This window comes from Mercurialis annua, linkage group LG3, assembly GCF_937616625.2.
Source record: "Mercurialis annua linkage group LG3, ddMerAnnu1.2, whole genome shotgun sequence".
In the NCBI taxonomy this organism is placed as follows: Eukaryota; Viridiplantae; Streptophyta; class Magnoliopsida; order Malpighiales; family Euphorbiaceae; genus Mercurialis; species Mercurialis annua.
Genome location: NC_065572.1, coordinates 11,207,520 through 11,279,608, shown reverse-complemented (window position 1 = coordinate 11,279,608; position 72,089 = coordinate 11,207,520). Strand labels below are relative to the sequence as shown.

At 33.8% G+C, this 72,089-nt stretch overlaps 2 protein-coding genes and 3 long non-coding RNA genes across 7 annotated transcripts; 2 read left to right on the top strand and 3 right to left on the bottom strand.

The window, feature by feature from the left end:
* Positions 1 to 19,921: 19,921 nt before the first annotated feature.
* LOC126672101 (nucleolar complex-associated protein 2) lies at positions 19,922 to 26,657 on the top strand. The gene is made up of 11 exons (XM_050366018.2): positions 19,922 to 20,078; positions 20,219 to 20,319; positions 20,931 to 21,002; positions 21,091 to 21,636; positions 22,557 to 22,859; positions 23,329 to 23,658; positions 23,738 to 23,944; positions 24,126 to 24,212; positions 25,372 to 25,466; positions 25,548 to 25,676; positions 26,143 to 26,657. The coding sequence occupies exons 1-11, from the start codon at positions 20,060 to 20,062 to the stop codon at positions 26,516 to 26,518; spliced, it is 2,265 nt and encodes a 754-aa protein (XP_050221975.1). The 5' UTR covers positions 19,922 to 20,059; the 3' UTR covers positions 26,519 to 26,657.
* A 2,041-nt stretch (positions 26,658 to 28,698) lies between these two features.
* Positions 28,699 to 31,328, bottom strand: LOC126671134 (uncharacterized). 2 transcript variants are annotated; one of them, XR_007638938.2, is made up of 3 exons: positions 31,192 to 31,325; positions 29,863 to 29,949; positions 28,963 to 29,144 (listed from the first exon to the last, which is right to left on the bottom strand). It is a non-coding gene; the product is annotated as an uncharacterized LOC126671134 (long non-coding RNA). The 2 variants fall into 2 exon arrangements; XR_008790288.1 differs by having other exon boundaries at positions 28,699 to 29,949; positions 31,192 to 31,328.
* A 5,136-nt stretch (positions 31,329 to 36,464) lies between these two features.
* Positions 36,465 to 39,056, bottom strand: LOC126671133 (uncharacterized). 2 transcript variants are annotated; one of them, XR_007638937.2, is made up of 3 exons: positions 38,958 to 39,056; positions 37,629 to 37,715; positions 36,729 to 36,910 (listed from the first exon to the last, which is right to left on the bottom strand). It is a non-coding gene; the product is annotated as an uncharacterized LOC126671133 (long non-coding RNA). The 2 variants fall into 2 exon arrangements; XR_008790289.1 differs by having other exon boundaries at positions 36,465 to 37,715.
* Positions 39,057 to 44,147: 5,091 nt separating this feature from the next.
* On the bottom strand, positions 44,148 to 46,284 carry LOC126675060 (U-box domain-containing protein 40-like). Its single transcript, XM_050369633.2, has one exon. The coding sequence runs from the start codon at positions 46,066 to 46,068 to the stop codon at positions 44,443 to 44,445; it is 1,626 nt and encodes a 541-aa protein (XP_050225590.1). The 5' UTR covers positions 46,069 to 46,284; the 3' UTR covers positions 44,148 to 44,442.
* Positions 46,285 to 68,664: 22,380 nt separating this feature from the next.
* LOC126671515 (uncharacterized) lies at positions 68,665 to 71,172 on the top strand. The gene is made up of 3 exons (XR_007639034.2): positions 68,665 to 68,816; positions 69,861 to 69,945; positions 70,806 to 71,172. It is a non-coding gene; the product is annotated as an uncharacterized LOC126671515 (long non-coding RNA).
* Positions 71,173 to 72,089: the final 917 nt, after the last annotated feature.

The following is a 72,089-nucleotide window of genomic DNA, read 5'->3' as shown; positions in this document are numbered from 1 at the left end:
GGACGACTGAAAATGAAACAGTAAACTTGAAGAATACCGAGTGAGGGTTAATCGGCGCTAATAAGGACAAAAGAAAGATTACAACCAGTTGTACAAGACGTCAGGATTACGATATCGGTGATACGCCTTGAGCCACACTATTTTAGAAAAATGATCAATAAGACAAAGGTAACAGTAAGAAGATTTTCAGTTATGCTACAACAGGAGATTACTATGAGCAAGGTAGATAATCGATTAATGATGAGTACGAAGTCACAACTATACGTGGAGAGCTAAGAGCTAAGTAAGAGAGAGGACATGACTGACGTATAGTAATGAATATCAAGAAAGGTATAAGAATAATTGTAAGGTCCCAACAAGTTTTATGAAAATTCGAGGACGAATTTTTATAAGGGGGGAAGAATGTAATACCCCAAAATAATTAATTAGCTAATTGGACCACGTGTCCAGTTTTGAGTCGCGGAAGTGGCGATATTGGAAAGTTTTCCGATAAATAAGTTTCAAGTAGGTCGGTTTTGAGAATTTAGCTATGAGAAAATTAAGGTTATATTTCAATTCTAAAGTTAGAATTGGAATTAATAGGAAAAATGTCAAGAAAAGTCTAAAATGAAGTACAGGGACCAAAGTGGTAATTTAGCCACTTTGTGTCGAAAATAGAAATATTGGATTTTGACGGGAAAGTGTTAATGTCGGGCTTTGTACTATTTATAGGATATAAATAATACGTATAAGTCGTGATAAAAGAGTTTAACGATTTAGCTATGGACTAAATCGTACGATTGAAAAGTTTAAAAGATAAATGATAAGAAACAAAAAGAACAAGGACTCAAGTGAGCTTTTAACCAAATCATATATAATTAAGGAATTATGAATGAAGAAGAGGAATCAGAGTCCAGAAGCTTCAGTCGATTGATTTCCGTCGTTTCGCCGCCGTTTCTCCGTTCGACGTCCGATTCGAGCGATTCAAGCGGCAATCTCTTCAGAATCTTGTCCTCTATCAATATTAAGCTTCATTTCGAGGTAAAGTTCTTGAAATTTGGTGCTAAATTCGAAATAACGGGCTGTTTTGAGTTAGGATCGAGTTTGGATTGGAATTTGACGTTTTTAAGGTTTTTATGGCGTTTTTGAAGAAACTGAGATATGGGTATTGAGTGTGGGTGTGTGAAGCACGTCGGGGTTGTGGCGAAACCCCGGAAAATCTGATTTCCGGGGCTGTGCACGTGGTACACGACCGTGTACCACGGGTGCACGAACGTGTACTGATGTACACGAACGTGCACCTAGCAAGGTACACGATCGTGTACTGAAGTACACGAACGTGTACTTCTCATGGTACACGGACGTGTACAATAAGTACACGAACGTGTACCCCTGAGGTGCACGAACGTGTACTTGGTTGCACGATCGTGCACCCACCAAAACGCACGCCCGTGTACCCCAACTCGCCCCCACGCGTATACAAACTATAATTGACCTAAGTGTTTGACGTTTAGTGTAATTGGACGTGGAAAGACGGATTTCGGACTTTGAGAATCATTAATCTCGAGATTAGCTCGACGTTTTAGATAAATAATAATAATGGAAAACGTCAAGGACGTTAAGCGATTCTCAATTATGAGAAATAGTATTCGCTAAGTCGTTTATACGACTAGAGATATTGAATACGTAAATAAGTATAAAACGAAACTAAATCATAAAACCTAAAAGTATTATACGTATAAGAATACGAGAATCACGTCTAACTATTAACGATTTATCAGACGTGTCAGCTAGTAGTGGAGTCAGTAGAGGCGGACTAGCGAGAGCATACTATCAGATCGATCATATCATTTCTTGGATTGCGGTCACTGTGAGTTGCACTTTACTTTCGTGTATTATCGATTAATATTATGTTGATATCATACTATATATATATATACTGTTTATGTGCATCGCACTATATATATATATATATGAATTGTTGATATGCTACATGTTTTGATTAAGTTTTATGTACGGGAACCTAGTATACGATCCAACGAAACTAGCTACCTATTGGGTGTCAATAGGCTGTGTGATCACCAGTAATCGAGTCAGTCTAGCGTGTCTGACTATAAGATATGATTTGAGATGCATGCATGGTTCGATTATGAAAGCTATAATATGAATGCTATACGAGAGTGAACTCGGTTACAGTGTAACCTGAGCCCCGTATCTAGCAGGTTGGACCTACCAGTGGGTTGAACCCACTTCTTTGGGGATTAAGAGATATGTTCTGACTGACGTGGTTGAACGTGAACGCTCCCGGGTCAGACTAATAGAATCAGTATGATTTGAATAATAGTGAGTTACGTTATGTTTCAGGATTTTAGTTTCGAAAGGATCGAGTACTTGTTCATATGTATTTTTATATTAATATTGATTTGAAATGCGATGCTATGTTTTTAAAATAATACCGTTAGTAAACTGTGAACTCACTCAGTATTTCCCCAAATACTGACCCCTCACCTTTGATGTCTTCCAGGTGCTTAGCTTGTGGACCTAGCTAGAAGCCAATTTTGAAGTCCAGAAGTCAGCTGTATATGTTAGTCTTTGACTTCTGTGAGCGCTGCAGTAGTGGTCCTGTGTCGATAGTATAGTAGCCTAGATAGCAGTTCATTTTTGATTGTTTATATAAACTGCTGTCATTGTTTAAATGCTTTTGATAGGCTACGTGGTTAGTATATGATCCACGGCCCCAGATGCCGGTGTGATGTTTTGAGACACTAACTGATGTATATAGTACCGCGAGGCCAGTTCGTACAGGGTACGGTAACTAGAGCCCGCGAGGTTAACGGAACAGTTAGTGTAAATGTTTATATGTGTTATATATTTGCTTCTGTTGTGTTACGCTGTTTGTTTATATTATTTGCGAAAAATAAATTGTGATTTTAGGCTTGCTACGGGTTCCGGAGCTACCACTCCCGTTCCCTAGCGCCGGTTGCGGCTCAATATTTTGGGTCGTGACACCTTCCGCACAAAGGATGAAAAGGTAAGGAGATAATGGATCTCCTTGACGGAGACCGCGACAAGGAGATATCGGATCCCCATCGAAACTTTCTCCCACACTAGTATACTTAACAGTCGAGACACATTCCATGATCAAAGATATCCATTTTCCCCAAAGCCCAACTCGCTCATCATATAGCGAACATATGGCCATTCGATACGATCATAAGCCTTGCTCATGTCGATTTTAAGCGCCGCTAACCCATAACTACCTCTCCTCCTGCTTTTAAGGCAATGCCCTATCTCGAAAGCCAACAAAAAATTATCCGTAATGAGTCTTTTTTCCACAAAAGCGCTTTGATTTTCGGAAATAATCAAAGGTAAAAGGTGCTTCAAATGGTTAGCTAAAACTTTAGCTATAATTTTATAAGCTACGTTGCAAAGAGATATAGGCCGAAAATCAGTTACAAATTCTGGATTATCAACTTTTGGAATCAACACAATACCTGTGTTATTTAAGCCCTCATCTAACCTCCCTATTTCCATAAACGAACGACACATCTTCACCACATCAAAGCCAACTATATTCCAGAAATTTTTAAAGAACGAAGGGTTCAAACCGTCGGGGCCTGGCGACTTGTCATTGTGCATGCTGAATACAGCTTTTCGAACCTCTTCGCAAGTGACCTCCTGTAACAACTCTTCATTCTGTTCTCCATTTATCCTCTCTCGAACCACAACTCCATCTGGCCTCGCCACTTCTTTGGGCTCTGCTAATAAATTACAAAAGTATTTCCTGAACATACTATTCACTTCCATACTAGTCGACTTCCACAAACCCGCATCATCCTTTAGCTTCAACACCCGATTGTTCTTCCTACGAGCTGAGGCGGCTCGATGAAAAAACTTGGAATTTGAATCTCCTTCCTTCAGCCAAAAACATTTGGCTCGCTGTTGCCAAAAACGCTCTTCCTGCTCCAGTAAAACGTGTAACTCACTCGAGCACTTGTTGAATAATGCTACACCTGCTGCATCGGTTCTAGTCTGGAGACGCACCAAGAGCTTCGTTTTAATCTCTATGTCTTTTGCAAAGTTAGGAGTCTGATTTTTACTCCACATAGTCAACACCCTACTCGTATGATTAATTTTTTACTGCACTGTCTCTCCTTCCGGGCTGCTCCAACTTCCCAGGACCACATTTCGACAATCTTCCTTCAAAACCCAAACATTCTCAAAGCGAAACCGGCGCTTCTTAACTCTTGTAACAGGACGAGACAAAGACACCACAATCGGCTTATGATCTGAACTTGTCAACTCACAGTTATACACTTCTGCCTCCGGATATAATTCAGCCCAATCATGTTACAAAAGGCTCTGTCTAGCCTCTCTTCCACCCACGCTGCTGTACCTCTACCCCTTTCCCAGGTGTACAGGAAACCCGCCGCTCCCATATCTATCAAGCCACTCTCCTCTACAGCCTCCCTAAAGCCGTTCAGCATCCAATTAGGTTGTGCATTCCCTCCTCTTTTCTCCTCTTGACGAAGAAGATCATTGAAGTCTCCCAAAATACACCACGGAAGACTTGACTGAATGCTCAAGTCCCTTATCATCCTCCAAGATTCCCTACGTCTCGTGCGTTCTGGAAACCCATAGTAACCAGTTAACCTCCACATTGCCTCTCCCATGCCCTTTACAGTGGCGTCAACGAAGTTAGCGCAGCTGCTGACAACTTTCACCTCCACCTGTGATTGCCACAAGAGAGCAAGACCCCCCTTACGACCTACGCTATTAACAACAAACATACCTTCGAACTGTATTGCTTCTTTAATGGCGTTAATTCTCAAGTCGGAAACCATTGTCTCACTTAGAAAAACAACTAAAGGATTCTTTTGTCTGACCATATTTTTAAGGAATCTAATAGCTCGCGGACTGGCCAATCCACGAGAATTCCAAGCTAAAACATTCATTGGATTTGGCGGGCCTGAAGACCAGTACCCACCGGACTGTATCTCATTGGGTCGATAATCATATCTTCATTATGAAAACCCGGCCCACTACTTTCAATAGCCTTCCTCCCCTCCTCCTCAACCCTTTGCCTTTTTAAATCCAGAGTCAACTCTCCCTTACTTCCCGCTACATTCCCATATTCTGCCTTATCAAATAGGTAACTCGAATTTTCCACATCCCCTGAAGAAGTGGGATTTGAATTTCCTTCTTTACTCTCCTTCCTTATCTCACCAATATTTTTAAATTTAGAAATATTTCCTTCACAAGAAAGGACAAGATTCTCTGCTATCTTACCATTTAAATCTGCCACCTCAGCATTATCTTCTTCCCTAGAAACCCTAGCTGGGCTTACAGGGCGCAGATACCTATCACCAGTATTAACCGCCGTTTTTCTCGGATCAGCCCTCAGACTAGCACCATAGGGCAGAAACTCTTTCGGGACAGGATTCTCAAAGTACACTGCACAAAATTTCTCCGAGTGACCAATTATGCCACAGCAGAAACAGAACATCGGCAACCTCTCATATTGAAATATAATCCAACTCCATTTCCCCCCTCCCCTCCTCAACTTCATACGCCTTTGCAATGGAATACGTACATCCAAACTTACTCGGACACGAAATGAATTCATCCCTGAGCCTCTAACTGGTTTCAAATCACAATCAACAAAACTGCCCAGATAGTTCCCTATATGCTCCCCCACCTTTTCCGTCCCATACCCTGCCGGAACGTCATGGATTTGGACCTATAAATCTACATTCCACAATGGCAACTCCGATGGAATATCCCCAACATACAGTCTCGCCGTAATAACCAAACAGTGCTCATAAGTCCATGGGCCATCATCCACAACTCTGCGCATATCTAGTTCGTGAAAAAATTTAAAAGTAAACAGATTTGGATTCACCATTTCATTGCACACCTCCATAACAGGTTTCCAAACTCCGGCCATGGCCTGTTTAAAAGTATTAAAATTTATCTGTTTATCTATCATCACCCTTCCAACCAAACACCACCTGAAACCACTATCAACAATCCCCTCCTCTTCCTCCACAATCTCCAGCCCCCCTTCTTCCTCTTGTTCAATCGCCAGCCTGGAATACAACTCAGACAACCTCTCGCCATTACTCGTCGTAGCCATAGCGAACAATCTCACCCAAAAAAGAAACAGAAAAGATGATCCAAAAAGAGAGAAAAGAAATAGAAATGAACTTTGGAGAAGTCTATACGTGCATGGGAAAACCTACATGTATAGGCTAAAAAGAACGGAACAAATGATTGATGCAACGCCTCAACACCGAGTAACACTTGTCAAAAAGGACAAGACAATCAAATTGTCAAAAGACAATACATCACTTTTTCAAAGTAAACAAAAGCCACGCGCGTGGCGCGTTCAATTCAGAAATTTACAATTATTATGTAAGTTTAGAAGTTAGATTATTACCTTTTCTTCTTATTAGGAGTTTGTAATTCATTAGGAGTATTTTTCTAGAGTTTTAGTCCTATTTAGATAAGGACTCTTGATTATGAGGAGTTATAAATAGCTTAGAGCTTAATTATTCTTGTATCAACAAATCAATCAATCAAAAACAAAGCACAGTGCTTTTTATCTCACAATCTCCTGATTGTTTTAACTTAGGAGTAGTTTTCGGTATTAATCTCGCTTGAGTTCGTAGCTCCCAGATTATTACTTTTAAATCACATGGTTAAGTGTTTTTAACCAAACAAGCCCTGTGAATATCTGCATAGGTTCGTTAAAGTATCAAATCTCAAACCGATCCCGATTATAAATTCAAAGATTCGAGTCCGGAATATTTCCAGGCGAACAGATGTTAAGCTTCAGGTTAGACCTAGCAACGGTTCATGAACCCACAATTCCAGTTCAGATTTGGAACCGATTCACAGTGTCGGTTCTGGCCGGTTAAAAATTTAATTTAAATTAAAATTAAGATTGAACATAATTTATAAATTAATAAACATAAACATCGCCTTCAAAGTTCAAAAAGTAAATTAGTTAGCAAATTAGTAATATTGTCAAATTAGTAAATATTGCCTTTATTACCAAATTAGTAATTAGTTAGTAAATATTATTTTTATTGTCAAATTACTAAATTAATAAATTATTTGACAAATTAGTAAACATATCTATAAATTAATAAATTTGTAAATATTTACTTTTTTTATCAATAAATGCTATAAATTAGCAAAGAATAAAGGGTCAATGTGGCCTTCAAATTTATATCTCGAGATTAAATAATGTTTTAACTTTTTTTGTTCAATTATACTTTGAACTTGTGTTTTCGGAGTTAAATTAGTCATTTTTGATTTTATCAGTAAATTAGGTTTCCGAACTTTCTTAATTTAGGTCTAGTAATTTAAAAATATACACCTCAACCGGCAAATTTATCTGACCGTAAGATACAAATTTAGAGAACAAATTGACTAAAGTGATCAATTTGATCCCGTAAACACATGCTCTGGATCTAATTGATCCAAAAAAATTAAAATGTACTTATTTAATTATGAGATAAAAATATTAAGGGCCGCGTTAACTTTTTATTCAATTAGCCAAACATTTTGTCCTTTACTATTAATAACGATAAATGAATTAATTAATAGAAAATATAGCTGTTTAAAATAAAATTCTACAAATATAAAAGATATTAAATTGTTGCCAAATTTGTTGAATTGTTGCCTAGGTGTTTAATTAGTTAAAACTAAATACTTTCCTAATTGATTACATACATAAATAATAATAAATGTTAGGAAACTATATATTGGCTAACAACTACTCCCTCCATTTTTTTAATTGTCCGTTTAACTAAAATTGTACATATTAAAAAAATGGGATTTTTTGTCTTAATTTATAAAAATAAATACATATATAACTCTATTATATAATAAATGCTTTTATAAATTGAGTCATAGGACCATTTATTAGGAAAGAGATAAATTTATAAGATAATAGCTAATGTTATCATGAATTTCTAAAAAGACAACTGTTAATAGTAAAATACATTTACCTAAAATGACAACTAAAAACAAATGGCGGGAGTATAAATAAATGAATCAACTATGAATGAGTGATATATGAACCTTACCCCTCTACAATTTTGGATCAATTTTTTACCCGGTTTCAAATATTTAGGCCGGTTCATGGATAAAGCCCGCCACGGCCCAGTACTTCAAGTTTCACGCACGTGGAAATGATTCTAAAATACCCATGTAGAAATATCGTAGAGAAATTTACAAAAAAAAACTTCATTTTTCTAATTTATTTGCTATGAATACTTTTCTTTTAAAAATTTATTTTTTTACCTCATTTTTTTATTATTTTTAGTTGTATTCCATACTAAATTTAACTTATTAGTATTTTTATGCTCCTTTGTTTAAAACACACATACACCTTATTTTTCTCTTTATTTTCATGGACTACTATATTACTGCCCCTATATAGGTACTGTCCCTATTTTTACCTAAATACCCTTTAAACTTTTCATAATCTAGAACTCATATTCAAATCCTCTCAACTCACACTCAAACACAATGTAATACTCTGTGTTTTTCAGGTGAACTCTCTGGTATGGTACGTGTAATCTTAGATGGTTTGGTTCTCTTAAATCTTAATTTGGTATTCTTAGACCTTATTTTGATGCACTACTAGAAAACAGTAGATTAACGACGGATTTTAGCGACGGACTAAATTCTCAAAAACAAATTGGCGGTATTCATCCCGCTAACTTTAGCGACGGAAATTTCGTCGCTAAAATGGCGGGACAAATCCCGCCATTTTTTCACTTTGGCGACGGTTTTGAAATCCGTCGTTAAAAGTGTTACTTTTAGCGACGGTTTTGAAATCCGTCGCTAAATGTGTTACTTTTAGCGACGGTTTTGAAATCCGTCGCTAAATGTGTTACTTTTAGCGACGGTTTTGAAATCCGTCGCTAAAAGTATTAATTCTATTAAAAAATAATTATTTGTTAAAAAAATAATTATTTATAAAAAAATAATTATGTATAAAAAAATAATTATGTATAAAAAAATTATTATTTATAAAAAATTATTATTTATAAAAAAATTATTATTTATAAAAAGATTATTATTTATAAAAAAATTATTATTTATAAAAAAATTATTATTTATAAAAAAATTATTATTTATTAAAAAAATTATTATATTAGAATGCGGTAGTAAAGTGTAAAAGAACAATTTTTGTTTTTATTTATAATGATTATTAAAAAAATAAGTTATTAATTGTTTATTTAAAAAATAATAAGTATGAAAAAATAATTATTTTATAATGCGGCAGTTAATTGCGGGAGTAAATATTCGTTTTTTTTAGTTATATATTTAAATATAATATACATAGATATTTATCAAGAATCTAAGTTGGTTAAGATGTAGTTACGCGCGAGGAAACTAAAAAGTTAAAGAGGTTTGGTTGAGAGCAATGGAAGAATGGGTGACCTACTGGCAAGTTAGCAAAACTTGTGGGAGGATGATGATAGATGACCTATCGCGGATAGGGTGTGTGACCGTGAGCTACAGATTAAATAATATTTTATTTTTAGCTTTAATTAAAAATATTAATTTTTTTATTTTTATTTTTTAAAATTAGCGACGGATTAAATCTGTCGTTAATTTTTTCTTTCCGTAGCTCAATGATTTAGCGACCAGGAATTTAGCGACAGATTTATGCCATTTAGCGACGGAAAAATCTGTCGCTAAATGGCAGATTTTTTAGTAGTGATGTTTGATCATGTTTCGGTTGCTTTTCGGATCGTTTGGAGCGACTTTGGACCTGGACCCAAAAATCAAATTGTTTAGAGGCATGTCTGGATGGCCGTGACAAGCACTGTTGAGCTCGTCATTTTTCTATTTAAACCCCCTTAATTCGACCAAAAAATATTTCTTTTATTTCTTAAAGCCCTAAAACGACTGAGGAACTATTCTAATTCATTTTCTATCCTAATTCCTTCATTTTTTTATCTTTGGTAAGTGATTCTATCATAGTTTTCATTGTGTATTTCATTGGTTCATGATTCATTCGATTCTAAATTCAATAACTTCTTGTTTATCATAATTGTAGGCTGATTTGGATTTATAATTTCTGGATTTGTGATTCCTTTGGTTTTCAAGAGGTATGTTTTTCCATTTTCTTATATTTTGCTTAGAGATTCATGGTTTGTTGTGCTAGATTAATACATTCTGTGTTGTGACATATATTTTCAAATTTTACCTTATTTAAAATCTGAAAATGTATGTTGTTTATTGGATTTGGCTTACGAGTGTTGTTCATACCTTGTGTGTGTTGGAATCATAGTCTAGATTTAGAGGTAATGTCAAATTATGGATTTTTTAAAATTTATTTACTATTTTTAAAATGTTTAAGGAGCTGGAAATGGATGACCTATGGCTGATTTAGTATTTTAGAATTGTTACATTGGATGTTCTTTTGCTTGGTAATCAATTGATGGTTTTTAGGCTTGATATGCTTATGTGAGAAGTGTTTTGTTCAGTTTTATGTTTAGGTGTAATAGTGGCTGCCCATGTATATTATGGGATTATTTTTGGTGGTTTATACATGTTTGCATTGTTTGAGATTGATTGGTAATTGGTTTGTGAAATTGTATATAAGCTATGTCAACTTTTGTTATTGTTTAGTGGGGCGGTTTGAGATGTTATTTCAGATCTGAGTTTAGATGTTTAAATATTTTAAAATCATTTTTGATTTCATTTAAGATGGTTTAATCATGTTGTATACACTTTGGGTGAAATTTTCAAGTGTTGGCAATTTGTTTGGCATGTTATTGCTAGTGGATTATTGTTGTTTTTGCCGAGCTTTATTTGAGTTCTCATTTTTAAAATCTTTGGTTTTAATTAAAGGATTTAGGATTTAAACTTTGGATTATGCTTTGGCATATGTTTCGGCCGGGTTAGACTTATCTCGCCCGACATGTTGTGTTGAGCTTATAGTATGATTTTTGGCTAACACACTATTTTGAAAATTTTAATTGATTTTAATGATTTATCTAAGTTATGTTAGAACTCCGGATTTTAGTTTTAAAGCGACAACACATCTAAGCTTAACTTATTTATTGGTTAGTATGGATGTATGTATATTTTGGTTTGCACATTGGTTATGGTTGAGATGCTAGTCCTGTGTGGTGTCTAGTATTCTTAAAATTATGGGTTGTATGAATTTTAACTTGTGTCTTGTTTTTAGACCCGTCGTCTGCTCGTGCTTCGGAGTCCGCACAGGGTTAGTTTGCTTGTCAGGATTTTCACGTGGTTTTGCAAGCAGTGAGTTTATATCGCTATTTGCTGCTTTATTAAGTAAATTGTGTAGTTTGATATATAAATGTTTATGAATTGGTATGGATCTGGATTAAAACGAGCTACTCGATAGGCATTATCGAGACTGTGTGCACCGATAAGTACTTTAGGATCGGCAGACAAATGTCTTGTTCACACTAAGATTTGACGAGAATTTGTTCCCGTCCACTCTGAAATTTGGTGTGATATGTCACACTTATTCTGGGATCATTTCAATACTGTTTTCATAATATTATATATATTACTCCCTCCGTCCCAATAGAGCTGTCAACTTTGCCTGTATCACACAGTTTAAGAAAATATAATTATTGTTATGGAATTTATAAAATTTTCTCTACTTTTCTTATTATACCCTTGTTTAATATATGGTCCACTTTCAATTTATTTTATTAGTGGAATTTGAATTGGGATAGAATAGGACGATTGGTTTTAAAATTGTTACTTTTTGAAAGTGAACAAGAGTTCTGGAAAAAAAAGAATTGCTAAAGTTAGGGGTGTGCACGGTTCGGTTCGGTTCAGTTTGGAGTGCACTTTGCCATAACCGAACCAAACCACCCCTAAATAATAAAAATCAAACCACCCACTTCGGTCAACGGTTTTTCCGGTTCGATACACCAAAATTTCAATTTTAACCGACCGAACCGCACCGTTTAACCGAAATTCCAAAAGCATCAAATTCAAAAAAAAAAATTAAAAGCTAAAATAAAAACAAATATTTTAATTGAAAAATACAAATTCTAGAACCATAAACCAAATCAACAAGAATCATCTCAACAAATTAAAAAACAAAGTTAATATATAAAACTGCAAAAAAAAAGAATAATTATTTTTTTCTTTACGATTACAGATTTAAAATTAAAAAAAGATATTCTAAATAAAAATTCCATGCCGGCCGAAGATCATGAAGCGGAAGCCCTTATCATTGCCGGCTAGCCAATCTACACTGATCTCATCACTGCCGACACCGACCAAATGATGAAGCAGCAGCCTTCATCCGAAACTTGATTACCCGTCCATGTCGCACCAATTTACAAGAAAGATGAAAAATGAAGAATGAAGTTTTTGATGTGATTTAAGGTTTGATAAAAAAAGATAAAAAAGGAGAAAGGAAATAAGAAGAGGATAAGATAAGAGAGTGAGGGTGAGAAGATGTGAGGCGGCAGTGAATTGTAAAGGGTTAGGGTTTTTAGGTTAAAAGGGTGTATATATACTATTCTCTAAAAATGACTTAAATGGCCTTTATTTATTAGTTCGGTTTTTTCGGTTCGGTAACCGAACACTAAAACCAAACCGAAACCGAAAACCGCAAATTTTATAAATTTTAATCCAAATAAAAATGACTTAAATGGCCTTTATTTATTAGTTCGGTTTTTTCGGTTCGGTAACCGAACACTAAAACCAAACCGAAACCGAAAACCGCAAATTTTATAAATTTTAATCCAAACCAAACCGTTTTAACCATTTATTTTTTGGTTCGGTGTTTTTCGGTTTGGTTTGACTCGGTTTTTCGGTTCGACTCGGTTTTTGCTCACCCCTAGCTAAAGTGGACAACTCTATTGGGACGCAGGGAGTAGTGTAAAAGGTATTTGAGGTTTTAAAGGTTATCACTTAATAAATGCAAAAGGTTCTATGAACTCATCTCAATATATCTGACACTATTGTTTTCCCCACTTTTCAGGTTTATTTTGAGAGCTTTGATAGGTCTCCGAATTTTTTAATTCTTCAAAATTTCTTCTGTTTTGAATACAACTAGTCAACTGTTTTATACTCTTAGAACGCAGGAGAACTAGTTTACCCTTCATGGTTTATTTATATTTTGATTTGTCGAACTGGTCTAACTGTTTATTTATGTTGTTGACATGTTACACTTTGCATTCTATTATTTATATATAAGGCATGCTATTGGAGTCTTGGGTCTGAGCCGAGCATTTGATTATATAAATAGTTTATATAAACTGTTAGCTTAGGTTGGAATCTTGGTTACCCCTGAGCATTGGTTTTATGCAGGTTTATTTATTTTATGTGGTTATCCACGAGACTAGCTTCGGATTTCGGTACAACCATACCCATATCCTAGCGCCAGTAACGATCTCTGAATTTGGGTCGTGAGATACAAAATACGATAAGGACAATTTTGAGTGAAAATGTCGGAACCTAACCGAGATAGAGGACGGGAACCTCCGGTAAGTGTTTGTTTCTAAAATTTTAACAGCTTACTAATTTTTTTTTTCTTCAGTTTTTTTAAGTTTTTTTGGGTTGACGCCCCCTGATCGCAAACCAACGCGATCCAGGGGCGTCGCCATAGACAAGAAACGTTTCCCCATAGGCGGCGGCGACCAGAAACATCGCCGCCGCTAGATTTTTTTTCTTTAATTAAAATAATTTATTTATTAATTACAGTAAAATTAATTAGTTTAGATTAACTATAGTTAATTAGTTTGGTTTAGTTCAATTTAATTTAAGTACTATTAGTTTAGAGTTTAGGGTTTAGGATTATAATACGTTAGCTAGTACTCCCTCCGTCCCAATAGAGTTGTCCACTTTATTTTTATCATATAGTTTAAGAAAATATGATTATTGTTATGGAACTTATAAATTTTTCTCTACTTTTCTTATTATACCCTTATTTAATGCAGGGTTCACTTTAAATTTACTTTATTAGTATAATTTAAATAGGGATAGAATAGAAAGATTGGTTTTTAAAATTGTTATTTTTTGGAAGTGGACAAGAGTTTTGAGACAAAAAAATTTGTCAAAGTGGACAACTCTATTGGGATGGAGGGAGTATAATTTATTATTTAGTTAAATTAAATGTAAGTTTTTTAGATTTATTATTTAGTTTAATTAGTTTAAACTAATTAGTTGAATTTAATTTTATTATTTATTTACTTAGTTTAATTTTATTTGTTTATTTTAAATAGTGTAATTTAACAAATAATAATTTAACTTGATAATTGCAGAGTAGAGGACTTGATAGAGGAAAAAATATGACTGCTCAACAGCTACAGTTATATCTGGATGTTGAGGGTCGGGAGTTCGACATGTCCGATCTCGTAATGTGAACGTCTTAGTCCGACGACAGAGACATCAGACGCGGGTTTGACCATTAGTATGGTCAATACTGGTTCTCATTCAGAACGCGGAAACTGTCTGTCTCGTCAATACGGTTCTATCGATTTGAATCGCGGTTGATTTCGAGTTCTGGTGAACCCGGAATCTGCTCTGAAAGTTGATGAGTTTGCGGGCCTCGGGCTCTTGGGCCCGGTTAATACTTTATATTATATATCTGGGCTCATGGGCATGATTTACAGTGGATCTGACCCATTGCAGTGTATAAAATTAAACTACATTATATTCTCTATGTCTAGGTTCAAACCGGGCCTAATTCCGAGCCCGAACGAGCCGAAAACGCGTTTAGAAGTCTGGTGGGAGATATATGAGTCAAGTTCTGGGAGTCTGATCACGATGAACATGGCGCCGGTGTGACCGCCGGCGCCGGCAGTGTGGGGTGGCGGCGCCGCCACTTTTTTCTGGCGGCGACGCCGGTTTGAGTGGCGGCAGCAGAGGCACTTAGGGCAGCAGTTTCTAGTAGTCGTTTTTGAGTATTTTTCAGCTTGTTTTAAGTCCGTTTTTATGCAAAAATAGTAAAAAAAATAAAATAAAACAGAACAAAAAATAAAAATACAGCAAGTAGCAAGTAATGAGTGTAGTTGGAGGTGATTTATAACATCAAAATCAGCAAATTGCAGCAATTCGTAGGTTAAGTAAATTTTGGCAAATAAGCCAAAAATCATTAAAACATGCATCCTAAGATACCGGAATTGGATATATTTCAAATTTATTGAATTATAAAAAATTAGGACAAACTTAAAACATGCTTCCTAACCAAATTCCATGGTAATTATAACATAAATATTAAAAGCAGCAATTATGACAATGAAACAATTTTTTGGAAAAAAACAATTAAATTAAATTAGCATGCATCCTAAACATAAAAAATTGGCAGTTATGGCATAAAAAGTGATAAAGAGATGATTGGGTCTTCAGAAGCATCTTAGCTTGTTTTCTGGTATAGAATCAGATGATTTTTGAAGCGTCTTAGATTGTTTTCTGGTATAGAATCAGATGATTTTTGAGTGTTCGTGTGTGTATGTGTTCGGAAGAATTAGGGTTTCCTAGGGAGGGGATCAAAATTTCTAGGGTTTTTGGTTTATTGAATTGCTGATCTTTAGCTAGGCTGTCTAACAGTACTATTTATAGAGGTTATGAATAACCTAGGGTTTTCTAGAGTTTGGTTAGTCTTTAAATCACTAATTTTACTATTTACCTAATCGTAACTCTAATTGATAGAGTTTTGGTTAGGAAAGAGTGATAAGTGATAAAATTTTATGATTCTCGTTGTGTTTTCTATTCATCCTGATAAAGTCCCTGGGAGCGATGGGTTTACAACTATTTTCTTCCACCACTTTTGGTGTCTTATCCATCTGTGATATTTGTTCTTCTATAAAACAATTTTTTAGAGGTGGTCATATGCTTAGAAGTATGAATCATACCATTATTTCTTTGCTTCCTAAGATTCCTAATCCTAGCATTGTTGCAGATTTCAGACCTATTAGCCTATGATCTGTCTATTATAAAATCATTTTAAAGATATTGACTAATAGACTTCAAAATATCATTCTCTGTATTCTGTCTCAAATGCAAAATGCTTTCACGACAAGTCGTTCTATTTCAGATAATATCTTATTAGTTCATGAAGTCATGCATTATCTTCACACCAAATCTAGTGGTAATTCGTTTTTCTTGGCTCTTAAACTTGATGTAAGCAAAGCTTATGATAGATTGGAATGGCCTTTCATTAGAGATATGTTGATTGCCTGGGTTTTCATCTTCAGTTTGTGAATTGGATTATGGAATAAATCACTACAGTATCATATTCTATTAGGATTAATGGTGTGAATTCAGGCTTCTTCCTTATAGAGGTCTTAGGCATGGAGACCTTTTATCCCCGCTTTTATATGTGATGTGTTTAGAAAGTTTAACTCACATTCTAGCTTTAGCAGCACAAGCTAAAACTCTTCATGGTATTAGGCTTAATGCTCACTTCCCTATTTTAACCCATCTCCTTTTTGTTGATGATGCCATTATCTTTTCTCAAGCTTCCTTGCCTGATATTTTGTCTATTCAATCCTTGCTTAATGACTACGGTACTAGGAGTGGACAGTATATCAACCTCCATAAATCGTCTGTTTTCTTTAGCAACAATGTTGACAGTTATCAAAGATATCTTTTTTCCCATGCTTTAGGCATTTCTCCTCATGCTTCCGCAGATAAATACCTTGGACTTCCTTTCAAAGTCCTTCGTTCAAAATTACAAACATTCTCTGGCATTATCACATTTATTGCTAACAAACTTTCAGGATGGAAAGAGAAGTTTTTGTCTTCTGCTGGGAAAGAAATACTCATCAAAACTGTTGCCATGGCTATTCTTATTTATGTTATAATGTGCTTGTCTCTCCTTAAATCCTTATGTTTGAGAATAAATAAGCTCGTTAGGCAATTTTGGTGGGGTCAATAGAAAGATGAACAAAAAATATGTTGGATTTCTTGGGAGCTTATGTGTCGTAGTAAATGGAAAGGAGGTTTAGGGTTTAAGGATCTGCAGTATTTTAATCAGGTTCTTTTAGCAAACCAATTTTGGCGTATTTTACAAAACCCTTCATCCTTACTTTTTAAAGTGTACAAAGCTAGACACTTTTGTAATTCTTTTATCTTATTTGCCCGTTTAGGTTCTAGACCCTCTTTGGGTTGGAGGAGTCTTCTTTGGGGTTACAAGCTACTGTCTCCAAAGTTACATTGGAAAATTTCTTCTGGTAATTGTTGGACCAAGTCCTTTTGATCCCTTCAATTTTTACTTTTGACAATCATTTTAAAGGTTCTAATATTGTTTATTAGTGTGTAGGAACATATTAAAACCATCGTGGCTCAATTCAGAGCTTTCTAGTGAGAATCGAAAAATGGAAGTTTGAGTTTCCAATAGATTTTCGCGCCCGCTACCTTCAGTCTGTCGCGGGCGCGACTCACAAGTAGCGGGCGCTACTTCATGCCTTCGCGGGCGCTACCCAGATGTTGGCATACCCTTTGTATTCACTTCATATGTAGCAAGCGCTACTCAGAGGCAATAGCGGGAGCTACCTTTCTAATCGTTGCAATTCACAACGGGTATATTTGAATGCCCCAATGAAGAGGTGCCATGTGGGACTTGACCGTTAGACTTTCAGAAGACATCAGAGGTCGCGAGCGCGACCCAAAGGGGTAACGGGCGCACCCAGTGCTTTTCGGCACAAAAATGAGTTTTCTTCTAGAAGACTCTTGGGCTTGTTGTTGTGGTTATAAATACCCTCCATCTACCATATTTATGTAGTTAGACACTTATACATTAACAACAACTACAAACATTCAATTATACTCTCTCTTATTAAATTGTGCATAATTAATTGATTGCTTTTCTTTGTTGTTGATAATCAATTTTGATTTTTGTAGGTTCGTGATTAGCCTTAGAAATCACTTTGTGAGTTTATATTGAGCTCTAGAAAAACACTTATTGTAATAGTTAGATGTTACGCTTAAAACACCCATTAGTGAATTTATTACAAATCTCAATCTTTAATTGAGTAGTGGAGTAGAATCGGTTTGTGATTCAAACCACTCTAAATTGCTTGTGTTCTTTCTTCTACCTCTCAAACTCCAAACCAAATACTAATCAATTTTTAATTTTTAAAATAACCTTATTCACCCCCCTCTAAGTTAGTATTTGGGATTTTAGTAATGTAGTTAGTTGCTTCTCAGATCCTTGGGTTCCATGAATACCTAATTTTATTCCCCATCCTTTAGTTGAGAATTATCCTTTTGCTTTAACCGTTGCTGACTTTATTCATCAACCAACTAGATCATGGATTTATAATTTGCTTCGTCAGGTTTTTGGTCCTTCGGCCGTTGATAAAATTCTTCAAATTCCATTTACATATTGGAATTATCCTGATAAGCTTATCTGGAACTTTACGACTTCAGAACAGTATACAGTAAAGTCAGGATATTATGTCTCTCTTCATCAAAATTTTACAAATTTTTCTTCTACTATTCCTTCTTTGTCTAAGAAAGACTGGATTTTTCTATGGCATCTCAAACTACCTTATAAAATCAGAATTTTTGTTTGGAGATGTTTACATAATGGTCTTCCTACTACTTTTAATATGACTTCCAGATTAAATTTATCTCTTGGGTGTGTCTTCTGTGATCAAGAAGAAACGATTATGCACTTGCTTTTCCATTGTCCTCGCGCTAAACAAATTTGATTTGCTTATCCTCTAAGTTTTCGTTCTACTTGGGAAGTGATCAACTCTTTTCCTATCATATGGTTGGATGTGGTTCACATGCTTGTGTTTCTAGATTCTGAGGAGGCTATCCAACTTTTTTGTTTCATCCTCAGATATATTTGAAAATCCAGAAACAATGTTTTATTCCAGCATCAGACTACCTCAGTCTCAGAGGTTCTTTCTCTTAGTTTTCCAGCCATGTAAGAATTTAAGGATAGTTTGGCTTCTGATGGAGTTCCAGTAGCTCGTATGGTGCCTCTGCCTGTCGATATTCCTTAACAGCTCAATATTCCTAGAGGTTTCTATAAATTGTCCTATGATGCAGTAGTAGACTCTATATCCAAATCCTGTTCTACTGCTGTCATTGCCAAAAGTGATCAGTTTAATGTGATTGGCATACTTTCTGTTGTTTTCGACATATTTGTGAACCCCTGACATTTTGGAATTCTTAGCTCTCCGTGAAACATTAAATTGGGTGATTTTTCAAGGTTAGAACAAAGTTTTATTTGAAGGCGACGCTCTCCTAATATTCTCTACCATAAATTCTGGAATTTCAATCTCTCTTTGATGAAGGGTATTTGTGATGATATTTGACGTCTTAAACAGACTTTTCAAATTACAATGTTCCGTCACATTCCTCGCTCAGTGAATCAAGAAGCACACAATTGGGCTCAGCATACTAAACGATCACTGCAAGGAGCTTAATTTTTGATTCCTAGTCTTTTTTGATGTTGTTATGTTTTTTTTAATCTAGCCATGTTAAAAAAAAAGGAAAAAAAAGGAAATAAAAACGGAGTGGCCATTTCCTTTTTCTAAATTTAAAAGGTATAATTTTTTTTTTGTAGTTTTCACAAAAGTACAGATCAACCCTTTTATTTTTTTGGAGTATTATTAAGCCCTTTTTGTTTCCAAATAGAACAAATAACCCCTTTTTTCCAACATCATTAGAAACACTCATTAGTAACTGGCATGTCTCTTATAATCATATAGAAAAAAAGTTCAAAAATAATTTTAATGTTTAATATATTTACCGAAAATTTGAGGGGGTAAGTGTTCCAAAAGTAAACTAAAAGGGTTTATTTGTTCGATTTTAAAATAACGAGGGTTTAATTGTTCAATTTTAAAAACATGAGGGTTTAATTGTGCATAGAAAAAATAAAAAAGCTGATCTGTACGTTTGAGAAAAAGTTGAGTGTTTTTTTGTATCTTTTGCCATTAAAAAAAAAGGGTCAAATAAAGTCAAAACCCCTAAAACTGAATTTAGGGTTTTTGCTTGCTCTGTTTCTGTAAGCAGTTACTCAACTCCTTCACAAAATTCGATTTTGTTCACATTAAGTTTTTGATTTTAACGAAAACTTATTCTTTTCCCAACAATGGATGTAGAGTACCCGGGTACGGATTCTTTACTTACCTGAATTAACTGCAATTTTTATGATTTTGTACACTTTAATTCATTCATTCCAATTTGTTAGTTTTGTCTAATTCATTGATTCTAATTTTTGCCCAATTTTGTGTGTTTGATAATCATGCAGTTGAAGATTTAGAATGTGACTTAAGTGATGAATTCGAAGAAGATGAAGACTTAAGTGACGCTGAGGAGCATAAAGATCAGTTGGAAAGACTAAAAACTAAGGTGTTTTTTTTGCAATTTTGTAAAATTAATTTTAAAGATATAAGCTTTATTTATTTCTGTTAAATGGGTTTGTAATTGAACTTTATGTTTTTGTTTAGAAGACCAGGATTAGGATAATTTGTAAAATGAGATACTCTAGAGATTTTAGCTGAAGTATTTTCTTTCGGCTTCTAATATGCTAAGTCCAAGTTTGATTGCGAAGTTCGTAACCATAGTTAGCCTAAGAGAAATGAAAAAAAAATCTGTTGAAAAGATTGTAAGATTCTGCAATTTATCGATAAGCTTTATATACATGGAGTTAAAATATTGGAGAATTGTAATGTAGTGTTTGGGAATTGGTTGATTATTCTAATTTTCTCGTTATGAAACTGTTGGACAGATTAGTCATCTCATTACTAGGATGATATTTTTTCAAGATGCTATGCTATAGTTGCTGTTTTCATATTTAGTGTATAACATAAACTTTATTAATGATTTTCATATATGAAATCTCTTACATGAGTCTATTAATGCAATTGATTATTGATTGTAAAGTTGTTTCATTATCATTCATTTCTTATTTTTCTTATTGTGATTAAGTTTCTAATCTCTCCTAAAATTTTGCTGTATAGCAACCTGAGTTCTTTCAGTTTTTGAAAGAGAACGATAAAGAGCTTCTACAATTTTCTGATGAAGATATTGAGGTAACTGCTGCGAACTTTCAAATATCTGATTCTGTCATATTTATGAGTGAAATATCCATTCTAAATTACGCTTGTGAATTATGTGCAGGAAAATGTTGATACAGACGTGGAGGGTGCAGAAATGGAAGATGATGAAAAAGATGGTCGACATGAAATGGAGAAAAAGGAAGAGAAACTGTCTAAAAAAGCGATTACTTCTGAAATGGTAGACTCTTGGTGTAAATCAGTTCAAGAAGATGGGAAAATAGGTGCTATTCGTTCTCTAATGCAAGCTTTCAGAATTGCTTGTCACTATGGTGATGACAGTGGGGATGATGCGTCTACGAAGTTTACAATCTTGTCAAGCAGTGTCTTTAATAAGATAATGTCATTTGTATTTAGAGAAATGGATGGAATTATTCGTAAATTGTTGGGATTACCTGAATCTGGTGGTAAGAAAGAAACTATAAATGATGTCACGAGTACAAGAAAATGGAAGAACTACAACCATCTGGTGAAGTCATATCTTGGAAATGCTCTACATGTTTTGAACCAAATGACCGACGCAGATATGATATCTTATACATTCCGCCGTATCAAATATTCATCGGTGCTTTTGTGCGGTTTTCCAAATCTGTTGCGTAAGTACATTAAGGTATGCAGAATCCTACACATTGAGTGTTCTGATTGAAGTTTCCTGCACTAGTCTATTCGTTGCATTTGTTTTTATCATGCCTATAAACCTCTGGGTTCTTGGTCATAGTTTTGGACAGGAAAATGTTCGCAAATAGTAGAAAACATATAGATTAATATTTTGAAAGTGGGATGCTAGTTTTGGAAGCGAATCCCACTTATCTTCCTCCAAATCTAACATAAGAATCTCTTTAAATGCAGTTCATCCAATAAAAAGTTGCTACTATGACTTCATTTGAAATATGTTGACCATTAAGGCTTTCACAATTAATTACTTCAATTATGTTTCTGTAGTTGAGTCAAATTGGCTGGGTTTTACTCATCAAAATCAATTGGGGGACATTCCTAATTAGTTGACACTTGACTTGCAAAAGTAAAATTATTTATCAATTGATATTCGCAAAGTTGGGAGATACAGATGTTCAAAATTTTAGATTAAATTAGATAACTTGGTTTGATTTCCAAAGTAACTTGTCGCTCTAGATTGTTCTCCTCTTCTCTATGCTGCCCTGTATCCCCTCCCACCAAGCATCTAAATCTTACATTTATAAGGCTATACAAAGTAGTGCTACCTCCTAATAAAAGAGCAACTTTTTTGGGCTATGCCCTTTCTTGGTCCCACAGTTTTCAATGCCAGAAATTGGCTGTTCATATGCATTTTTATACCTATAATGGTAGTTTTTTAATATTTTTGGGTGAAGTTAAAGTTCTTAGTTTAGGTGAATATGCCTATCTAGGACAATGGTTATGCAGCTGCATTTTGAGATTTAATGGTAACTGTCCTTTTCATTCAGTCAAGACTCGTAGCAGTTATTACTGATTGTCATACATGATAATCTCTTGGTACGCAAGAAATAGTTTAATTTTCTTCATCTTTTTCAGGTTGCTCTTCACTTTTGGGGCACAGGAGGAGGTGCCCTTCCAGTTGTATGTTTTTTCTTTCTGAGAGAGTTATGTGTTCAACTTGGATCTGATTGTTTGGATGAATGCTGCAAAGGGATATACAAAGCCTACGTTTTGAACTGTCAGTTCATAAATGCAACAAAGTTACAGCACATCCAATTTCTTGGGAACTGTGTCATTGAAATTCTTCGTGTAGATCTTCCAACTGCATATCAACATGCATTCGTCTTCATTAGGCAGTTGGCGATGATTTTGCGTGATGCACTTACTATGAAAACTAAGGTACTTTGAATTATCCTGTCTAACAATGGAACCTTCTTCTCGCTTCTAATATGCTATTATAGATATGGATACATGTAATCATCGTGACAGCAGTATTCATTGGACTTATTGCCTCCTAAGTAGCACGGACACTTTTCCGTTTTGGAAACTTGGCGTTTCGGACCGTTCCACAGTGTCCGTATTGAAGTGTCCCATTGCTCTGTATCTGTCCTTGCACGTGCCTCCTATTCCATCTGTTTCTAAATTGCAGATAACTTTCAGAAAAATATTTGCCAAAAGGATGTTCAAATGCACGCACTATTTTCTTGTATTGATGTCAAACAGTTAGTATGTCATTTTTCCTTTAAGGCATCAGACATGCAATATCATCTTTTATTCCTTATTTTAAGCACTGCAAGCTGTTGCTTTGCTTTTAGGCCAAAAATTTCTCACTCCCTTTGTTTTCTCCACTTTTTATCTATTGCTGTAGGAATCATTTCGCAAAGTTTATGAATGGAAGTTCATTAATTGCCTTGAGCTTTGGACTGGAGCTGTCTGTTCTTTTAGTTCAGAAGCTGATTTTAGACCTCTTACTTATCCATTGACCCAAGTTATAACTGGAGTTGCCCGCCTAGTTCCAACTGCTCGGTATCTTCCCCTTAGATTGAGGTGTGTTAGAATGCTGAATCGGATTTCTGCTTCGACTGATTCATTTATTCCTGTTTCTATGCTCCTTATGGAAATGCTGGATATGAAAGAATTGCATAAACCTCCTACTGGTGGGGTTGGGAAAGCTGTAGATTTGCGTACCGTACTAAAGGTGGAGTTGATTTCTCTCTTTCTTTCAGATAATATCACGAGTATCGTTTTACATGTAATTATAAGGAACTATTTTTCAGGTGAGCAAGCCTACCCTAAAGACCCGGGCATTTCAAGAGGCATGCGTTTATTCAGTGATTGAAGAGCTTACGGAACATTTAGCACAATGGAGTTATTCTGTTGCTTTCTTCGAATTATCTTTCATTCCAGCAGTGCGATTACGTAATTTTTGCAAAACTACCAAAATTGACAGGTTCCGGAAAGAAATAAGACGACTAGTTCGTCAGGTGAGTATTTTGAAATAGTGGCTAAATATCATCCTTCATAGAACTGTTTTCTGTAGAAGCATGTATCAGATTGAAGATATTTTTTTTCACTCTTTATTTGACTGTACCAAAATATATATTTTTTACAGTTAGCTAAGCTTGCTAAACAAACTGCTAATAGTCTTACATTTCCATTTCGCAGATTGATACTAATTGTAAGTTTACTAATGAAAAGCGGATGCAGATTAATTTTCTACCAAATGATCCGGTGACTGCATCTTTACTTGAGGTCTGCAGATTAACACTTCATTCCCTTTCTCTATGCTATGTTTTTGCATGTCATATGCATACAGGTCTGCAGTGTACAAGAAATCAAATCATACATAAATGATATAAATGATAGAAACTTCAAAAGCCCTGAATGTCTATCTGGCAAACATGCTGTTTTAGTCCTTTAAGAATGTTAGCTCTGTCTATTTCTGCACTTACTGTGTTGAATACATTTGGTTTTCTACATGTCATATAGTCAGAAAGAGCCCAAAGCTAGCTGGTTTTGTCTTTGCCAACGGCACATAGATCGTATCATTTTTCATTTTCTAAAAGTGAGGATTCGAAGTTCTTAACTCTTATATGTTTTTTTATTGTATGCATTTCTTTCAAGCCATTAGTTGTCAACCTCATGAAGTTGGCTATGCTGTGGGTAATGATCAGATCTTATGTTTGTGGGGTCCTTAAAAAGAAAATCATATTTGCACCTCATATGTTTAGATAATTTACAACAATGCTGTTTGCATTACCGCTTTTTGCACCGCCTTTTGTTGGCATAATAGATTTTTACTAAATCATTACTGTTATCAAATTATTTCTTTGTAGACTTAAGTAGCAATTTGTCCCTTCGACTTGTAAGCAATGGGCAATTAACACATAAATTAACTTTATTGGCAAATTAATACACGAACTTGATAATTATGGGCAATTAGCCCATTTTGGCAAATTAACTTACAAGTTAAGGGGGCAAATTGCCAATTTAGAATACAATTAACTCACAAATTAAAGGGACAAATTGTCAAAATGGGGCAAATTGCCCATAATTACCAAGTTCGTGTACTGATTTGCCCATAAAATTAATTTATGTGTTAATTGCCCATTGCTTACAAGTTGAGGGGGCATATTACCACTTAAGTCTTTCTTTGTATTTAGCTACGAGGAGTGATCTTTTCATTTCTTTGATATATACATAACATGTATCCTTTTAGAAAACATAGCAATGACCGCCGCCGACGTGCATCAAATATTATCCTTCTAGAAAACATAGCAATAAACAAACTCCCTAGCATTGTTACTTTGTTAGGACCATAACAAAAGCTGTAATATCAAGTGGTATGGCTAGCACTACTTGATACTCTAAGTGCAGTCTAAAAAGACCTGTATCATGTTGTATGTTGTAGGATGAGAAAAAGTTGGGGACCAGCCCTCTGTCATGTTATGTTACAATTTTACGCCAGAGAGCACAACAGCGAAACGATTCAATGGAAGAATCCAGGTTTTTCTACGAGTTTCTCAAATGGTATATAATTGTAAAATTCTCTTGAGACAGTCAAATTAAAACATGTGTAATTTTCAGCGTTCTTGTGGGCGAACACTCCTCTGTGTTTGGCAATAAGGTGTCAGAAATTGATGACGAACATGATTCTGAAGATGAGAATGGCGCTGCTGTCTTTAGCTCCTCTTGGTTACCGGGAGGTGAACCGAAGTATGTTCTCTCTCCCTCTTCTTTTCCATCTCTTTGCAAGTGTGTGCATGTACATTCATCTTACTTTAACGCTTTCTTTGACTCCACATATATTCATGAATCTAGACTACAGATTATTTGCCAATGTCTGTAGTACCAGTTCTCGGTTAGTAATTTAATTCTATAGTAAGTCGATATTTAATTTTGTGTGCTCATACATGGATTCCCTTGCACTAGTATACTATGTTCCACGATAACTTGTTGAGTCCTATGTTTTGGCTTTTCGATTTTTTGGACATGCTTTTCAAACTATGAAACTATATAGTTATAACCTGTTCTTTTTATAAAATTGTCATTTTGCTGTTTTCCATTTCAACATTTATCGTTTCAGCATTTCTGTTTACGTGCACCAGCAGCAACACACATAACGTGATATTGCTAGTTACTTTCCACAACTTTATAGTAGCATGAACTCTTTGGTTTCTAGGGATAAGGTTCCGAAAGAGAAAACAAAAAAGAAGAAAGGGAAGAAACAAGAAGAGGGACTTTTCGATGAAGATGTTGTGGAAGACCTGGTGCTTAGTTCTGATGAAGATGGGTCTGAAAATGATTCCGATTCCTCTTTCGAAGATGAGGACGGAAACTCAGTGCCTTCTAAACAGCAGAGCACGAAGCAGAATCCTCCTCAAAGTTCATCGAAAAAGAGATCTCATCAGAATAAGAGAAAGAAGAAATCTTCATCAGCAAGTCACTCACCATCTGATGGTAAAGGTAATAAAGCAAAACCTGTGAGTTCTAAACAGCAGAGAAAGAAACCAAAGGCTTCTGCTAATTTTTCCAACAAGAGAAAAAGAACCAATTGATGTATAAGCAATGTTGAGAAATGGAAGAAAATGATATGATAAGATATTGGATTTTGCCTTATTTTTTGAGAATATTAGCCCTACTACGGGCTTGGTCCTTTTTATTATGATTTTCACGGTCCCAAATGTTCATTTAACATATTACGGTTTCCAAAAATTTCTTTTGACTTTTAAATTATTTCTTTGCACAAATACAAATTTTAAATTGGCAAAATACAAAGCCCTTATTTCTTATCAACCACGATCAGTTGCATGTTTCCTTTTCTTCTTGATCTTTCATAGATTCTCGCCGCAATTATCTCCATCTTTTCATTAACCATATCTTTCCATTTTAGTTTGAATTCAGATTGCCACTCTCAGATATGCTTTTTTCCCCAGCCCCGTTGCATAAACTCATCGCTTCCGGTTATCCGATTCTCTCTTCTCAAATCATGCCCACCCATCATCAATAACTTCGGTCGCCCCGTTTCCATTTTCTCTCGGTTCTTTCATTTCAGACTCAAATACATACGCTTCGCCTCTCATTTCAATTCTCAACAACCGTTCGCCGATTCTCAACTCGGCCATTTCGAACTAACTAGGTATAACCCACTTACTATTCTAATTAGTTCATCATTTTGATGCTGTCAGGCTTGTATTATATGATTTTTTTTAATTATTTGCAAGTTTGATACTTTAGGTGACCATTTGAAATATTTCATCTTTTAGAATCATGGTTTTGTGGGTAGTGGTCTGATTTAGACGCAATGGTGATATACCTTCGTTTGTGGTTAACTATGTGTAAACCAATGGTTAACTATGTGTAAACTGACAGTTAACCAGTGTTTTTTTTTATAGAAAAATGAAGCATACTAGCAATATTGACAGCGATGAGGAGGTGGAATCGAAACCAAAACTGAAGGGGAGGCAGAAGGATTAGATGTGTTGACAGATTGAAAGATTTAGATTTAATTTTCTTTATTAAATGAAAATAGTTGTAATTGTCAAACATATATTGTATTTAAGTTACCAGTTAGTTAACTTTTTAGGTTTAATGTGTTGTTTGTAAATTATATGCACTATATATATAATATCAATAAATTTTAACTTAACTAATAATATTCTATTAGTTAATTGCATGTTAACTTCATAAAACATGAATATATATTGATAATTACTTTTTTTAATTACAGTTAACTAATATGTGATTAATAGTTAACTAACAATTATTTTTATACGTATGATTATTTTTAAAATAATTGAAATTTGATGTTCAGTTGTTTTTTTGTTATATTTGAATAATTTTGAAAATATTTAGGGGTAATTATATATTTTCTAACGGCTAACTATTAGTTAACTATATTTGTGTTGGTTATCTAAAACATGTACTTATCATAATGTTAATTATCTTTATTTTATTAGTTAAAGTTAACTAATAAGTGATTACTGGTTAACTGACAGTTAACTAATTTGGTGTACTATTAATTTTAGAATATATTATTGTTAGATTTATCTAAAAATGATTTTATGATGTTAATAGTTTTTTTATTAAATTTAATTTATTAATGGTTAACTACATGTAAACTGACAACATATCAGTTTTTTTTTTTACAAATAGAAGAATTTATATTTTGTATTCATATTTGTTGATTGTTTATGATGAGTTGACGAATTTCTTGTTTTGCTGGATTTTTTTTATTTCTCAAATGCTTGTTGTTTTCAATTTTTTAATTATTTTATTTTTTTGATTTTCCTTTTGCCGTTTATGGCATATAATTCAAATTTACTATAATTAAGGATTATTAAAGATTCTTGAATATTAATTGCTATATATTTATGCTTTGAGATTTTATAGGAGATTTTGATTCTTTTAACCACTTCCTTCCTTTTTTATAGTTGACAGTAATTCTCAAATATCATAAAGTTATTTGTGCAATTTGGAAACATAAAAAATATGTCATCAACTTTTTTTTGGTCAACAGTAAAAATCAAATTAAGTATAACCATGTAGGGTACTTGTCAATACCCGATTCTCGGCATCGAGACCGGCGCTAGGGAATGGGAGTGGTTGCTCCGAAACCCGTAGCAAGCCTTAAAAATACATTAAAATCACTTAAAATTTTTCGCGGAATTCAAATCATTTTCGAACATTTTAAAATCGCAGTTTTAAAACGTTCTTATAAACATTATCATTTAAACCATGCACATAATTTTCTCTTTAATTATTGCATTTTAGTTTCAAAACCATTTCTCTATGGTTTATCATGCATCTCAATATGCGTACCATCTTACTATGGTAATTACTGCATTTCACTATGCAGGCCATTTCTCTAATGGACTTAACTGCATTTCATTATGCAGACCATTTCATTATGGATTTTACTGCATTTCATTATGCAGATGCGCTTGCCGCATTTTATACTCGTGCAGTCGCCCGGACTTTCGCACAGCATTCACATATTACATTATATCAGAGTTTAAGCGTTATAAAATATAAAGCATAAATAAGTCCAACGACTACTAAGGTATCACCGTTCATTATTCTAGCTACTGCAACTCTAGACACATAAAGGAAAGTCATTCTCACTTATTCAATCCAGGGATTTCCGGAACAAGAAATTGGAAATCCACACCTCAAACTACTCGCCTGTAAAAATATTAAATTCAACGGGGTCAGTTATAAAAACTGGTGAATGCGTACAACATGTACTAATAAACATTAATATGAAAGCAATGCATTCCAGATTACCGATTCATATGAAACCCTAAACCATGATTCATGTTCCTATATGCTTTCAACACAGGAAACATAAATATTCCATTTTTTTCCATTCCATCCGGGTGAACCTTTTATTTTTCTTTGGCCGTATTTATTTTCTCTTTTTGTACTATTAGCCAGTCAAATTCCGATTAGTTTACTTTTACGTATTTGAAAGTCCCAGACTCTTCTTACAATACAACGGATTTCGGCAGTACATAAATACCGTCGCCAATTTCACTTTTTTAAATAAAAGGTTTCAACCTCTCAGATCTCGGTAGTTTGCTGACTACCTTTGGTCGTCTATATTCCGTTGCCTCTGAAGATCTGCCATATGTCTAGGCCGTCGCCTGACTACTAGACCGTCGTCTAGTTTTCCACATACCCATATTCACATGCAACCATTCTAAATGCAATACCGGTGATCACACAGCACTATTGCCGCCCAATAGTAAGCACGTTTCAATGAATCTAAATCGGTTTCAACACTATGAATAGTTCATGCGATTTAAATTCAAAATAAAATAAAGCATTTGCAAATCATGTAAAGCAGTTCGCAATATTTTTAATACTAATATTTAGCAGTATAAGTTGTAAACACACTCACAGTACTCGCTTATTCCAAATATAAAAATACCACCCGTCGAATATCAAAACCTTTGCTCGCCGGTTTCCGCGACAAAACTCGCTGGATCTAATTTAGAGATTAAACATTAATAAATGTAATAACTCTAAATTCTAGGATATACTCTAGACCGACTCAACCATATAAACCACATAATCACAAACCAAATTTGATTCCGACTATCTATATCCGCGTCATCGTATTTCTATACGATACACCACGTAGTTTATTTATTTCAATAAATAAACATAGAATTATAATTCCATATAATTCTATCACACATTCAATTCACATAATTTTCTAAAAATACACTTTTAGAAAATCTCATCAAACATATCACAATTCACAAATATCCAAAAATATTTTTCCGTAAAATATTTTTGACCCGGGGCTCGGCCCCCCCTTATTTTCTGCCAAAAACATTTCGGCACTAACTGCTGCCAAATGAGTTTAGGACTGAGCCAACATGCTCTATCCCCTCTACTCATACTCCGGTCACCGTATTCCGGTGGTTTTGGCCGGAAAACTCAAAAACGCTTAAAACGCTTAAAAATCCATTTTAAGCCATTTTAACACCGAAATTCACCAAAATCTTTTTCAAATACAATTTTAATTTTTATCTTGTAAAAACAGCAGCCCAATATTTTTAAAATAATATTTTCCATTATTTTAGCCATTAAAACCGAAATATACGTTAATAATCAAAACCGATTATTAATCCGTCAAAACACTACACAAAAATCATTTAAATTCCACAAATAATTATCAAACATATTTCATAAATTTTTCATAAATATTTTCTGCCCAGAATTTAAAATGACAGTTTTACCCTTTTTAGAACAATTTTGGCCGAATAGAGTTATTAAAAATTAAACCCGATTATTAAACCGCTAAAAATTCACCATCAACCATTTAATTAACATCAACCAAAAATATAACTCATCCATAAATAAAATTATTTCCAGAAATTAAAAATCCCTTTATTTACCATTTTTAAGCTATTTTTAAGCTTTAAAACAATTAAAAATTGATACCCAACTAATTAAATTAACACCCGAATTAATTGACATTTTTAATCCACAAAAATTACACTTTAAAGCATATATAAATATCATCATATAGATCAGCCCAGAAATTTAAATAAATAATTTAATTTTTACGGAAAAATTATTTTAAAACCGAAACCCATTAAACTAGCAATTAAAACCAACTAATTATTCATCAAACATCAAATTTAAACCATCCTATGCATGTTTCTAACACTTAACCAACATCAGCAACTAAAAGTAAGGTTTGAGCTTGAAATTATACCTCAAACGAACATGCAAACACACACACACGATCTACGCAATATTTCCGACGATTTTCGTGAAGAAAGTTTTGAGAGAAAATAAAAGTATAAAGCTTGGTGTTGTGAGTTATGGTGTATTCGGCACCCACAAAAATGAAGAAGATGATATAGAGACTTGGGCACCAAGTTTAGCTTAGGAAAATATCTAGATATTTGTTTGAAGTTTCAATTATTTACAAGTTTGCCATTATGGCATTCTTGTAAATAATTCGAACTCTAGGGGCAAAATAAACTCAACTTTACCAAATATTCAAAAACATTAAATCATATCATATGGGCTGAGTTAAAATATTTTTGGGCCTTTAAAAATATTTAAAATAATTATTTTTACGGTTTTTAGTGAAAAATCACAAAATTCACTTTTAACACGTAAAATTGCCAAAAATCACATTTAAGGCAAACACATAGCAAATCACATTTTCACCCATATAAATTCATCACGTGAATTTATTCACTATTTTCGAGGTCCTAATCAATTAAAATCGGACACACACGAAAATAAACGCTAAAAATTCTACGGGGTATTACATTCACCCCTCCTTATAAGAAATTCGTCCTCGAATTTCAAAACAAACTATTACCTTGAGCAAACAAGTGGGGATATCGTTTCCGCATATCCGCCTCTGTTTCCCACGTACATTCCTCAATTGTACGGCTCCTCCAGAGCACTTTTACCATAGGCATCTCCTTACTACGGAGTTTCCTAATCTGGGTATCCACAATTTCTACAGGTTCTTCCTCATAAGATAGTTCCTCGTCTATCTCAACCTCCTGAGGTTGAATAAGTCTATGAGGGTCAGGTATATACTTCCTAAGCATCGACACGTGAAACACTGGATGTACTTGCGACATCTCAGACGGTAATGCTAACTTATAAGCTACCGCTCCTACTCGCTCAATAATCTCATAAGGCCCTGCATATCTCGGCGCTAGCTTTCCTTTCTTTCCAAATCGGATTACACCTTTCATAGGTGATATTTTAAGAAACACAAAATCTCCGACTTGAAATTCTATATCCTTTCTCCTCACATCAGCATAGCTCTTTTGCCGACTAAATGCAGTTTCTAAACGTTGCTTAATCAACGGCACTTTCTCAGACGAAATCTGTACTATTTCAGCTCCTGTTAACTTTCTTTCTCCAACTTCTTCCCAACAAATTGGAGATCTACACTTACGTCCATACAACGCCTCATATGGTGCCATCTCAATACTGAAATGATAACTATTGTTATATGAAAACTCTACTAACGGTAGATACTCATCCCAATGGCCTCCGAAATCTAAAACACACATTCTTAACATATCCTCCAAAGTCTGGATGGTCCTTTCAGACTGTCCATCCGTTTGGGGATGAAACGCTGTACTAAAATCTAAGCGCGTTCCTAAAGTCTCTTGCAGACTTTGCCAAAATCGGGATGTAAAAACTGATCCTCGATCTGACACAATTGACACAGGAACTCCAGGTAAACTGACTACTTTGTCAATATAAATCTGTGCCAATTTCGCTGCCGTATAGGTAACCTTGATCGGAATGAAATGAGCCGACTTTGTCATTCGATCAACGATAACCCATATCGAATCAAAACCATGTTGCGACTTAGGCAATCCAACGACAAAATCCATGGTTATTCTTTCCCATTTCCATTCTGGTATTGGCAATTGTTGCAAAAATCCAAATGGTCTCTGATGTTCCAACTTCACCTGTTGGCATATCGGACACTTAGCAACAAACTCTGCTATATCTCTTTTCATACCATTCCACCAATACATCTGCTTAACATCGTGATACATCTTGGTAGAACCAGGATGAACACTATACTTAGATCCATGTGCCTCCATCATAATTCTCTGTTTCAACTCCTCTACATTTGGTACGCACACCCTTGTACCAAATTTCAGGATACCATCTTTCAAATTATACTCAGAGTTCATTCCCTTTTGAACTTCTGCAATAACATGCTTTAGTTGAGGATCCGTTGTCTGAAGTTCCTTAATCTGATCATTCAATGTAGGTTTAACCGTCATTTGAGCTAACAAACTCCCCAAATACGAAACCTCTAATTGAACTCCTTGATCAAACAACGAATGCACTTCTCTAATCATTGGTCTCTTCTCAACTAAAGTAACATGAGCTAAACTTCCTGCAGATTTTCTGCTCAACGCATCAGCTACTACGTTAGCTTTGCCAGGATGATACTGTATCGTACAGTCATAATCCTTTAGCAACTCCATCCACCTCCTCTGTCTGAGATTCAACTCTCGTTGATCAAATATGTATTTCAGACTCTTGTGATCAGTGAATATTTCGCATTTTGCTCCATATAGGTAATGTCTCCAAATCTTTAATGCGAAAATCACTGCTGCTAATTCTAGATCATGGGTTGGATAATTAACTTCATGCTTTTTCAACTGGCGAGAAGCATAAGCTATAACTCGTCCATGTTGCATCAGTACACATCCTAACCCGATCCTAGAAGCATCACAATAGACTGTAAGTCCATCACTACCAGAAGGTAATGCCAGAACTGGAGCTGTTGTCAAACACTCCTTCAGCTTCTGGAAACTCACTTCACATTGATCATTCCAAATGAACTTCGCGTTCTTCTGAGTCAGCTTAGTTAATGGTGCAGACAACTTAGAAAAGTCTTGCACAAACCGTCTATAATAACCAGCTAAACCCAAGAAACTACGAATTTCTGTCACTGAACTTGGCCTTTTCCAATCCATCACAGCTTCAATCTTTTTAGGATCCACCTTAATCCCACTTTGAGATACTACATGTCCCAAAAATGCTACCTCTTCTAACCAAAACTCACACTTCGAGAATTTGGCATAAAGCTGATGATCTCTCAAAGTTTGTAACACAATCCTTAAGTGTTGCGCATGCTCCTCCTCTGTGCGCGAATAAATCAAGATATCATCTATGAACACTATCACGAATTGATCTAGAAACGGTTTAAAAATCCGATTCATCAAATCCATGAAAGCCGCTGGTGCATTTGTCAATCCAAATGACATCACCAAAAATTCATAATGACCGTATCTTGTTCTGAATGCAGTCTTCGGAATATCATCATTTCTGATCTTCAACTGATGATAACCAGACCTCAGATCAATCTTTGAAAAGTACCTCGCTCCTTGCAATTGATCGAATAAATCGTCAATTCTGGGTAAAGGATACTTATTCTTGATTGTGACCTTATTGAGTTGTCTGTAGTCTATACAGAGTCTCATAGATCCATCCTTCTTCTTAACAAACAACACAGGTGCTCCCCAAGGTGAGACACTTGGTCGTATAAATCCACGATCAATCAATTCTTCTAATTGATCCTTCAACTCCTTTAGTTCTGCTGGTGCCATACGATACGGAGGTATCGATATTGGACTTGTACCAGGAACTAGATCAATACAGAATTCAATCTCTCGATCTGGTGGTAATCCAGGTAACTCTTCTGGAAACACATCAGAATACTCCGAAACTACTGGTACATCATTCACACTACCAACTTCCTTCTGAATATCTCGTACCAGAGCTAAAAATCCTTGACATCCTTTACTTAACATCTTTCTCGCTTTTAAAGCCGAGACTAAACTCTTTGGGGTTTCCAATTTCTCTCCCCGAATAGAGATAAGTTCAGTTCCAGGTGCATGGAACGTCACTATCTTCTTTCTACAATCCACATTCGCATAATGTCGCGACAACCAATCCATTCCTAGGATGACGTCGAATTCTAAGACATTAAGCAACAACAAATCCGCAAGCAATTCTCGCTCTCCAATTAACACAGGACACGACGGATAAACTACAGTAACGTCTATGCTTTCGCCTACAGGTGTAGCTACTAACAATTGGTTTTGCAAAATCACAGGTTGAATTCCTAATTTTAATGCAAAACTCGACGATACAAATGAATGCGTAGCACCGGGATCAAATAAAATTGATGCATCATGCGAGGATATTGAAAATATACCTTGCACTACCGCATTCGACGCATTCGCCTCTTGAGGATTGATCGCAAAAACTCTAGCCTGACCTCCGCTAGCAGTTGCTCCAGATCCTCGTCCGCCTATGGTCCTTCCTCCACCACGATTACCAAAACCATATCCTCTTCCACGTTGTCCATTAAACACATTTTGGTTCTGTGCCTGCCCAGACACTGCAGGATATACAGGTCTAGGTTGTTGAAACACTGGTTGAACAACACTAGCACTTGAACCTTGTGGTCCAGACATAGGACATTCTCTTGAGAAATGACCTTGCTGCCCACACGTGTAACAACCTCTCGTCATAAAGCATACCCCAAAATGCTTCTTCCCACAAGTATTACATAGTGGTACTGTTCCTCCTGAACTTCGTCCACTAGAACTTGATCCAGACATACTGAACCTCCTATCTTTCTTTCCTTTCTTAAATCCTTTACGATATGGTCCAGTGAACCTGTTCGTATTCGAACTAGCAGTTCCTTCTCTTACGAGCTCACCAGTAACATTGATCTTTCCAAATTGGATCAAAGTACTTTCCATCTGGCATGCACTATCGATGATTTGAACCAGATCCTTACTAACATCAGATAGCAATCCAATATATTCGGGTCCTAGCCCCTTAATAAACCTTGAATTCACCCTATCTCTATCCAACATCAGGTATCACATCGATATGAACGGACTCCTCATCATGAACATTCTCCTCTTGAATGTTTTCCTCATGCTGATCAGCCATTCTGATCAAAGCACGTCGTCTATTAAAAATCTATCTAAGCGTTCTAATCGTATACTATCAGGCTCTACTTACCCCTAACAAGCATACAGACTCGATCCTAGAGCACAGCTGGGAATATTTAAAACAAATGATGACTTAACAAATGACATGACAGAAACTTATATGTTGCAGTAGACTCTATATATTAATTTCCTAGGTTCACATTCCAAACGGTATATTACAATGATACCACCTTTCACATATTAGTAATGGTTTAAGATTATAAACCATCACTTTGATATCAAACTCGACAATGGCCCGTTTTTCGACCATTGCTCTGATACCAACTTTGTCAATACCCGATTCTCGGCATCGAGACCGGCGCTAGGGAATGGGAGTGGTTGCTCCGAAACCCGTAGCAAGCCTTAAAAATACATTAAAATCACTTAAAATTTTTCGCGGAATTCAAATCATTTTCGAACATTTTAAAATCGCAGTTTTAAAACGTTCTTATAAACATTATCATTTAAACCATGCACATAATTTTCTCTTTAATTATTGCATTTTAGTTTCAAAACCATTTCTCTATGGTTTATCATGCATCTCAATATGCGTACCATCTTACTATGGTAATTACTGCATTTCACTATGCAGGCCATTTCTCTAATGGACTTAACTGCATTTCATTATGCAGACCATTTCATTATGGATTTTACTGCATTTCATTATGCAGATGCGCTTGCCGCATTTTATACTCGTGCAGTCGCCCGGACTTTCGCACAGCATTCACATATTACATTATATCAGAGTTTAAGCGTTATAAAATATAAAGCATAAATAAGTCCAACGACTACTAAGGTATCACCGTTCATTATTCTAGCTACTGCAACTCTAGACACATAAAGGAAAGTCATTCTCACTTATTCAATCCAGGGATTTCCGGAACAAGAAATTGGAAATCCACACCTCAAACTACTCGCCTGTAAAAATATTAAATTCAACGGGGTCAGTTATAAAAACTGGTGAATGCGTACAACATGTACTAATAAACATTAATATGAAAGCAATGCATTCCAGATTACCGATTCATATGAAACCCTAAACCATGATTCATGTTCCTATATGCTTTCAACACAGGAAACATAAATATTCCATTTTTTTCCATTCCATCCGGGTGAACCTTTTATTTTTCTTTGGCCGTATTTATTTTCTCTTTTTGTACTATTAGCCAGTCAAATTCCGATTAGTTTACTTTTACGTATTTGAAAGTCCCAGACTCTTCTTACAATACAACGGATTTCGGCAGTACATAAATACCGTCGCCAATTTCACTTTTTTAAATAAAAGGTTTCAACCTCTCAGATCTCGGTAGTTTGCTGACTACCTTTGGTCGTCTATATTCCGTTGCCTCTGAAGATCTGCCATATGTCTAGGCCGTCGCCTGACTACTAGACCGTCGTCTAGTTTTCCACATACCCATATTCACATGCAACCATTCTAAATGCAATACCGGTGATCACACAGCACTATTGCCGCCCAATAGTAAGCACGTTTCAATGAATCTAAATCGGTTTCAACACTATGAATAGTTCATGCGATTTAAATTCAAAATAAAATAAAGCATTTGCAAATCATGTAAAGCAGTTCGCAATATTTTTAATACTAATATTTAGCAGTATAAGTTGTAAACACACTCACAGTACTCGCTTATTCCAAATATAAAAATACCACCCGTCGAATATCAAAACCTTTGCTCGCCGGTTTCCGCGACAAAACTCGCTGGATCTAATTTAGAGATTAAACATTAATAAATGTAATAACTCTAAATTCTAGGATATACTCTAGACCGACTCAACCATATAAACCACATAATCACAAACCAAATTTGATTCCGACTATCTATATCCGCGTCATCGTATTTCTATACGATACACCACGTAGTTTATTTATTTCAATAAATAAACATAGAATTATAATTCCATATAATTCTATCACACATTCAATTCACATAATTTTCTAAAAATACACTTTTAGAAAATCTCATCAAACATATCACAATTCACAAATATCCAAAAATATTTTTCCGTAAAATATTTTTGACCCGGGGCTCGGCCCCCCCTTATTTTCTGCCAAAAACATTTCGGCACTAACTGCTGCCAAATGAGTTTAGGACTGAGCCAACATGCTCTATCCCCTCTACTCATACTCCGGTCACCGTATTCCGGTGGTTTTGGCCGGAAAACTCAAAAACGCTTAAAACGCTTAAAAATCCATTTTAAGCCATTTTAACACCGAAATTCACCAAAATCTTTTTCAAATACAATTTTAATTTTTATCTTGTAAAAACAGCAGCCCAATATTTTTAAAATAATATTTTCCATTATTTTAGCCATTAAAACCGAAATATACGTTAATAATCAAAACCGATTATTAATCCGTCAAAACACTACACAAAAATCATTTAAATTCCACAAATAATTATCAAACATATTTCATAAATTTTTCATAAATATTTTCTGCCCAGAATTTAAAATGACAGTTTTACCCTTTTTAGAACAATTTTGGCCGAATAGAGTTATTAAAAATTAAACCCGATTATTAAACCGCTAAAAATTCACCATCAACCATTTAATTAACATCAACCAAAAAAATAACTCATCCATAAATAAAATTATTTCCAGAAATTAAAAATCCCTTTATTTACCATTTTTAAGCTATTTTTAAGCTTTAAAACAATTAAAAATTGATACCCAACTAATTAAATTAACACCCGAATTAATTGACATTTTTAATCCACAAAAATTACACTTTAAAGCATATATAAATATCATCATATAGATCAGCCCAGAAATTTAAATAAATAATTTAATTTTTACGGAAAAATTATTTTAAAACCGAAACCCATTAAACTAGCAATTAAAACCAACTAATTATTCATCAAACATCAAATTTAAACCATCCTATGCATGTTTCTAACACTTAACCAACATCAGCAACTAAAAGTAAGGTTTGAGCTTGAAATTATACCTCAAACGAACATGCAAACACACACACACGATCTACGCAATATTTCCGACGATTTTCGTGAAGAAAGTTTTGAGAGAAAATAAAAGTATAAAACTTGGTGTTGTGAGTTATGGTGTATTCGGCACCCACAAAAATGAAGAAGATGATATAGAGACTTGGGCATCAAGTTTAGCTTAGGAAAATATCTAGATATTTGTTTGAAGTTTCAATTATTTACAAGTTTGCCATTATGACATTCTTGTAAATAATTCGAACTCTAGGGGCAAAATAAACTCAACTTTACCAAATATTCAAAAACATTAAATCATATCATATGGGCTGAGTTAAAATATTTTTGGGCCTTTAAAAATATTTAAAATAATTATTTTTACGGTTTTTAGTGAAAAATCACAAAATTCACTTTTAACACGTAAAATTGCCAAAAATCACATTTAAGGCAAACACATAGCAAATCACATTTTCACCCATATAAATTCATCACGTGAATTTATTCACTATTTTCGAGGTCCTAATCAATTAAAATCGGACACACACGAAAATAAACGCTAAAAATTCTACGGGGTATTACAGTACTTATTTAAAGAAGTCTTATTTTTTTCATCATAACATGTTATTTTGATCAATTATAGCACTTTTTAGCTCCATATATATATATAACAAAACAATGGCCAATGTAACTAAAAAAAGTGACTATATTTATTTTTACTTGTCCATTTAGCTAAAATTGTATATACTAAAAAAGTGTTACTTTTATCTAAAATATAAGTATAAATACTCTCTATTAGAACATCTTCAACAAACTCTTTAATTTAAAGAGTTTGACAATAAAATGAGAGTCCAATAAACTCTCTATTCTTTAAATATAGAATAGAAAGTGAAAATGGCTCTACACATGTAGAGAGTCATTTTCACTCTCTACTTTATATTTTAAGATATATTTTTTTTTCAAATTTCAAATAATAAGTTGGTTATTTTTATTTAAAATATAATATTTTTCATTTTTGATATAACAACTCAACGAATTAATTAATTAAAAATAAAAATAAATTTATATTACTAATATTTATATTATTTTTTGTAAAATTAAACTGAAACAAAAAATTAATATTAAAGAGTATTAAATTAATATTATTAATATTTAATATTTTTATTAAAATAAAATAAAATAAAAAATTTATATTAGAGAGACCATTGGAGTAGAATTGAAACTAAGAGCATCCCCAATGGTATTCTTTAAAATAAAGAGCATCTTTTGTAAAATAAAGAGCATCTTAAAAAAAAAGAGTGATATTTAAAATTTTACTCAAATGGACTCTTTAATATCAGTTTTTTTATTGTATATAATTTTAATAATTAATAATAAAATAAAAGTATTAAATAATAATAATATTAAATTAATTGCTTCTCTAATATTAAATTTTATTTTATTTTGTTTTTATAAAAAATATTAAATATTAATAAAATAATTTTTTTATTTAATTTTTTATTCGTTTATTTATTCAGTTTTTTTATTAAAAGTAAAAATATAATATTTAAAAGTAAAAATAACCACTTTATTTTTTAAAATTTAAAATTTTACTATTTGAAAAATGAAGTAGAGAGTGAAAATGGCTCTCTACATCTGGAGAGCCATTTTCACTCTCTTCTCTAAATATAAAGAACAGAGAGTCCATTGGACTCCTAATTTATTGTCAAACTCTTTAATTTAAAGAGTTTGATAATTTTAGAGAGTTCATTGGGGATGCTCTAACACTTTTATCTTAAAGATGCTCTTTATTTAATAAAAGATGCTCTCTAAAATAAAGTACACCCTTGAAGATGCTCTTAGTTAATATATATTTTGTAAATTGAACTATAGTCATTTATTTGAAATCGGTAAATTTGGAAGAGAATTTTAAAAATTTAGTTAAATGCATTTAGTTAAATCAAAATTTAAAAAAAATAAATGAGGGGTTATCTAATTGTAGAGGTATAACTATGTTAATTTAGCTCGCAAGCTACTTAAAATTCGACTCGATATAACTGATTAGAGCTCGAATTTTTAAGTCTCGTTTAGTAAACAAGTAAACCTCAACCTTAATAATATAGGAATTTTTACACATGTATTTGATTGGATACAAGTATTAGAGCATCTCCAAAGAACTCTTTAAAATTGTCAAACTCTTTAATTTAGATAGTTTGGCAATAAATTAAAACTCCAATGAACTCTCCATTTTTAAAATTTAGAGAAGAGAGTGAAAATGGCTCTCCACATGTAGAGAGTCATTTTCACTTTCTACTTCAAATCTTAAAAGATCAATTTTTAAATTTCAAAAAATAAATTAGTTAGTTTTACTTTAAAATATAATATTAGTTGTTTTTAATATAAAAACTGAATAAATAAATAATTTTAAAATAAAAATAATTTTATATTATTAATATATATTATTAATATTACTTTTTGAAAAAATTAAATTAAATAAAAATATTATTATTAAAAAAATCATTGAATCATTGAATTAATGTTATTAATATTTAATATTTTTATTATTATCTGTAAAAAATTAAAATTTAAAATTAAATTTAGAGAGCTCATTGGAGTAAAAATAAAAATAGCACTCTCTATTTTAAAGATGCTCTTTATTTTACTGAAAATGCTTTTTAAAATAAAGAGTATCATTGCAGATGCTTAGCCTTTATACGATGCTAAAGAAATAATCGCAAAAATATGCTTTTTAAATTGTTAACTTAATAAAAATACTAGTTGTATTGACCCAACCAACTCATTCCACCGGATGTATAGTCTTTACTACTGCAATTCATTATATAAGTTGAACGTAGATATTGTATTGCATGTGAATTTATATTAATATTTTTATGCTTTTTATATTATTAATTTTAAAAAATACACCAATAATATATCAAGTTCTAAAAAAAAAAAAGTTATCATTAGTGACATTTTCTTTATATTTAATAAGTTCACTTACATTGACATTTGTTTATTTTTAAATATTTAATATTTATATATGTAAACATTTGTCTTTTACATTCAAACACTCGCCATTTCAATTTTTTAACTTTTTTTTATTTAATATTTAAAGCAAATTACTCTAAAACCCTTCACGTTTGTCATAATTCACAGTTCGATACCCTTATTTGAAAATCAAACGATTTAATACCTCAATTTTATTCCGTCAGCAATTAGGGGCTTCTGTTAGTTTCGTTAATAATTTGATGTTTATTTTTAAACGATTTAATATCTCACTTTTGATTAAGTAAATGATTTGATACCCCATTTTTTTTAAATAATTGGGGAAGGAAGAGCTCTTATGGGAGGAGTCGATCTCACGTCCTAGCAAATTGCTGCCCATCGCTTATACCATTTGAGCTATAACTTATTGGTAATTTGGTACGTCACTTTCAATTATGTTAACGATTTGGTACCTCATTTTCAAACGATTTGATATCTCACGTTTCATTCCGTTAACGATTTGGTACTTATGTTTAACCGAAGGTTGTAAGTGTTTGGAAAATCAAGACTGAAATATCAAATTGTTTGATTTTCAAACAAGGGGTATCAAATAGTGAATTATGACAAACGTGGGGGTCTTAGAGTAATTAAATATTCTTTATTAATTAAAAAATATAAAAAATATTTTCAAGAACCATTTCTCATTCAACTGGATTTATAATGTTAGTTAGTAATAGCATGGGTAAACAATATTTTATAGAACAAGCAACCAATGAGCAATTATAAAACAACCAACAAGCAACTAACGAGAAATCATAAAGCAACCAACGAAAAACTAACGAGCAAACATAAAGCAACAAGCAACCAACAAGCACCGGTAACTAAAAGTCAACCAAAAAGAAACCAACGAGAAACAAAAAACAACAACCAACATAAGATAAAAGAAGAACAAATTAGTTAAAATAAAAATATCTTAAATAACTAATGTCTTTGCCTTTTACTCAAAAACTAATCACATTAATAGAAAAAAAAAGAATTTTAAAATACACAAATGGATGATCAAAATCAAATTCTCCATCTTGAAAATTATGAAAATCGATATAACACTTGCTAATATATCAAGAGGTTTTTCAGTTTTACTTACGAAGAACACCCCATTTCAATTGATTTGCATTCCTCATCTTTACCAAAATGAATCATCCGTTAATTTAATAATTCTGAAAAAGGAAATCAAGGTCAGTAATTATAGGAAACAACATAAATTAAGGAGTTAAGCAAGTTGGATATGATAGATGTTAATGGTGTGGTGGCCGTCGCGGTCGATCTTGAATTTTCTCGGCGTTGAAGGGAAGAACTCTTCCTCTAAAGACGACATTTTTGTTTAGATTTTGAAAATGTTTGAAAAGAAAAAAATGGGTATATATATATATATTGAAAAAAATAAAATTGGTGTACATTTGCCAATTAAAGGAAAAAAGATGAAGTGATAAAGCAGCCACAAAAGAAAATATAAAATAGCGTATTTTTATAAAATGAAATTAAAAAAAAAGAAAAAGTTTAGCAAAAATATCTAAAAAACTAAAAGTATTTGTAAAATTTAATTCATAAATTTACAGTTTGCAAATTTATCTAAAAAATTTAAATATTTATTCTTTTACACCGCAGTTTCAAACAGTTTCAAAAAAATACAATTTGAAACCGTTTTACAAAATTTTTCGCATTAAATTTTCAAATAAAGTTTCAAACGGTGTCAAAAAAAAAAATACAATTTGAAACTGTTTTATAAACCGTTTCAAAAACAGTTTATTATAAGGTTTCAAACGGTTTATAACGATTTATTAAAAAATAATTTGAAACCGTTTTCAATAACAGTTTCAAATCGAGTTTCAAACGGTTTCTAAAAGATAGTTTCAAATACAGTTTCAAACAGTTTACAGAGTATTTTTACAAATTTTTAGAGAAAAAAAATATTTTTTTTAGAAAAAAAGGTAAAAAAATAAATTTTCAAAAACGGAGTATTTATACAAATATTTTTTAAAAATGGAGTGTTTTCTCCAATTTCCCAAAAAAAGTTTAATTTTTTCAACAACATATAACTTGAAAATTGACGAAAATTATTCGATATTTAAACTCAAAACTCGACTCAAAGATAAACGAGTCAATTTTAATTTTCTCATGACTCGGTTAGACTTGTTACACTCCTAGTTAATCATGACAGAACACACACTTAAACAAGCTCGTGAAAGAGGAAAGACATTATTACAAAAGCAAAAACACAAACAAAGTTTTGTTGAACATTGTTCTTGAGAATCAATCTTTTTGACATTATTTACACTTTTTATTGCCCATCACTTTTGGTAGGAATTATGGAAAGCAAAAGGTAAGTGCCAAAAGAAACCAAAAAAATTAAAATAAAACTCCACAACCAAAAAGTAGCCAAATTAAAATAATTAATTCAAACCCAAAATACCAACTCATAACCAGGATGAGTTTTCACTTAACTCATCCTTCAAAAACCACTGAGTTAACACCGAGTTAGCACTGAGATCTCGATTTTAGTTCCGAGTTTAGCAAATACTCCTCCCAATTTATCTCTTCGTTTTCTTCCTTTTCTTCTTTCTCTTTCAGTATTTCCAAAATATTTCTTACCTTTTCCCTGCTTTGTTCCCTCCCCGACTTCTCGAGTTTTTCCAACACCTCGATCACTCCGGCAGCCTTCGCCAACCCTTTAAATCTCAACCCGCTTTGACTCAGTGCATACAACACGGATACACAACTCTCCCGTGTTGACTCAGATTCCAACTCATTACCCTTCAACATCCCCACCAAACAATGCACCCCACCCGAATCCAACATCGCGGCCCGCCCGTCCAAACACGAAGCCAAGTTGCATAATATAAGTAAAACCCGACTTCTCATATTACCCGACTTGATCATACCCAAAAGTATGGGTACTGCCCCGAGTTTAACAAGCTTAGTCCTATTACTTTGAACGAGTGAGAGATGATACAATGCCAAGGCCGAGTCACGCCGAGTCCACTCAGTGTTCGATCTTAACAAACGTAAAAGTGGAGGCAAAGCACCCAATACACCAATAGCAGTTTTGTTATGATCATCAATGGCTAAACTAAAGATTGCACCACTAGCATGCTGTTGTGCATCTGGAAAACCTCCCTTTAAAACATCAATTAAAAATGGAAGAATTCCTGATCTTACAATCTTAATTTTATTTGATTTTTCTAATGATAAATTAACCAATAATGCAACCGAGTTAACTTGAATGTTTGTGTACCTTGAAGTGATCAAAGGACGTAGAGTTTGTAGTAATCTCGGCGTGCAGAGATGAGTTCTTGATTCTTCTTTTGTTCTTGTAATTGTTCGTAACGAAATAAGCGATTCTTCAATCTCGAACACTTGTGGGCTCTTCAGTTTTTTAATGATCTCGTCTTGTTCTTCTTCCTCTTGAGTAATGATTACATCGATGTCCGACGAAGAAAACGAATTGGACATGAAGCAACTTGGCCGAGTTGTGGACTGTAACACGCCTATAGACTCGATTGATTCGAGTGAGCTCGACGAGTAGTTCTGATTCAAATGTATAGAATTTGTCTCTTTGTGTTGCGGATGATGTAGTACATGTTGTTGTTGGGAAAGCTTCATTTTCGCACGGACAATCTTCTCTGCGGAGAAGAAATCTATAGATTTCGGCGGATCAAGAGAGTGTTTATCACACCAGTTGACAATGGTGGATTTGAGAGCCAAATTGGGAATAACAGACGAAAAATCAGGAACTGAAGTATGATCATCATCCGTGGTTAAAATAGGTATAAAACCAAGAGTACTGCACGCTTGAACACAAGAACGTTCAAACGTATGACCAGACGAAACAATAACAGGATCATTCATTAAAGAACCCGAAATCGGACAAACAAACTCTTTCGGGATAGTTTCTGATTCGGGTTTATCCGACGAAGATTTTTTAGAAGAAACAATCTTCCATTGATTACTGTGCTGATGCTGCTGCTTTTGATGATCAATAGATTCTTCGCGGTGATGACGACGATGATTTTTTTCAAGAACTGATGACCCTTTTGATGATTTTTTCGATTTGGGTTTGTGGTTATGTACGAGTAGCCTTACTAAAGCTTCTTGAAACTCCATTGTTAGCTAGGTGGTGTTGTTTTTGTTTGGCTGTATGTTCATGTTCAAATGTAGATTAGGGTTTGTTGCAGAAGATATGATAGTGAAGACTAAGTCTGGGAGAAGAGAGGAAGTTTGTTAGGGTTAGGATTTGATAAAACGAGATTCTCTTGAAGATTATCATTTTCTCTGGTTTTTCGGCTCAAATTAGATTAATTCTCATCAAATTTCAGTGTATATTATTGATTTGCTTTAGTTTAGGTCAAATTCTATATTTATTTGTTTATTTATTTATTTTAATTTTATTGGTAGGGTACCCCAAACGTGTATAGGTAATTTATTTAAATATTTTATATTTAACGAAAACAATCGGTTATTTATTTATATTTCTGTAAAATAACGTACAATTGTCAGGAATATTTTTGAATTTTTTTCATAAAAATTCTACTATTTTTAAATTTTAAATTTTATTTTTATGATCTTCTTTTACTCTAAATCGGATATAAATACAAATTTCTACCTTGATATATACATAGGTAATTTTTCTTTGATGTTTGGAAGTGTGGCATGGGGTCATCATTGGCTTATTTAGAACATAGCATTAAATATGCAAAGTTCAACTCAACCTCAATCAATCACTCACCATATATACACTTTTAACATCATTGATTAATCATTTGCGATAATTATTTAATCACTAGACGTTACTAATAATTATGTTTTAAATTTTAAGTAAAAAGTAAGATTTGATATTTTTAAATCTAATAATTTATAATCGATGAAAGGACAAATTAAAAAAAATATTATTGCTAAATTAGATTTCAACATGGATGATAAACTAACTGAATCGATCCGAACTGTTCATGTCCATATATCGTTATAGGAATGATGCTCATGTTCGGCTTGAATTAGGTTCGAGCTTTTAATGATGAGCTCGATCTCTATTCATTTTTAATTAATATTCATATTTAGTTTGGGTTCAGTTGGTATTTGTTTGTTTAAATGCTAAAAGAATTGAAGTCGGCTCGTGCGGTTCTTAAATAAACGAACACTAACTATTCTCGTGTAACATTTAAATAAACGAACATGAGCATAGCTCGTTTAGTGCTTACATGTTTTCTAATTAAAACTACTTAATTCTATTTAAATTAAAAATATATAATTGTAATTAAAATTTTACAGTTTTAATAAATAAAAATTGTGAGCGAAGCGAGGCTCGAAGGCCGCTCGTCCAGACTTATGGCTGACTTCAGATCTGGAAAAGTTTTAAAAAATGGAATTGCCACCTAACTAAACTAGAAAATGCCTTTTCTACCAACTAGATAACCTCACGCGCTTATGAGTGAGATCATCGTGCATCAGACTAAAATACCGGGTTCGACGGACACTACCAAAACTCTTGTACTTAACTTCTCGACCACATCGTATTCACATGACATATCTGGTTACACTACTAGAAATCCTTCAATTTACGACGGAAATTGGCGACCGAATGCCTTTCCGTCGCTAATTTCCACATTTAACGACCGACTTGGCGACAGGAATGGCAACCTGTCGCCAAATTGGAGGGAAAACGATTACCGACGGAATTTCCGTCGGTAATCCGTCAGGGTTTTGGCGGGCTGATGGAGGGAAGAAACGACGCTTTATTGTTTTGGGGTTAGCGACGGATCTGAATAATCCGTCGGTAATATTACCGAAGGATTGTGTAATCCGTCGGTAAATCCTATGCAAACGATACGCACCGTTTCATTTAAGAATTACCGACGGACACAATCCGTCGGTAAATCCTAACCTAATATCACTCAGCGCCGGTTTCTTTCTTTCACTTTTCTCCTTTCTTCAGCAGCCTTCTCTTCTCTCCCTTCTCCGGTGAATCATCCTCCCATTCCGGCGATTGGTCCTCTGCTCTCCCTCTCCGGCGATTGCTCCTCCCATTCCGGCGCCACTGTTCCTTCGTTGCTCCCACTCTTCTCCGGCGCCACTGCTGCCCCCTCTCCTCTCCGGCGCCACTGCTCCTCCACCGTCCTCACTCCGCTCTGCTCCGGCGCTACTGATCTCCAGTAAGTTAGTTTAGAGGTTTATATTAATTTTTATTTGTTTTATTTATGTGTTTTAGTTATTTAATTTTTTTATTTATTTTAACAAAAAAAAAAAGAATAGTTGCTGCGTGCTGCCACCTCCACTACCGCCGGCGCCGCTGCCTTTCTCCGGTCTCCGGACACCCTCCACTGCCTTTCTCCGGTCAGGTCAGTATTTAATTTAATTAGTTTTGTTTATTTTATTAAATTTAGGTTTAAATTAGATTAGTTAATATTATTAAAAATTAGGTTTAAATTAGATTAGTTTTGTTAATTCATTAGGTGTTTTTTTAAATTAGATTAATTGATATTATTATAGATTAGATTATATTATTGTTTATTAAAATTTATAAGTTTATTTTAATTAGGTTGGTATTATTTAAATGAGTATATTTTATTTGAATTGATAACTCTTATAATAATATGATAGTTATATAAAATTAGGTTAGTTTTTATATTTGTGTAAATCTATTAAAATTAGGTTAGTAAAGTAGACTAAATTATTAATTGAAAAGAATTGAAATTAATTTTTTTTAATTTGTTTGGTAAAATTAGGTTATTTTATTAATACTATTTTATTAATGAAGTTAGTTAATTAGGTTATGCATGAAAATAGAATAGTTAATTTTTTTAATAGTTGATTAATTTGGTTAAGTTTTATGTGTTTGATTTGAGAATTTAGCGTATTTAGTTAATAATAATCGTAATTAATATAATACTATCTGTCATATAAAACAATATAGATGAATGTTGTTGGTTATGTTCAAATGTGTATTGTTTGATTGCAGGATTTCCCTGGAAAATGGGTGATGCTCATTTTTAGGGGAAATGCTGCCGGATTTTTGTTAAAAATATAATAACACTTAGAATATTGAAAAAACGTATCTTGATTAAGTATTAATTTGTAGTGTTATGATAAGCTGATCCAAAACTATTAATGTAGGTTTATTTCTGACGGTTGCTGATAGCCGCTGATCATAGCCGTTGTCGTCTGTTTACGTCGCTTCTACCGTATTTATATCTCCTTTTTATTGCGGCTCTGCTCTTCAACAAGTAAGTGTTACTGCATTTTTATATTTCATTTTTAGTAGTTAGAGTAAATTGAATAACTGTTAAATTTTATTAACAAAGATTTTATTCCCACCGAATAAAATCTTACCTAGCCGTAGAAACCCATCCCGTGTGTTCAAGAGATTGAACGACACAGGATTGTACGTGTGTACAGTTCGTAAAACTGCCGTCGTCTGCGTAATTTGATCAAGAGAAAACATATATGTATGGATATGGTAGAAAAATATTTGGTAGTTTTCTGGCGTATGTTCTCCGGGTGGCTATTTAATATAGGCTGTGTAACGCTTATATGTAAGTATTGATGTTGTTTGGTTCGAGCAATATGTAAGTATTGATGTTGTTTTATTGTCGTAGTTGTATATATTATCGTGTTGATCCGTATATATATGCTATTGTGCTACAGGTGAAAGACCCAACTATCTGTACCAGTCCCTATATTCTAGGTCTTGCAAAAGGACCGCTTAGATCGGTCAAAACATTCAAGGGTTACTGTGTGAACGGGTTTAAATTCAATACTGAAAAATATGGGGAGGATCGGGTTACCATGAATAGCGGAGTCTGTGTAAAAGGATCACTCTACGGCCCAGCAGAAAGCGACTTTTATGGAGTGTTGACTGCCATTATCGAGTTAGAGTATCCAGCTCTACCAATAAAAAGGACGGTTTTGTTTAAATGTGATTAGTTTGATCCTACAAAAAAGGTCGGTATGTTAGTCCATCCTCGGTATAACATAGTGGATGTTAATCACAGAAAGAGGTACAACAAATACGAACCATTTATTTTAGCTGAACAGTCCGATCAAGTACATTACTTACCTTATCCTAGCAAAAGGCGGGACAAGAACGATTGGTGGACATTATGCAAGATAAAAGCTCGCTCTGAGCTAGACATGCCTGAAACAATTGTTCCAGCTTTCCAAGATGATAGTGCAGAACATCCGCTCGACGTCATAACGAATGACGAACCGACAAATTTAGTTGATCCAAATGACGAGGCAGACGAGGCAGACGAGGCTGCATCACAGAACCCTCCAGTAGTAGAGACGGAAGATGATTATCCACCATCTTCATCAGACGATGATGAAATTGGAGCGACAGATAATATAGAAATTGCATGATTCGTTTGAGTGTCATTTCTGTAGGATTTTGACTTTTATTTACGTTTGTTGATGTAGTAACTTTATTTTGTTAATAAATTAAGTATTATGATTTTTATAATAGATGTGTTTATTTTTTTCTTGTCGAATATTGTTTTGTAATCTTTTTTGCAGATATGAGAGGTTCAGGTGGTTCTTCTGCCGGCCGAGGCTGGGATAGGGATACAGGTCAGGGACGCGGACGTGACGCGGCCGTAGCGACCCAGAGCAGGATCCCCCTGAGGGCTTGGATCCCGGGGCTGAGCAGCAGGTGCTAGCGGGTAGACCCGCGCCACGGAGAGCGGCAAGACAGCCGCAGCCACAGGACGAGCCGCCAGTGACGGACGAGACTGGAAGGGTTAGAGTTACACCTGATGCTGCAAGGTATGATTGATTAACTTTTTTTAAAATAATTTTATTTTAAAAATGTGAAAACTAATTGTTTTTGTAATATACAGAGAAAGGTTACTGGATAGCAGGAACGACAGCGGGACATCATCTAGGGCGATCTTGCCCATTTTCCGCTCTAGCTGGTTTACTGAGGGTTCCTCGTGGAAGAAGCTGACAGCAGAGCATAAGGGCTTCTACTTCGAAGAGTTCAAGGTTTTTAAATTAATATTTTAAATTAATATTTTACTTTCTTTTTGATTTCTAATTATTTTTATTAATTAATAGTTTGCAGAAGGGTTTTTGCTGGGACACGACCTACCCTGAGGACCTGATTAGAGGGGTCTGCTACCGACATGCGGCAATATCGGTACAAAGATACTCTCCAGAACATGAAGCCGGATAAAAAAGAGGGTAGTGTTAGTGCTGATACTTGGGCGTCATGGAAGCGAAACTGGGATACTGCTGAGGCTAAGAAGAAGTCCGATATAGCATGAGCTAATCGGATGAGCGAGCCATCCGAAGCTGGCACAGGACCGGTTCGACATACCGCATGATCGCGATCGGCTACGAGGCATAAGACAGTTATGGTATGTTTTTAATATTAATAATCGTGTTATATATTTTGTTTATCTACTAATTAATTTTTTCTTTTCATATGATAGACTGAGAAGCTCGGCCGAGAGCCCACTTTGGCTGAGTTGCATGTACGGTTGCACCTGACCAAAGCTGATCGGACTGTCTTCGTTGACAAGAGATCAAAGGATAAAAATATAAGTTTATTTTAACCTTAAGTGACCGTTTAATATGATATAGGTATACCTTTATATAGACGTTGTTTATAGGATGTTTACGTGTTTGTTGTTGGTGTTGTGATTGCTATTACGTATAGTTTAACAGAGTTGTCTGTAGTTTTTGCAGGATGTCCCTGAAAAATGGGTGATGATCAAATTGTAGATAAAATGCTGCCGAATTTTTGTTAGAAATGTAGGTTTAAACTAATATTTGTTAAGTCTTTTTATAATGTTTCACTAAACTCTGAATTTACTTTTCAATCTCAGGACCGTTTTCAGGCAGAGCTTGCTGCAGCGACCCAGTCTCAGGCGGCTGGGGAAGGGAGTTCGTCGACTCCAGAGTCGATCGACGAGAACGAGTTGTTTTTATTTCTCGAGGCAATCAAGATTCAGCGAGTCTACGGTATTAGATCGGCTTCAGCATCCTACATCGGCCAGAGCAGCCGATTGCGCCGCGGCGGATCATCCCAGACACAGCAGCAGACAATCGTTACTGAGGAGATCGAGCAGCGCATTGCTAGAGAGGTTGAGGAGCGGCTCGAGCAGCGGATCCGTACTGTGGAGGCGGGTTTTGAAAAGCGGGTCGAGCAGCGGATCCGTATTGTGAAGGCGGGTTTCGACGAGCGGATCCGTACTGAGCTTGCGCGACTGATGACTACACTCCCACCAGAGTTACGCCCGCAGTTCCCCCCACCTCCACCTCCACCTGCTGATGACACTACTAGTTTGGGGTAGTCTAGTATTTAGACTTGGATTTTGTAATACAGTTTGCATATTTTGACTTATTTAGTATTTAGCGAGTTGTATACTTTTTACCGTTTACATATATATAACGTTTTCAAATATTTGTGTTTTGGTTTATGTTTATTTATCGTCTATCGTGTATGTGATTAATGATTTAACTGATCTATTAAAAAACAGGGAAACATCGAAAAATGCCGAAAAACGAAAATTTTCTGCCGAAAAATCAAATTTTTAGCGACCACATATGAGCTATTTAGCGACGGAAATGCCGTCGCTAAATAGCTCAAAAAGGACGACCAAACTGGCTATTTAGCGACGGAATTTCTGTCGCTAAATAGCCCAGCTTAGCGACTACTTTACCGACGGTATAGTAGTCGCTAATTAGCAACGGATAATTCCGTCGCTAATCTGTCGGTCAAGCCGATCAAAATACCGACTGACCGTGGCCAATTTACCGACAGCAATTCCGTCGGTAAATTGGCGACGACCCCATTTTTTGGGTCGCTAAATAATTAGCGACCCAAATTATGCCGACAGATTGAATCCGTCGGCAATCCGTCGCTAATCAATATTAGCGACGGATTTGAGCCAATTAGCGACGGAAATTTCCGTCGCTAATTGGCTGAATTCTAGTAGTGTTATCTCATCTTAATCATACATGCAGTCCATAAGATAATGTGCTGAAAATGTAAAAGAGTATGGAAAGCGATAAAGCATGTGAGACGCGTATATGACTCGAATTTGGACTGGCATGCGAGACATGTAGCATGTACTCCTAAACAAGCATCTAATCCTGGTGGTTTCTGTCACGTAACAGACAGTGGTGGGTCTTTGGTCATTTTGAATACACAAAACCTAAACCAGATGTTTAAGTGAGATTGATATTATTTTAATCATTTTGAATGCCTATACAATCTTCTAATTATATTTTCATGGAAATCCTATGATTTTTAAGTGATTTGCTGGACTTGCTAGATTTAAAGTTAAGCTAACGTGTTTAAGTTCATTAGCCTATTAATATTGGATCTAGACATACTTTGGAAAGCGATTAAACATTGCAAACATACACACATGCAATTGGATATACATACAAGATTAGAAATACTTTTTAACCTTATAGACCCGGAGTGTCCTGCACTCGTCTATCGTTTGACAGTCTGTGTAATTGGAATCATGACTCGGTCAGAACACTGAAGTTCTTTGTCTCGTCGATATAGAGCCACTCGTTTGAACCGGGATTGATTCCGAGTTCAAACAAACTCGAAATTGCTTCTGGAAGATGCTAGTATCTGGCGGGCTGGGCTTCAGGGCCCGGTTGTCATGGAAGATTACTAAACATGGAAATACAATTTGTGGGCTTCAACGGGGCCCAATTCTGAATTCAAATAAGCCCAGAAATATGAAAATACAACTAGAATCGAATTTAGAAGATCTGGAAGCGTCTGGTAGCAAAGAATAGTGGCTCCATCAAGAGTGGCGATGGTGCCGCTGTGAGTGGTAGCGGCACGACTGTGAGTGGAGGCGGCGCCACTCTGGGATGGCGGCGATGTCGTCGCGACTGGTTCGCGGGAATTCGTGATTACACTCGAAATATACATCCAATAACAGCAAAAACACATTCTAAATATGTTTCTAAACTGAAAGTCATGGCAACCATGGTAAAAATACAAATATGGCAAACAATGGAAGTCTGAGTCCTAATCTTGCGTTCTAAGCATCAGATTTGAACAGAATTAACATACAATAATTAAAACTGGCAGAACCAGCCTATAAACATATTTTTAAGTCAATTTCATAGCAATCGTGGAAAAAGACTAAGAACATAGTAATTATGGAAAAAAATTTAAAATAGATTGAGCATGCATCGTAGCTCATATAATTCAACAAACATGACAAATATGCAATTGAAGATTATATTGGATTTTCAAAATTATCGTTCTAAGTACTTGACTCGTTTTCTATCAATCCGGATGTAGAATATTGATCAGGATTGGTGTACATCAATGCGTTCTTGACTGATTGAGGCATATTTAGCTTGTTTGATTGACTGGTGTGTGTGTGTATATGTAGTGGTGTAGTTCAGTCAGGGTTTGAAATTTTTTGGGTTTATGTATTATTTTCTATATTTACTGGTGCCACCTTTGGCCCGGTCAATTAAGGTGTCTATTTATATAGAGGTTAGGTTAGACCTAGGGCTAGTTAAAGTCTAAATTATACATTAAAAGTTTATAAGCGAGTGTTAGAGTCGAATGGGAAGTGTACAAATTAATAAATGAGTGAGTTTAGAAGTCTAATTAGGATAATTAATTAATTTAATTCGTATCTAATGGAGTAATAACTATGCCTAAATGGCCTATTTCTTTTAGTGACTATCACCTGTCTTGGAAAATTAAGAAGCGAGCTATGATGGCATCTGCTACATATGAGCAAATGCGGCTCAAATAATTGTTACACAATTTTAGTATTTTCCACTATGAACATATTCAACTATTTGTTGATAGTTCAACTGTTTTCCTTATCACAAACGATCCATTTTTTCATGAACATGCAATGTCCGGAATGAAATCTAACAAAGTTTTATTTCTCCGAGTTATGTTCACACTATAATACAATTTGTAGATTTATTGACGAAAACTTCCAAAAGATTCCATTTTGGAATTCTTCTTTGTACATTGGTCATTTTAAATTTCCATACTCCAATTTGAAGAAGACTGTCAAAAAGTTATATATACAATATAAATATTTATAAAAAGAAATATTTATGTTTCCGTACTAAAATATATAAGTTATTGATTTTTTGCTCTTTATTTTTTAAATGATACTGATTTATGTTTCTGATATCAAAGAGATAAGACAATTAAAATTTCCCCAAAACATCTGATCGATTTCTTTAAGCAATTATTGATGTTGTTTCAAAGCTGATAAGCAATATACACACACTAAGATAAGAAAATACACCTTTTTCTTACTTTTGCTTTCCTACAAATGGACCAAATTTTATTCCGTGACTTAAATAGAAACTAAAGAAAATGATTTAACTAGGTCGGACTTAGAGGGTAAACAAATAGTTGGTACGGTTTAATCGATCCTTAACTAAAATTAAATCCAACAAGCTAGACTAGCAATGTTAACCGAAAGCGATATAATCTAACTATTAAAATTTAAAAATTTAAATATAAGTTGATCAAATTAATTGATTAATTCGAATAAACTGATAATAAAATCATAGTCTCAAAGCAAAAAATGCATATAGTATATGATTAATTGGATTGACCATTTTCAAGCTCTTAATTGTAAATAATGTTTCTTTTTTTAAAATTTTAATCGCAATCAAGCTGAATTTTTTAACCAAACCAAACTGATTATATTAATCAAACTAACTATTAATTTGAATCAAACTTAGAAATATGGGTTTACGTGGAATGAGAAATAAAGAGATAGAGCCAACTAATAACAACAATTAGAACCTGCTTAGATGGATACTTAATTGCTAAGTGTTACTAATTTTTAGTGCTCTTTCTTTTTTTTGATGGGAACTTTTAGAGTGTTCTAGGCTGGACTTTAGATATGTATCTCTCCAATTTTCTTTACTTTTCCTTTTGTACAACAAAAGTTTATTTATTCTATTGGGAACCAATCCTACTTTTCCATCTCACCCAAACCCAGATTTCTTTTTGGCAAAATAGCCAAATACAGCACTAATGTTTTATCTAAGGAGTAAATTCACCCCTTATGATCTCTCAAACTCAAATAACACTCCAAATAGCTGAAATACAACTTTCGTTAAATAACGTTTATGTGAAATAATGAGACCCAAATAAATAAAATATCACACCACATTCTACATCGCTATCACTTTTTGAGTGTAAAGATTCAGACTGCATAAGAATATAAAAACTAGATATTTTAGTTAATTTATTAATACCTTTTAAAAACTTTTTTTTAAGAAAATGAATGAAATTGTAGCATATACTATAATAAAAACATTTACATTAGTCTCAAACATTTCGACTCAAAATGATTATTAATTGACATTCACACAACAAATATTCTTAATCTTTTAAAGACACCCACTATTTTTTTTTGTTCATTTAATTTTGTGGTAGGCTAAACTCGTGTACAATTAGGAAAACATTAACGGAAATTGTGACTTTGAGGGACATCGTTTGTCCGCATGGCTTAAAAATATTGCCTTTTGCAAACACTAAGTGTGTATTATTCCCTCAAAATCCTTATAGGGCTTATTTGAAATTTAGAAAAATATAAAGGGGTTATTTAAACCTTTTCCTTAATTTTTTTTTTGTAGAAGTAGTTTCATGGCTGTCTATTCCTATATTAAGTGCTTGAATTTCAATAAAATAACTAATATCAATGATTAGTAAAAGTTTTGTCTAAATATAAAAGAATCATTTGATATTTTATTATTTTACGTAGACAAAAGGTATAAAAAACCCTCAACTTTTACTTAAAAGTACAAATCAGCCCTTTTTTTTTTGAATCAAACCCTCGTGCTTTTAAAATTGAATAATAAAACCCTCGTTGTTTTAAAATTAAATAAATAAACTCTTTTAATTTACTTTTTGGATAATTATCCCCTCAAATTTTTGGTAAATATTTTATACATTAAAATTATTTTTGAACTTTTTTTCCTATATGATTATGAGAGACATGTCAGCCATTAATGAGTGTTTCTAACAATGTTGGACAAAAGGGTTATTTGTTCTATTTGAAAATTAAAAGGGATTAGTTGTACCCAAAAAAGGGCTGATCTGTACTTTTGTGAAAACTATGAGGATTTTTTTGTACCTTTTGCCTTTTATGTAATATATATCAAAAATCTATATAATAATGAATTATTTAAGGTCAAATGTTATAAAAAGGCCAAACCTTTTATAAAAGTTTCACAAAAGTCGTGACCTTTCAATTTTGTCGATTTTGGCGAAAATCAAATTATTTGGTTTCATTTGTGACCAACTCTCAATTTGATTTCAATTTTGTTTATGTGGTGCCTACGTGGCATGCACATATATTGAAAGGTCAGGACTTTTGTGAAACCAAATAATCCATTTTTGGCCAAAATCGACAAAATTGAAAGGTCAGGACTTTTGCGGAACCAAATAATCAGTTTTTGGCCAAAATCGACAAAATTGAAAGGTCAGGATTTTTGTGAAACTTTTGTGAAAGGTTTAGCCTTTTTACGCCATTATTTAATGATTTATATTGTATTGATTTTGAATTTTTGATATCAATCATTTATCAATATGAAACAATTCTATACCCCTTATTTGGTTTATTTTCAATTCTATAACTTATTTTATTTGCACATAAATTTATATGAATTAAGTAAATTCACTTTTATACAATAAATTATAGCATGAATTATTTCACAATTGATATCTATATATAAATAATTTTCAATAATGCTTCATTTTACCCTATAAACTTAACACAAAATATCAATTAAGGTCAAACTCATGAATTAAAAAAAACCTAAAATTTTATTTCGTTTTACCCATTCATCTTCAAATTATCCAATAACTTTCTGTCATATCAGTTCCAGTCTGTCTAAAATGCTCAAATCGTGTCACTTCATATGAGGAGTAAAACAAGGCAATATCAAATTCATGGTGTTTTTTTAAAGCACAAACTTGATCTTAATTGATATATTTTGTGCCAAATTCGAAGCCAAAATGAACCTTTGTTAAAAATTTTCTAAATGTATTTGTACCAATTACAACCTAAAATATGGTTGCGGATATGAAATATAATTGTATAATATCATTAATTTAGACCCAATGAAGAAAATCCTTTCCATTTCCAGCTGCTATGGAGTTTAATTATTCTTTACAAAAGTTGTAAAAAATAGAAGGGAAAAAAGTGTATATACTAAGCATATTGTGGCTGTCTGAAAATATTATTCTCTCATTACCTTTAGGAATCTTGACAAACTGGAATTGATTTTGTTGTGTTGAAGTCGATATATATGTTCATATGTACCAATGGGTTTTGTGCTCTAGTATAAACCTGTGATTAACATTAGACTTAATTATATAAAAATATTTCACTTTTTTGATTTTTTTATTTATGGCCCCATATTTCAAAATCTTCAATTAGCGCATTCTTAATTTTCAGTTTCTATTACAGGCATCAAAATGAAGTGGACAAAAGTTTAAATATACCTTTCATATTATTTCATATTTGAAACTTTTTATGATAAAAATACAAGTTAGAAAAAAATAAAATAAATATATTTGAACTTTCTTTCATTTTAATTTTAATAATGACTATAATTGAAATAAAAATTAAAAATTGGACTAAAATTAAAAAATTTAAAAGATAAGATATTTTTGGATCGAATTTGATGGTTTAATATATTTAACTTTTTAAATTATACTATCTTTACCTATAACTAATCTTAATTATATTAATTGCACATCTACATTTTTATTTGTTGTCAAATTAATCATTTAAACACTGCATTTATTTAAGAAAAGAGGTATACATATAACCCTCATATTTATATTGAGGTGCAATGTATATTTTGCATAAAAATGCATTTAATGTCAATAAAGTAGAGCAATTTCCTCTTTTATGAACAATCCTAAACACAGAGACAAACTATATGTCTCATTGATAAAATGGAAAAATATATGCTTACATGTAGATAAAATGGTCAATCATAAAATTATATGATTAATTTTAGGTAAAAAGTTTCAAAATTTACTTACTTTTAATGTTTTTTCAATTGTTCTAACGTTGAGAACTAGTTAATTTTATCCTATATTGTATTTTATATTTTTAATTGCGCCTTATAATATCAAATTGAACTCTTTTTACTTGAATAACATTCAAAATAAATCTTTCATATTTAACATATATTTTAAATAGCCTTTAATATTATAAATACCACAAAAAACCATCTTCTTCACAGATTTAAAAAACAAATAAATAAATTAATATAAATTAACTAAAAACGCCTCAGATCCATCGCCATCTCCCTCAGATTTGCAGAGCTCGTCTTCCATGGGAAAAACGAGATGAAAATCTCGTCTTCCCATGAAAGACAAGTTGCTGAAATCGTCTTCCGCAGAGCTCTTCTTCAATGGGGAAGACGAGATCAGTTGCAGAGCTCGTCTTCCATGGAAGACGGATTTGGTTCGAGAGCGGTGACGGTAGGTCCGAGGGCGAGCTGTGATGGATTTGGAGGTTGACACATGTCGGTTTTTGATTTATTTAAATGTTAATAAAAATAATTAATCATATATCTAAAAAAATATTTACTTAAGATTTATTTAAATATTTTTAAAAATAAATGACTTATTTGAATTTGTCCAAGTAAAAATAAATGTGATATTACCCTTAAATTTAGTTGATTTGAATATTTTCATCCTTATAGTAATAAAATTGTCTAATTTTTTTAATTTAGGGTGCAAAAAAGTCAAATACAAAATAAGATAAATTGACCAGTTTTTAACATCAGAGGTGCATTTGAAAAAGAAATAAAGATCGATGGTTTTTGAAACCTTTTGCGTGAATTTTAAATATTTTTTATTTATTTTTATCATTTATCTTCGTAATTTCTACCATCATCAATATCAATCTCTTATCTCTTCTACAAACACACAATGTCCATCTATCGGCACTTAATGGAGGAACAAAAAGATCTCTTATCAATAAATAATAAACACATCCTTCTGTTTGAGCTGCAATCTGTAGTTCGCAATACATATTAAACACAATAGAATATAATTAGCTGGAGGCGTGAATGTCACTGCCCTTAAGAATATTTCGCCAGTACATGTGTTATTCCCCAGGATACAACAAGCTCATCAGTTTATAGAACTGAAAGCAGAAGTCACATATATTTTTATTTGTGATACGTTTTGTATCTTAACTAATCCAGCAGCAAAGTGTGTTTAAATTTTAAAATAAAATATCAGTTGAGTAAAACTTGGTTAGCAGGATAATGTATGTAGACATAAAAAATAAGTAAGGTTCAAGTTAACCGTATAGTAAATAACATATACAAAAATATAAACAAATCAAATAGTGGAGAAGTTTAAGAAAACGTGTAAGGCTTAGTCAAAACGTGTGAGTGAAATTCGGATTAAGCCTAACCAATTTTACTCTAACTCAAATAAAGGCTTTTTAGATAAGCAATGAAAAAAAAATTATATTAAAAAATTGTTATTGGTTGCAAAAAGTTTAAACCGAGCCTCAGACCAAGCTCACTCGATATCCATCCTCCACCCCACACTCAAACAGCACAACTCACACCATAGGAATGAACTAAAATAAAATTTACTACTAGCAAGATTAACACATGACTTGTTATTACCAGTATGAACCAAATTCACGGGATCTCCAATCACAGAGGTCGGATTACCATCATGGTTAATACTCAAATTAGCACAAGTCCCATTTCCCTTGATGTTTTAAGGATCATTTTCCTTCCCAAAGGTTTAGTCACAGGATCGGCCAAATTCAATTATGACTTCACATATTCAATGGACATAACTCCATCTTTTTGCAATTGCTTTACCACATCATGTCTTAGACGAATATGTTTATTCTTATCATTGTAAGTCTTATTCTTAGCAATGGCTATTGCCGATTGGCAATCACAATGCATAAACTCTGAAGGAGTTGGTTTTATTCCCAAAGGAATACTAATTAAGAAGTTTTTCAACCACTCTGCCCCACTGCCAACTAATTACAGAGCAATAAACTCAGACTCCATAGTAGACTTGGCAATTATCATTTTCTTTAGATGATCTCCAAGCAATCACACCTCCTCCAAGTGTAAATACATAACCACTAGTAGATTTTGTCTCATCTGAATCAGAAATCCAATTTGCATCACTGTACCCTTCAATACAGCGGGAAATCCACTATATAGGATATCATAACTCGTGGTTCCTCTCAAATATTTCATTACTCTGACAATGTCATTCCAATAATCACGATTGGGATTATGAGTATATATACTCAATCTGCACACAACATAAACTATGTTAGGTCGAGAGAAATTCATCAGATGCATCAGACTCCCAATAACCCGAGCATACTGAATTTGAGCCACATGATCTCCTCTATTATTCATTAATTGAGTGTTAGCATCATAAGGAGTACTCACAGGTGTGACATCAAAATGTCCAAACTTCTTAAGACTTTCTCAACATAATGCTCTTGGGATAGGATAATACTATCACCCTTCCTTATGATTTTAACATCTAAAATCACATTTGTTTCACCCATATCTTTCATATCAAATTGAGAAGTAAGAAAAGACTTTGTCACGTGTATTATACTAAGACATGTACAAAAGATAAACATGTCATCTACATATAAACAAATAATGACAAACTCACTTTCAATCACTTTAGTATAAACACATTTATTGACATCAGTAGAGGAAAACCCATCAATAATCAGAAATTGGTCAAATTTCTCATGCCATTGTTTGGGAGCTTGTTTCAAACCATATAATGATTTCAAAAGTTTACAAACTTTGTTCTTTTGCTTTAGAAACAACACATTCTTCAGGTTAAGTCATATAAATTTCTTCTTCTAACTCGCCATTTAAAAACACGGTTTTAACATCCATTTGATAAATAAAAAGTTCATGAATTGAAGTTAAGGCAATTAAAACTCTAATTGAAGCAATCTAGTTACAGGGGCAAAAGTGTCAAAACAATCAATATTTTGTTTTTGAGAAAAACCTTTTGCAATCAATCTAGCTTTATATTTTTCAATCGAACCATCAAAATTCATTTTTCTTTTAAAAATCCAATTACAGCCAATGGGTTTTGTGCCAGGAGGCAAATCAGCTAAAACCCAAGTATTATTTAATTAATTGAATCAATTTCAGTTTTAATATCTTCTTTCCAAAAAACAGACTCAAAAGAAGAAACAACATCATTATAAGTTAAAGGTTCATTATCGATCAAATACGTATAAAAATTATTTCCAAAAGAATTTTCAATTCTTTGTCTCTTGCTCCGTCTCAAATCCTCAGTAGAGTTCACTGTTATATTTTCAGTTTCATTTTCATTCACAGTGGGCATATGAGAAATTGACTTTGTCTTTAGTGGATACACATTCTCAAAAAATTCAGCATTTTTAGTTTCAGCAACTGTATTGCAATCAAGTACATCACTTTCAATATAAGGAATCTATATACAACACTATGTTCAGCATACCCAATAAACATGCAAGCATAGGTTTTAGAACTTATTTTTCTTTTCTTAAGATCAGACAATATTACTTTAGCAAGACACCTCCACACTTTTAAATATTTCAGGTTAGGTTTATAACTTTTCCATAGTTCATAAGGTGTTTTACCAGTTTTCTTATAGGGTATTCTATTTTGTATATGACAGGTAGATAATATGGCTTCACCCACAAATTATCAGTAGCAGAAGAACTAACCAGTAGTGCATTCATCATTTCTTTTAGGGTTCTATTTTTCCTTTCTACTACACCATTAGATTTAGGGGAATATGGAAGAGTTACTTCATCTATTATTCCTTATTTTTCGCAAAATTCTTTTTATCTTTTTATTAAGTTGGTTTTCAACTTCTGCTTTATAGATTAAAAACATATCAAATGTCTCATCTTTATTTCTTAGCAAATAAACTCTAACATATCTTGAACAGTCATCTATGAAGGTCACATAATATTTTTTACCACCTCTAGCTATGGTTTGTTTTAAGACTCCTAAATCAATATGAATTCAACTAAGTAATTCAGATTCTCTAACTATAGAGTGACAAGTTTTTTTAATTAATTTTGTTTCAGCACATATTTGACAGTTATCCAGATTCGTTTTATTCATTCCATAAATTATACCAATTGATTGCATTTTTTTAATATAACTAGCATTCACATGTCCAAATCTAGCATGCCATAAATCAATAGAGTCAATCAAGTAAGCAGAAGAAGATGCACTCACTTTTAACATTCAAAATAAACAAACCTTGATTACAATAACCCTTTCCCATAAAGACATTATTTTTTGTCATTACAATCTGGTAAGACTCAAATGACACCTTAACTCCACCTTTCCCCATTATTGCAACAGACACTAAATTAGCTCGAATATTTGGCACATGAAGCACTTCCTTCAAGGACAATGTCTTTCTTGATGTGAGCTTGAGAAGAACCTTTCCTTTTTCAAGAACAGAAGTTGTCCGGAAATCACCAAGGAACACACATTCTTCTCCATCCCCCACTGGTGTGTAGGAGGTAAAGGCATATCTGTTTGCACAAATATGCCTGGTAGCACCAGAGTCTACCACCCAGTTTTTCACATCAGCCACCAGGTTCACTTCAGAAATGACTGCAGCAACAATATCGTCTCCATCGACCAAATTTGCATTTGGCTTAGGAGGATTGCCATTTCTGATTCTCTTCTTGCATTGAGATGTAAAGTGACCTGGTTTTCCACAAAAAAACAACTACTTTTTTTTCTTAAAAGCTGTGGAGTTAGTTACTTTGAGTTTTTAATCAGAATTAACTACAACATCGGTTTTTTGATCATACATCTTAGAGTTCCCTTGCTTTGCACCAGATTTTCCCTTGTTGTAAGTGCCTTGTTTCGGGCAGTTTTGATGTACTTGCGGTTCGTCTCCTTAATAATGATGTGTGCGGTTAGCTCTTTCAAAGTGAGCTGTTTGTGCTTATGTTTCATATTCTGCTTGTAGTCATTCCATGATTGAGGCAGTTTCTCAATCAAGATTCCAGCAACAAATTCCTCTAGTAAAGTAATTGATTCGCCTTTAAGATCCTCGGGCAGTTTGTGGTACTCGTTGATTTGGGCAATCATATCTTTGTCCTCATCCATCTCCCATTTGTAAAAGTTCTCAATTACAAACTTCTGTCTGCCAGCATCCTCAGCTGTGTACTTGCTGATCATGAATTCCCACATCTGTTTTTCTTCCTTGTACGCACATTAAATGTAATACCCCGTAGAATTATTAGTGTTTATTTTCGTGTGTGTCCAATTTTAATTGATTAGGACCTCGAAAATAGTGAATAAATTCACGTGATGAATTTATAAGTGTGAAAATGTGGTTTGGAGTGTGTTTTGCCTTAAGTTTGATTTTTGACAATTTTACGTGTTAAAAGTGGATTTTGTGATTTTCACTAAAAAATCGTCAAAATAATTATTTTAAATATTTTTAAAAGCCCAAAAATATTTTAAAACAGCTCATATGTTATGATTTAATGTTTTTGAATATTTGAGAAACTTGAGTTTATTTTTCCCCTAGAGTTCGATTTATTTACAAGAATGCCATAATGACAAACTTGTAAATAAATGAAACATCAAACAAATATCTAGATATTTTCTCTAGACTTCTTGATGCCCAAGTAACTCATTGTCTTCTCCATTCTTAGTGTGGGTGCCGAATACTCCATAGCTCACAACACAAAAATTTACTCTTCCATTTTCTCACACAATTTTCTTAACGGAAATTGACGGGAAACTTACGTAGATCATTAATCTATATTTGCATGTTGAATCAAGGTGAATTTTCAAGCTCAAATCTTAACTTTTATTTGCTGATGTTGATGAATCTTAGAAACATGCTTAGGATGGTTTAAAGATGATGTTTGATGGTTGATTAGTTGGTTTTAGTTGCTAGTTTGATGGGTTTCGGTTTTAAAATAATTTTTCCGTGAAATTAAATTATTTATTTTAATTTTCTGGGCTGATCTATTTGATGAGGTTAAAATATGCTTTAAAGTGTGATTTTTGTGGATTAAAAATGCTAAATATTTCGGGTATTAATTTAATGGTTGGAGTTTCGATTTTGATGGTTTTAAAGCTTAAAAATCGCTTAAAAAGGATAAATAATGGATTTTAAATTTCTGAAAATAAATTTGTCTATGATTCATTTATATGTTGAGTTGATGATGAATAAGTGTTTATTCAAGAAATTTTAATGGTTTGTTAATCGGGTTTAATTTTTGATAATTGTTTATTCGGTAAAAATGGTTTAAAAAGGGTATTTATGTCATTTTTAATTTCTGGGCAGAAATTATTCATGGAAAATTTATGAAATATGTTTGATGATTATTTTTGGAATTAAAGTGATTTAATGGAAGTGTTTTGACGGATTAATAATCAGTTTTGGTTATTAATGGTTATTTCGGTTTTAATTGTTAAAATAATGGAAAATATTATTTTAAAAATTATGGGCTGCTGTTTTTACAAGATGAAAAGTAAAAATGTATTTGAAATTAATTTTGCTGAATTTCGGTGTTAAAATGCTTAAAATGGATTTTAAGCGTTTTTAGCGTTTTTGAATTTTCCGGCCAAAATCACCGGAATACGGTGACCGGAATATGAGCAAAAGGGATAGAGCATGTTGGCTCAGTCCTAAGCTCAGTTGGCAGCAATTAGTGCAGAAATAATTTTGGCAGAAAATAAGGGGGGGGGGGGGGGCGAGCCCCGGGTACAAAAATATTTGACAGAAAATATTTTTGGATATTTCTGAAATGTGTTATATTTATTGAGATTTTCTAAAAGTGTTGTAGAAAATGGTGTGAATTGAACATGTGTTAGAATTATAATGGAATTATAATTCTATGTTTATTTAATGAATTAAATAAACTAATGTGGATAGAGTGTATCGTATAGAATTACGATGACGCGGAAAGAGATAGTTGGAATAAAATTTGGTTATGTGATTATGTGGTTTATTTGGTTGAGTCGGTCTAGAGTTTATTCTAGAATTTAGAGTTAATACATTTATTAAAGTTTAATCTCTAAATTAGATCCAGCGAATTTTGTCGCGGAAACCGGCGAGCGAAGGTTTTGATATTCGATGGGTGATATTTTTAAATTTGGAATAAGCGAGTACTGTGAGTGTGTTTACAACCTATACTGCTAAATATTAGTATTAAAAATATTGCGAACTGCTTTACATGATTTGCAAATGCTTTATTTTATTTTGAATTTAAATCGCATGAACTATTCATAGTGTTGAAACCGATTTAGATTCATTGAAACGTGCTTACTATTGGGCGGCAATAGTGCTGTGTGATCACCAGTATTGCATTTAGAATGGGTTGCATGTGAATGTGCTGTGTGAATCCTGGCGACGGCCTGGAAAGTCAGGCGACGGCCTAAACTCTGTGTGAACAGATCTTCAGAGGCAACGGAATATAGACGACCAAAGGCAGTAAAGAGAAACTGCCGAGATCTGAGAGGTTGAACCTTTATTAAAAAAGTGAAATGGTGACGGTATATATGTACTGCCGAAATCCGTTGTATAATGAAATACGTAAAAGATGATTGATCGGATTTGACGGGCTAGAGTACAAAAGAAATGAATAAATACGGCCATGAAAATAAAGGTTTACCCGAAATGTGGTGAAATGATGTGGAATATTTATGTTTCCTGTTTTGAAAGCATATAGGAACATGAATCATGGTTTAGGGTTTCATATGAATCGGTAATCTGAAATGCATTGCTTTCATATTAATGTTTATTATTACATGTTGTACGCATTCACTCAGTTTTTATAACTGACCCCGTTGAATTTATAATTTTTACAGGCGAGTAGTTTGATGTGAGGATTTCCAATTTCTTATTCCGGAAATTCCTGGCTTGAATAAAGTGAGAATGACTTTTCCTTTATGAGTCTAGAGTTGCAGTAGCTAGAATAATGAACGTTGATACCTTAGTAGTCGTTGGACTTATTTATGCTTTATATTTTATTATAACGCTTAAACTCTGATAATATGTAAAATGTGAATGCTGTGCGAAAGTCCGAGCGACTGCACAAGTATAAAATGCGATGAACGCATCTGCATAATGAAATGCAGTTAAGTTCATAATGAAATGGCCTGCATAGTGAAATGCAGTTAAGTCCATAATGAAATGGCCTGCATAGTGAAATGCAATTATTACCATAGTAAGGTGGTATGCATAATGAGATGCATGATAAACCATAATGAAATGGTTTTGAAACTAAAATGCAATAATTAAAGAGAAAATTATGTGCACGTTTTAAATGGTAATTTTTATTCAGAACGTTTTAAATTGCGATTTTAAAATGTTCGAAAATGATTTGAATTCCGCGAAATTTTTTAAGTGATTTTTAATGTATTTTTTAAGGCTTACTACGGGTTTCGGAGCAACCACTCCCATTCTCTAGCGCCGGTCTCGACGCCGGGGATCGGGTCGTGACATTAAACGTCAAAAAGTTCATTAGATAAAGTACTAATAATAGTGTGCCTGCAAACCTTATTGACACAAAGCCATGTTTCAGAATCCTTGACTGCAGTTGGAAGAGGTTTTAGATCCGTCAAGGCAGAGGCTACGCCGTGCATGTCTAGAACAGTGAAGATCCATTCCAGCCAACGCCTGAGGTTTTCACCATCAAAGACATGAATCTTTGAGATGTCCGGAAAGGGCTTTGCGTATGGCACAACAGCGAGAACGGTTGTCACGACCCATTTTCATAGATCGCGACCGGTGTTAGGGTATGGGTATAGTTGTACCAAAACCCGTAGCTAGCCTTGCGGATAACCAACAAATACTTAAACCTGCAAGAAAACCAATGCTCGGGGGCAACCGAGACTTCAGCCTAGTTCTAGCAGTTCATAATATTCAACATAATTTAATAAATGCTCGTACAACTACGAGTCTCCAAGATGGCATATATATATAAACCAGAATAACAGTATAACATGCCAAAGCAAATATATCCAGTCGGACCTATCCGATAATGTAATACCCCGTAGGTCTGGCGTTGCCAAAGTAGGCCACGTGTCCGATTTAAAATAATGAAGCGACTAGAAAAGAAGTTATCGGAAGGATTTAATAAGTAAATATTTAAAGAAGGACGAAAATAGGTTGATATTGAAGTTTAAAGAAGAAATTTCATTATTTATAATGCCTAAATAGTTTGACGGGACTAAAGAAAATTGAAAGAAAAGTTGGAATTTAAAATAAGTTAAAGTCCCCAAGAATTTGGAAAATAGAATTTTATTGCCCGAAAAATATAATTTAAATAAATTATGGACGGGAATTGGTATTTAAGATAATAATATCGATTATTTTTTCAAATGAAAATAAGGACGAAAAAGTGACTGAAATAGTCATTTTCGCTCAAATTGGAAAATTGAGCATTTTAGCCGAAAATGGTGAAATAATTATCGGATTATAAAATAATAAGAGAGCGGAGGATTATTATTTATTTGGATATAAATAATATAAAAATTTATCGAGTTTGAACGATTAAGTGATCGATGAACTAAATTGGACGAAAGAAAAGTTACGAATCAAAGCGCGAGGAGGTGGCAAATTCAAGGATTAAAGTGGAACTTTGCCATAAATATAAATAGCCATTTGTTTGACTTTTAAATCAGAATATAGGCACAATTTACTCAGCTCTCAACCTCCATCTTCATCAACCTCTCAACCTAAAGCATGTCAAAATTTCAATTGATCATAACTAGGTCATTTTAGCTCGGATTTGATTGATTCTCGCGGCTACGGAAAGAGGAGGATGATCTCTACGGATTGAGCCCAGAAAATTGAGGTAAGAATCAGTATATATGATTAGGGTTTGGCTGTAAATTTTCTGTTTTGATGAGGATTAATGGTGATGATGATTTGATGGTTAGAAATGATGTTTAGGATATGAATTGATTGTATTTATGCTAAATTGAGGGTTGATTGGTGAGGATATGAGAGTTGTGATATATATGATGTTAGAGTTTGATGGAGGATAGAAGGGGGGGGCTGATACCACCCTTCGTTGAGGTTTAATACGTTTAATTTGACGTAAATTGACAAGTTACGAAGTTAGAAATTGAATGTAATGTAAAACCGTTTTGAAGCAAACTTTAAGTTAAGGTTTTGATGATTCTAAGTTGATGATTATAACATGTTAGGGGGCTGTTTTGATAGTTGAAATGCATAGGAGTCGGAGTTATAGATTGAGTCTTTCACGATTAAAACATAAGCTAGAAAGTTGACGTAAAAAGATACAATCAATTGAATTGAAATTATTGAAAGGATTCTGGTTAGTAGGAGTATTAAAATTTGATGGATTGAACTTGAGTAATTGAAATGTCAAGGTAATAGGGCTGTTTCAATCGGCCAAAACGTTAAAGAAATAATTTGAGAATTTGACAATGTTGCTGGAATTATTACGCTGCGGAACAGCCATATTGCCAGGGCAATATCTGGAGCTATATAGCTCCGAATTAAGTTCCGTTTGGTGTTACGGAAACTTAAGGATGTCATCTATAAATGTCTAAGTTTAAGTTTCTGCTAGTTTGGCCTCGAAATGGCTCAAATAATTCAAAACATTATGTTGCGTATAGCAGCTCTGAAATTTGGACAGCCCCAAGTTATTAACTTTAGAGCCAAATTCCGACACCTTCGGGTACTTATCTCAGTCCGAGACCTAAATGAAAGTTGTAGGCGACGTTCTGAACATTAAGAATGTCAATTTTATTTAGTGGTCGGACTGTTTTAAATAAACGGTTTCAATAGCCGAAGTTGGCTAGAAACCTAGTTGGATTAATTAATTATAGTTAGATTGTAATTAATTCGAGTTATTATCGAAATTGTGTAGACTTGACGAGACGACTACCAATGGAACCCGAAACTTACGGAACGCGAGATCGCTAGGTATTATTGAAGATTATGGATAGCAAGCGGTGAGTATATTTTACTCACTCTTATTATCGTATTAAAACTATTTTATATATACTATATACGTTATTATTACCAAATGCATCGCATAAATTACATAGTTTGATTTTATTGAGTTGTTGTTATTGGATTGAATTATATTTGATTTGGTTGTTTATGTATTGAACTACTTTCTATTGGATTGACTTGTTTGATATTTGGATTGTATTACTTTGTTTATGACTTGTCGATTATTTGCATATGTGAGTTTGTATATGATCCGAAGAAACGAGCTACCTATTGGGCGTCAATAGGCCGTGTGATCACCGGTGTTTATGGAAGTCTAGATATTCGTACATAGATACGTTTGATATGAGCTCATTAAATGTTGATTATATTTATAATTATGAAATGGAATATGTTTGGGTATCGGAAAGGAGAATTATAATTGTGACAGATACGAGGTAACTCGGTCGAACTATCTCGGGACCCGTATCTGGTGGGTAACTCGGTCGAACTATCTCGGGACCCACAACTTGGGATTAAGTAGTGGCATGATGTAACTCGGTTGAACTATCTCGGGACTATGCCACGTGGTAGCGGGTAACTCGGTCGAACTATCTCGGGACCCGGCCACTCGGACGATATGATTCGAATATGATAACGGATTAGGAGAGGTTAAGTAGTTTAAGATTAAGGTTTCGATCGGATCAAAGACTTGTATTTAGTGAATTGTTTGCAATTGCTGTGATTGTATATGTTGGAATTGTTTAAAAATATGATTGTATAAATATTTTAAAAAAATATTTTTAAAATGCGATGCTTATTTTGATAATATGGTAAGTAAAGTATAACTCACTCAGCTTAATAGCTGACCCCCCAATAGTGCGTTTTTCAGGTACCTAGATTCTAGACGTGGCTAGAAGTCCTTCTTTGACCAGAGGTTCCTTTGGGCTATGTACAGTCCCGACTTTCGTAGTTGCTGCAGTAGTGTGATTCTGACCGGTGTCGTGGCCTAGCATATTAACATGTTTTTATGATGTCTATAGTTGTTGTCATTAAATATACGCTTTGTTGGCTACGATTATTGTATTTGTTCCACGGAGGTAGATACCCGTGAAGTGACTTTGACACTAGTAGTTTATGCCGGGCTAGTACGTACCTGATACGGAAACGATAAGCCCGAGCAAGTTGTAACACTTTACTAGTGTATATAAATGTATCTTTGTTTTGTTAAATGCTTCCGTTTGTAAGGTCGTTATGTGATTAATGTTTGCGAAAAAGTTTTAGTGAATTTCAGGCTTGCTACGGGTTTCGGAACTACAATTCCCATTCCCTAGCGCCGGTCGCGGCCTTCGATTTTGGGTCGTGACAAAGGTGGTATCAGAGCAGTTGGTCCAGTTACCACTGTCAGTCTCTGAAAAATGTCTGTTTGACCCTAAGTACCTAGGAACTACTCCAGCGTATAGAGTCTAGCCTTATTGACTATATATGTTTGATAGAATTTGTTTGATGTTATAAGCTGTCTATTGCCGAGTAGAACGCGTGTGCGTGAGATTGCTTAAGTGTTTAAGTGAATGTGATATGCTTAGATAGTTAGTCAAGCTTTAAGTTAGATAGTGCATATCATATATTAAATTATTGGATATTGTGGAAAAGTGGTTTGGACAGTATCACATGATTAAGTATTGTTCTTGTTCAGTATATCTGAGCAAAATGGAACTCAGCTACATGTTGTATCAGAAGAGGAGGAAGCGCCTCCTATTTATCAAATGGATTTCATGTAGATACTGACAGACTATCGGAGATATGTCAGAATGAGTGTATATCAGACATTGAAGGATCTTTTGTAACTCGAGGTAGAACCATTTTCCCGAAAATGGAAGTTAGTGAGGACATTGAGGAAGACCCATACGAAGAGGAAGCATTAGAAGAGGTTAACCGTGGGTACATCAGGGGTTTAGGACTCGACTTTGTTCAGACTATACGACGATGTACCTGAGTATTTTGGATCACTATCTGCTAAAGCTCGTCAGATAATTAATGACCATGAGTGGAATGACAATTCCATTCCACATTTCTTCTTTCGACGTGAGAGACCAACATTTCTTTTTCATAGGAGTACTGTTCTTAGTATTTGGCATAACCCCGCAATTTTGCACAGAGGTAG

Excerpts from the sequence above, each read along its gene's own strand:
- LOC126672101 (XM_050366018.2), top strand. Across the intron at positions 21,003-21,090 it reads TTTCTGATGAAGATATTGAG|GAAAATGTTGATACAGACGT; the intron begins GTAACTGCTGCG and ends AATTATGTGCAG. Across the intron at positions 24,213-25,371 it reads TGACTGCATCTTTACTTGAG|GATGAGAAAAAGTTGGGGAC; the intron begins GTCTGCAGATTA and ends TGTATGTTGTAG.
- LOC126675060 (XM_050369633.2), bottom strand. The coding sequence starts at position 46,068 with ATGGAGTTTCAAGAAGCTTTAGTAAGGCTACTCGTACATAACCACAAA.